General features: G+C 38.2%; 3 protein-coding genes and 1 long non-coding RNA gene across 7 annotated transcripts; 3 read left to right on the top strand and 1 right to left on the bottom strand.

Moving 5' to 3' along the window:
• Window positions 1–582: 582 nt before the first annotated feature.
• Window positions 583–8,300, top strand: zdhhc23b (zDHHC palmitoyltransferase 23b). 2 transcript variants are annotated; one of them, XM_032551800.1, is made up of 5 exons: window positions 583–929; window positions 3,537–3,703; window positions 4,121–4,810; window positions 5,945–6,112; window positions 6,882–8,300. In XM_032551800.1, the coding sequence occupies exons 1-5, from the start codon at window positions 873–875 to the stop codon at window positions 7,147–7,149; spliced, it is 1,350 nt and encodes a 449-aa protein (XP_032407691.1). In that variant the 5' UTR covers window positions 583–872; the 3' UTR covers window positions 7,150–8,300. The 2 variants fall into 2 exon arrangements, with proteins under 2 accessions (XP_032407691.1, XP_032407692.1); XM_032551801.1 differs by having other exon boundaries at window positions 584–862.
• On the bottom strand, window positions 8,251–22,492 carry ccdc191 (coiled-coil domain containing 191). The gene is made up of 17 exons (XM_032551799.1): window positions 22,127–22,492; window positions 20,934–20,972; window positions 20,675–20,810; window positions 19,593–19,745; window positions 19,255–19,433; window positions 18,131–18,354; window positions 17,400–17,541; window positions 17,107–17,297; window positions 16,497–16,746; window positions 15,425–15,840; window positions 14,503–14,600; window positions 12,076–12,158; window positions 11,898–11,999; window positions 11,665–11,808; window positions 10,438–10,590; window positions 9,879–10,033; window positions 8,251–8,543 (listed from the first exon to the last, which is right to left on the bottom strand). The coding sequence occupies exons 1-17, from the start codon at window positions 22,187–22,189 to the stop codon at window positions 8,378–8,380; spliced, it is 2,694 nt and encodes an 897-aa protein (XP_032407690.1). The 5' UTR covers window positions 22,190–22,492; the 3' UTR covers window positions 8,251–8,377.
• Window positions 22,493–23,190: 698 nt separating this feature from the next.
• On the top strand, window positions 23,191–38,673 carry qtrt2 (queuine tRNA-ribosyltransferase accessory subunit 2). Of its 3 annotated transcripts, none has more exons than XM_032552084.1 (9): window positions 23,191–23,278; window positions 23,535–23,764; window positions 23,838–23,893; window positions 25,739–25,815; window positions 25,905–26,114; window positions 26,854–27,053; window positions 31,097–31,248; window positions 36,312–36,420; window positions 36,550–38,673. In XM_032552084.1, the coding sequence occupies exons 2-9, from the start codon at window positions 23,547–23,549 to the stop codon at window positions 36,782–36,784; spliced, it is 1,257 nt and encodes a 418-aa protein (XP_032407975.1). In that variant the 5' UTR covers window positions 23,191–23,278; window positions 23,535–23,546; the 3' UTR covers window positions 36,785–38,673. The 3 variants fall into 3 exon arrangements, with proteins under 3 accessions (XP_032407975.1, XP_032407973.1, XP_032407974.1); XM_032552082.1 differs by having other exon boundaries at window positions 31,097–31,266; XM_032552083.1 differs by having other exon boundaries at window positions 23,232–23,289; window positions 31,097–31,266.
• Window positions 38,674–54,060: 15,387 nt separating this feature from the next.
• Window positions 54,061–57,408, top strand: LOC116711614 (uncharacterized). Its single transcript, XR_004337293.1, has 2 exons — window positions 54,061–54,282; window positions 54,402–57,408. It is a non-coding gene; the product is annotated as an uncharacterized LOC116711614 (long non-coding RNA).
• The last annotated feature ends 3,540 nt before the right edge of the window (window positions 57,409–60,948 follow it).

Here is a 60,948-nt window from a genome sequence, read left to right as displayed (position 1 = left end):
TTATCAAACAAATTCAGATAAAGTACCTTTTGAACATAAACTTTAAGCAGATGTTAAAAATACTTTTTATTAAACATGTCTCTAAACTGAAAATCATCATAATAAACAGAAGTAAAGGCTTGAAAATATCAGTCCCTGCATATGTAATTCACTTGGAAAATTTAGTTATTTAAATAAATTAGCCTTTTCAATAGTCTAATTAACTGAATATGACTAGTCTCCAGACAATGCTGTTTGTTGTTAAATGCATGATTCAAAGATAGATTCCTTAAAACACTTGAATTAATTGTCTGTCTATACAATTTTTAAGTAAATTACAAATGAAAAGATTATTTCCACAAACAGAAATAATCTTGAGTGGCTGGATAGAAAGGCGCCCATGGCCCTATTCACATAAGAACCGCCTCTGGTGGTAGCGGTATATACTCGAACTAAATTAAAAACAAAACATGCAAGACCTAATTTCCTAAAGTGTGCAAAGAAAAGCGTGAGATGTAGCTACATGCTGTTCGTCCGTGAACAGCCTTTCGCCTGTATAATATGTAATTATGCGGCTGTAGAAGTTCTGGGCGGGGAAAGTGCTTCATTCAACACCAGGAAGGAAAAGAAAACATCTCCTCTCTGCTGCACACACCGGGGACTTCGCTCAAAAACTAAGCCAGAACCAGGAAACGGAGCCCCAAGGAACTTCTCTGTGGACTCTGACATTTTAATATTTGCAGAACACCTATGATACCGGTGTTCTGGTGTCCTGCGCCGCACATGGAGCGGAAATAAACACCGGATACGAACCTAGGCTTCCGCTGAGGAGGACCGAGCCGATGTTCCCATGGAGGTGAAAGGAAAAAACAGCATGTAGCAGGTCGGTGTTCATGTCTGTTACCCCTGTTTCTGTTTCTCTTCGGGCATACAGGTGGACAGACCTGCTGGTGCGTACAAAATGCATTATGATGAGAATAGCAAAATAAGGCTCTCGGCATTATTTAGCTCTGCAAACTGCATTTAAAATGTCTCATTTTTGCTTTTAAGATAAGAAAAGCAGTTAACTTAGTGACTTAATAAAACTTTATGGCGTCCTTAATGTGCATACATTACATATTCACTAACACAACATTCAAGCCTTTTAATCTTTAAGGTTCATATAATGTTTATGAAGTAAAGTCAGCTTGCATGGGTGACGTGTTTGAAGAGCAATAATTGTATTTAACTTAAAAGAAAAACAGCATTAAAGTTTAGAAAGATAAGCTTATCTTACTTTCTCAATTTTGTTTTCTTCTTTTATAAAAAACAACAGTCAACCTATATCAAATTGGACATATTTATTGACAAACAAAATCTTTCCTGGGAAACAAAATAGAAATTAATTATTTATTTTTCTCCTTTTTCTTCCATGAAATAGTCTATATGAGTAGTTTCATTCTAATTGTTAAAGCTATTGGTGGCTCTTGATGTGGTTATTTGCCTAGGGTAGCAATAGAAGGAGGGAGGGATTGTATTGGTTTTATGCATGAGTTCATGAGTGGAGTGCTAGCATCCCCTGCTTGCTGTTGAATATAAAGCTCTCAATGTGCTGTGGTGTTTGAACCCACTGCATTTCATTTTCCAACTTTATTCGGTTGGGATGGTCAGCTGAAGCAAGGAAGGGCCCATTGACAACCCCCTCTGGTTAAAACAGCATATTGCCATGGAAAAAAAAAAAAGTTGAATTCCTAGTAGATAAATTTTGTTACCGTCCTTCGTTAAGTCAGACCAAAATTATTTTTACTTGGCATCGCCAGCAAAACTGAAAAATTGATCACACTTAATTTTTATTTTCTTAGTTACTTCTTTCTTCAAACTTAGAAGTTTACATACACTAAGATTATTATGTATTTCTGTAGGAAATGAGATGTGCATCTCTTAGAAGATAAAACAATATAAAAGACAAACACATTTTGGAAAATTAATCATTTTGCACTTAGCTTTTGCATCCTATCTGTGTTTCAGACCATTACTTTAAAATTGGTGGGTGAGATTGGAATTACGTAATAATTAAGCAGCAGGTGAGCTAACAATATTGCCACTTTTAAAATGTGGGAGTTAATTTATTTGTTTAATACTTGCTTGTTTATGGCTTGACACAAATACAGATGTTTACTTGTCAAGATACAGGTTACTCTTTTGATCACTGCTTGGTGTCGCAGTGGTTAGCACTGTTGCTTTGGGACAAGAAGGCTTGCATGTTGTCACTTTTCCAGAGTGGGTTGTCACTGGGAACTCCAGTCTCCTCCTAAAGTATAAAATCATGCATGTAAACCTCTTTGACTTTCCCTTTGGTATGAGTGTGTGCATAGTTATGTGTCTCTGTCTTGCTCTGTGATGGACTGTCCAGAGTGTGCCCTGCCTCTCGCCCAACGGCCACTGGAGACAGTAATCCTTAAAGACTCATGCTTTACATTCAAAGATAAAAAGTTTTTGACTTACTAAAAACATACCACAAGGATCCCAGCTGCAGAGTTGGGAGTCTAATGGTTACACAGAAGGCAGATTCATGGATGTTATCAACTGCAGAGATTCCTAATCTTAATCCCACCTGCAGAGGCACTCAAAGAACCACAGCTGTCAGAGCACAGCAGGACAGGCTGAAAACTGCTGTGTGCCTCAGTAATGCTATCAATTGTTGCGTTAGTCATCCTTTCATTTTTGGCAGACGAGAGCAGATGTAGTGTTTGATGCTGCCTCGGGTCCACTAATCAGTGGGTGTAAGCCAGCTTGTCCACTTTTAGTACCCTTCCTGTGAGCTTGCAGGGAGTTGCTTGTAGGCTCAGTCGCTGACTTCAGCATCCTCATTAAACATGTTGCCCGGATTATTAATTATTTTAGCTCACTGTCGTGCATTCAGAGGCTCATTCAGACCTCCTCAACAGAGCCGGATCTCCCACTTTAGGGAAAGGTTAGACTCATCCAGATGATTAATCCCATCTAACTGCACACTTGTGGGATTGTCATAAATATTCACGACACCTCAGCTTAAATCCGTCTGGACTATAAACGAGGTTGAAGAGGGTGGGAGGAGGGCTCATCATTAAAACATGACAGATGTGTGGCAGATGTGCAGAAAGCAGACGGATCGGGTCAGGTCAAGTGAGCAGAGGCTTTGCTTTGCAGCGATGTGTGGGGGACAAAAAAATGAGATCAGAAGCGCTTCATCGTCTAAAACATGTGCAAGTGCTTGATAATCTGGTGCATTAAGAGATTATTTCAGCAAAGTGGGCTTGGAGTCATTTTTACTTATTGTGTTTTCCTAACTGTTGCTCATCTTCCACTTTCCACGTAATATAACTGCTGATTTCGTCTACAGTGGCTGGAAGAAGCATTTATACCCTCTGAGCTGAAGATTTCTCTGTCTCAATTTTTCCCAACAAAACATATTAAAGTTTGATTTTGCAACGTGACATGTGGATAAAGTTCAAGGGGCATGAAAACTTTTGCAACATATAACCTCAATGCTGACAAAAGCAAATTATTATTTTTTTCCTCTTTGAAACTTCCTACAGGTTGCAGTGCCGTTGGCCATGAAGAAGCGAGCAAAGAGGGAGCTGAAAGAGGAGGAGGAGAAGGAGGAAGTGTTGTGCTGCTGCGAGTATGTGAACAGACACGGGGAGCGCAGCCACGTCGCAGCCTGCTGCTGCGACTGTGAGGACCTGGACGACGCCTGTGACAGGTGGGAGGAGATAAATATAAAGAAAAGCTACTCGGACTGAAGATAGAGTATTTGTGTTGTGATTTTTTTACTGTGAGAACTTGAGAGATTTTGTGAAATCTGAGAACACAAATTATTTCCTACAAATACTAAGATATATTTTAAGGTCTGACAACAATCAGAGGAAGCCCCTTTTGCAGAAACATTTGTAGGAAATCAGACAAACAAAATGGCTACACATTATTCTTTATCTCTTGTCCAAAAGTCCATGAAAACGTGTTAGGAAATGGAGAAAAAGGAATGTATTGATGTGTGCTAAATAAAAAAGCTGGAGCTGTTAACTTTGTTGGAGATACATTGAACCATATGTGATAAACTCAAACCTAATGGAGACTGTAAAAAAAAAAGTTACCTTACCATTTTTTTTTGTTTCTTTAGGTTTCTAAAGAGAGAGCCTCAGAAACCGGAATCGTTGTCGCATGTATCTGCAGTCGTCTCCGACCGGATCCGTGTACCCTGGTTTTGGGGCGGAGCCCGTAAACTGGATCTGTCCATCGTTCCTCCTCTCGTCCTCCTTCCTGCCCTTTTTCACCTCGCTGCTTTCCACTTTCTGCTCGGTGTGCTGGTTTTGACGGCTCTGCCTGGCCTTGTGTTGTGGTACTACTTCTTCACCCACCGCAAGAAGGGACGAACACTCTTCTTCCTCAGCCTGGCCCTCTTCTCCTTGGGGTACATGTATTACCTGTTCGTCTCAGAGGTGTTTCCACGTGGGGATGTTGGTCAGGGTGAGCTGGTGGCTGTGAGTGTAGGGGTCAGCCTCACCCTGCTGACCCTTATCTACACCAAGAGAGATCCTGGGATTGTTCGGCTGGATCAACAGGCCGTCCACAGCACGGTGACATATTACAGCACCCTGCCAGACAAAGACTCTTCTTTCAATGGGGGGATGCAGGAAGTATCAATGACAGCAGTCCAGCGGATCGGATCCTCGGAGCAAGAAGGGTTGGAGTTGAAGGAAAGTGGCCGCAGGAACTGGTGTTCAGTGTGCAGGGTTGTGCGGCCGCCGAGGGCGGGACATTGTCGGATCTGTGGCGTCTGCGTGCTTCGTCTGGACCACCATTGTGTCTGGTGGGTTTCAGTCAGTTTATCCTAAATCTCAAATGTACAAAGTTTACGTCCAGTCAGCATACATCTAGAATCTTTACGTAGTACATACTAAAGTACATAAATAAAAAGATTGTAGGAGTCATGCTTAACCTAATGAATATAATGAAAAGCCAAAGAGAAATAATGAGTGTTTATAACAGATGTAAAACTCTCAAGGGTCAAAGACGTTCTAATGTACATCATCACACTGTTCCAGAGTCCAGGAGCAGCTGCCCTAAAGGCTCTGTCACCTCCAGTCTTCAGCCAAAATTCGAAGACTTTCAGCAGTAATTTACTCATCTGAGCTTTCTGTCTGGATTATAAGAAAATAGCAATTCCAGGAGGTACTGGCATACCAGTCTCTCTAGACATTTAGGAACCAAATAGAAAAAAAATATTACACTGGAAGGCAGTGAAGTGAAACTAATATGATATGTGGTCATGCCTTTGCTTACCAGTGTAAAGACAGGCTGCCGCAATTGAATAATTATAATACAGTGATGGGATAAAGGCTTGGATCTCTCTCTCCAGATCTTTGACAGGAAGATAGCCAGAAGGCATTTGGCTTCTTCCTGGAGGCAGCAGAAAACTTATTTTTTACTCAAAAGTTTTGGAGCAGGGCCTTGTTCTTAAACAGCCTAACTTAATTTCTTTCCTCTAGTAGGAACAGTTTGCTTCAGATGCGAGAAATGTTACACAATTGGTTGTTCCTACTTTAATACAGTTTGGCTTCTGATCTCAAATCTGTTGAACATTTGTAAACTTTGCTTAAAAAAAAAAAGCTTGATACCAAGAAATCACCCATATTCTATGGGCTCTATTTATTCTGCCAAGAAGAGAGGCCATTTTTATGCAATAGTGTTATGCAAGTTTTACCTCCAGAAATCTCTAAAGCTGTATATTTTAGAATTACTGCACACATAATTTGAATGTATAATTAGTTTTCTTGCCATTTGTTGAGTCCCATTATTAGTAAGTTAGAAATAGTCCAAGGAAAGTATTTCCTTACAGACACCAGTCCACTCCAGGTAGTGTTTCTGCTCATATCTGCAGTCTGCATTCATTGCTCATTTGTCTGTGTGTCTTTACTGTATTTGTGTTTGCCTCCGGGGCCAGGATAAACAACTGTGTGGGCCAGGCCAATCACGTAAGCTTCCTGCTCACTCTCATCTTCTTCCTGCTGACGTCCCTGTACGGCATTGGCCTGGTGCTGCGGAGTGTGTGTCCCCAGCAGAACGTCCTCACTGCCTTACTCTACTGCCCTGGAGTTTACACCCACTACAGGTTCCACTTGGCTCTATTTTTTTAAATTTCATCTATGTGATATGATACCATTTTAAGGTACAAGTTTTGCCAGAACTTAAGTACACCATGCAAAACCCTATATGCAATAGCAGGCAAAAGTCTTCATACCTTTTGAGCTTTTGAACGTAGTGTCACTTTACAATTAGAAACATTAGTGTATTGTATCTGGATTTTAAGTGATTTATACCAGTACACTAAAATTTGACTCGTATTATAGGCATTCAATGTGTAGGATTCCTAATGTTAACAACAGATTGCAACAGTTCTGGGTTAACTTTGATTTTGGTTGATACCAGTCAAAAAGACATTCTTCTGGAGTTCCAGTCATACCAACGGATGTAAAAAGCTGCAGCATTCCCAATTATTGCAGTAGATGATTGAAGATTGTAGAACAAATATTAAGTTGTCCTATTTAGTTCCCAAAATGTAAAACTCCACAGCTACTGATGAGCCTGTTAAATCCTCTGTATTGTTTATTATTTCTCAGAATCAAGTTATTCCTGTTTTTATCGGTTAAAATAAAGACTTATCAGTTTTCTGGGAGACTTTCAATCACCTATTCTGAATGTTAGATCTAGGATATTTTTCACTTTACTTTGCTATAGAATGCCTTGTGTTAAATCCCTTCCAACTAATTACTGAAAAATTGCACCAATGTTAGCACAGAGAATACTCTATGCCCCTCAGTCTTGTTTTCTGTACTGGGTCTATCTTAAAATGTCTGCCTTGTCCTTTCTATTTTCTCTAGCTCTGCTCTCTGCTTCACCTGCGCATGGTACTGCAGCATTGTGACCGGTGGTCTCCTGCATCTCCTTCTAGTGCAAATTATAAATATCAGCTACAATGTGACAGAGCGGGAAGCCCGAGTCGCACTGAGGGAGAAAACCGCCCGCAGCGCCTGCTGGGGACTCGTCGTGGACACCGGCGTTTACTCTCGGGGTCTTTGGAGCAACTGGTCTGAGTTCATGTCCATGGGAGACAAACTGAGGCTTTCATCTCCAACAGACCTGGTGTGAGACACAATATAGGGGTGGTAAAAACAGCTTCTGACCATTGGGTGGCAGCATTGCCATTTCATCCACAGTAGGTTTGCTTTCAGTCTCAAGCAGAGTCAGCATTGCTTAGAGGTGTTTCTGCAGCTCTGGAGTTGCTCTTTGACATTTAGCGATAACCACTTAACATCTCAATGTTGTGAATTCACCGCCATTACAGTGACTGACACCTGGGACCTCATCTATGCAGCCAAATCCACCCATGGCATCTTAGTCACACACACAACCATCACTGCGAATGTCTTCCTTCGGACTTGTGCCTCGGTACACAATTGGAAGAAAGTTAAACTCTCACAAAGAAATAGGACAGTTTCAGAAATATTCCTCTGGATTTTCTGTTACAGATCAAGATGCAAAATGTGGAAAAATGGGCAATTCTGATGAGACCATAATTAAATCCTTTTCTCTACATCCAAAATGCTATTTGTGTTAAAGTGCAGGGACAGCTCAGGGAAGAAAATTTGTTGGGGGCCGAGGGCAATGTTCATCTTCCAGCCTTAACCACAGTGAAATGGTTTCAGTCAAAGCATAATTATGAGCCAGAATGGCCCAGTCAAAGTTCAGAACTGCATTCAGTTTGTATAACTTATCATGTTTCATTTTTCTTCCATTTCACAATTGTATAGCAGGTGTTTGTTTATTACATAAAATCCTAATCCTTTACTTTGAAGTTTGAGAATTTTCTAACATAACCACTTGAAAAACTTTAATCATCTTTGTGAGACTCTGCACCTCATTTATCTTTCTCAAACACTGATACCACTTGTTTCCACTTTGCCTTGCAAATTGCATCTTAGGTTTTCATATCAGACACAAGACACAATCTTGGCACAAGACTAATTTAGGTACTGTGGTAGATGATTACATTTGTATAATTTAAGCTACTTTGTATTACGTTGTTGTCTCAATTCCGCATGAAAGCACTATAATATATTCGCTCAAATGCACAACTGTCAGCTTGAGTCTGGGGAAGTTGTTTTTGTAACTTTCCACTTTTATTACGCTTTAGTTTCTAATAAAATATAAACTCTTTTGTATTTAAATAATTTCTCTGTTGTACATCTGTGGATTTTGAATGGATTTTATTTATTTTATTAAATGAAAGTGAGAAATGACCGAGCCTTTTCTTTATCACTTGTCACTGCTGGAGTAACGCTTTGATGCTTTTGTCTGGATATGCAGCTTGTCATTATCAGACGGTTTCTCTCTCAGACGTTCCTAATGGACGGGAGCAGAAATCCGGCAGAAGCTCTGCCACTTTCCTGCTCAGCTTCTCCCGTCGCACCTCTCTCTCCCTTTCCCTCCGCAGCGTAGAAGGAAGCTGCCTCCAGGCCTGGAAACACCTCTGCAGGACGCGCCTAAAACACAAACAGATGGAAGGACAGACGAACACGGAGCAAGTGAGCATTAACGAAGTGGATCTGAGGGACCGCTGGCTAGACAACATGTAATTAGTTTTCACATGGTGTTTGGCAGCTAGGCAGCTGTTGGGGCTTCACCTGTAGCCTGTGGTCATTTAGCAGTACCAGACCAGGCAGCTGGCGCTTAAAAATATTTCTTGAGGTGGACAATAAAGATATTACGTAGAAATGTTTAATAAATTATTACGTAAAAAATGAGGATCAAAAAATTATTTTGCTTTCAGTTAATATTTTAACACACTATTGCTTCATATTGACTCTATTCAATAATTACCATCAATGTTTGTGTCGGTTTGCCAGAATATCTCAGTAAAATGCATTGATGTTTGTGACAAAACATAAGTTCAATGTGAATACTTTTTGCAAAGTACATATAAAAGGCTACATCTTTCTCCTCTCAGAGAGCAGCAGCTGCGTAAATAATGGATGTTTGAACTTTGTTGGATGGTTGTAAGTTAAGAAGGTCATCAAATAGTTTTCGGAGGTCAAAAAGTTGGAAAAATATTTGAAATTGAGAAGAGCTTTTCTAGACACCAGATCAAATGATTCTAGTTTGTTCAGTACAGAAAAATCCATTAACTCATCTGAAACCATAAAAATACACTTAGGCTTTTAGAGCTGGAAGTGACCGTATGTCTTTACAGTTTGACTCAGTTTTATACGAACTTGTGTGTCTTCCGTGACATTGTATATACCTTTAATACAAATGCTGAAAAATAAAAAAACCGTCCTGAAGAAGTCTCATCCACTCCTGTTGACAGGCTGCGGAGGAAAAACATTGGTTTCTACCAGGAAAAGTGCCTCCTCTACAATCACACCCGCTCTCTTGTGTTTCACGCTCTGTCAGGCAAGTCCACATTTCATTTCAGATGTCTACGGCTTTCTTTGTGAAAAGAGATTCAATGAAAACACATTTTATGTTTTCTTGTTTACTAGTCTACCTATAAACACTGGGGGACACCAGGACAAAGAAACGCATTGTCTTCGTGTTCTTGAAGGTTTTGTAAGCCTGCACATAACCAAAAAAACAAAAAAAGTAGTCCTGCTGAGGCAACTAGAAAGCTCTAAAGTAGCAAACATTTCATAGAATATGTTTTTAAGTCTCTACATTTAGATTGTTTGTTAGAGGTCTTAAAATAGTGGATATACTGCAGTTTATAGGAAAAGATTTTAGATATTGCTGATTAATTTTGTCTCACGAAAGAAACACAGCAAAGAGTTAGTTTTATCAGGGCTACTTCAGAACAAAATGCAGCATCAGGTGGAGCAGACCTGTCCCGGTGTTCCTGAGCCAGTTTTTGACGGTCCCATTCCGTCAGCCTCTGCAGGGTCACATGGTCCTGCAGAGCAAGCAGGAACCTTCTCAGAGTCCGCTTCCGATAAAAACACTCAGCTCGCTCTTCCTGAATCATCCGCAGGTCGCCCAGCTGAAACCAAGATAAGGATGTTGTGACTGATGAGGTAATAAAAAACCGTTTACGGTTATTCTATCCATTACATATGAAGCAATAGGGTTTACATACTGATTTGTGTAAGCTAGAGAGTATAGAAGACAGATTGTGGCAAAATTTAAACTGGATTTCTCATCACTTTTCTTTTGATGTCTGGTGTGCTCCTTCATAATGCTGTTTGTTCACAAATGTTCTCCCCCGAAACCTTCACAAAACAGCTGAATTTATGCTTTAATTTGAATTTTTAATAGCTTTTTATCTCGAAACTGTTGCTCTGCCAGGTAAGATCTAAATAAAATACATTTTGGTTGCAAGTTTACAGACTACACACAGAAACCTTTGCAAGGTAATGTATAATGTGTATAAAAGGATATACTCACTCTTTTCCAGCAGTTTAAACTCCAACGAAGCAAAAAATGCTTCTGTAGTTGGTCAGCACTGGCCACTCTCTCACACTGGGTCTCTCTTGCATACTGTAGCCATCCCAGGGTGCACTGCTTCAGGAGGAAGAGGTTGTGATGACTCTCGGCCAGCTGGGAACAAATGGGAGGAGATAAATTAGTACTACTCTATAATTTCTCTATAATTTCCCTATAATTTCCGAAACAAAGCAATATAGGACAGATTGTTGCATTTATTTACATAAATAAAACGATGTGTCACAGTGGTTGTGTTTCTCATACAGATTGATGTATTCACAGACACGTCTGAGCTTTGCACACAATATCTAAGCACCATAGGAGAGGTTAAGATGTTAGCGCACTGTATGATCACTACAGTGAATTACAAAAGTATTCATATCCGTAAATTTTGACACTTTACAGCAAACCTTAGTGCATTTTATTAGGATTTTATGTGATACACTAATACTAAGCAGTACATAACCATGAAGTGTTTGCTTTTGCTAAATACTTTTTGTGCAACCAGAGATCTGAAAAGAAGGCTGTGCTTTTGTATTAAGCCTTGTAAATCAATACCTTTTGAAATTACATTTGGCTTCTATTACTGCTGCACGTCTTTTAAGGTGTGCCTCTAACCGTCGTTGCACATCTACAAACAAAAACCTGTATGTGTTCTTTTACGTCCAAAATAACTAAAACTGCTTTTGAAAATAACGACTGCCACAGACTAACAATTGAACTATAAGGGGAATGAACACAAATACATTCTGCGCTTTCATTTATTATATTGCATAAAACTAAACAACAAAGTAATTTCACTTCTGTGTGGCAATTATGCACTACTTAGTGATGGTTAATTACATCAAATCCCAAAACACTAAAGATAGCAACATGACAAAATGTCAATTCTCAGAGTATGGATAGTTTTGAAAGTCACTAGTTTTGTTTCTACTTATATATTATGAACATACAAGATGATGCGAGAATATTATGCATTTTAACATGTCCACAACAAGATAGGCCTTATAAATGGTTTATGTTATGAGCCACCATTATGCTTTGTTGTCAATCTGCTGTCATAAAAACCACCTGATAAGTATAATCTTCCTCTGAGCCAGAATGAAGTGTTTTCTGTGTTTATGTGATTGTGAATTTGAGACAGGCTGGCTTTGAATGTCACTGCATTACACAAGACGGGGTGTTTACCTCCATGTTTTCACGTCTTAACTGCATGAGGTGTTTCCATGGCGCCAGGCCTCGATGCGACAACAAGGTTTTGTTATGGTGTTGACAGGCCAGTCTCATGAACTCCTGGCGCCTTTTTAATTGTCTTTGTCTTTCTGCTTCTCTCTGGATGGACGCAGAGAAGCAATATTTACATCTTGTGTGTAACTTGTACAAACTTGTGTCAGGTGAATAAAACATAAAATACTCCTCACCTCTCGTTCCAGCCTCTTCTCCTCCCTCTTCTTTTCAGCAGCCTTGCGTTTCTCCTCCTGTTCCTCCCTCTCCCTTTGTTCCTCAGCAGCTTTCATCTCAACCTGAAGGTTCAGTCATTAAAATTTGTACAATCAATGCTTGAAAATATGGTTACTCTGGAAGGATTGTCAGTCTCACCAACTTTTCCTCTTCTTTCCTTCTCTTGATTTCCTCGATCTCCTGCCTCCGTTCGGCACGCTGTCGAGCTCGGACTTCCATGGCTCGGGAGAGGGAAAGAGAGTTTCAAGTTTTTTAAGGCAAAGGAAATGCTTTTTTTTGGAAAAAGAAAATCTGAATTCTGTAGGTCAGCAAAGACCTTGAAAGTAATAGAGGTTCTTAGGAAGGCATGGCATCACTTTAAGCAATAAAATGAAAAAAAGAAGCAATTGCATCAAGGGCATTTCGCAAAGTGGAGATAAACAGTAGGGTGTGTGTGGGTTTGCAAAAAGGTCAGAAAATCAGGCAAGGTTAAATATGCATATAATTGTATGTTTGTGTCTGAGTCTTAGTCACAACACCTGGGTAAAGATGTGAAATAATGAAAGAGAAAACAAATCTATACAAACTGGAGAGAGAGAGAGAGCAGGTGTCATGGAAAAACATCAGTTTCTTGTTTTTATCCTTTTAGCTATATGAAGATTTTTTGTTTACTTGATGCAATCCATTGATTTACTGGTAACTCTTCTTTATTTTTCCAACCTCTGAAAGCAAATAGTGTGAGTATTTTATGAGTTTTTGTGTTTAATCTGACATCAGAAGCAGTAGGATAGACAGCGCAGTAAAAGGAAATCATTGGACAAGAAATAATTACCAATCTGACAAGGTTGCACAGCCTGATGTTTACTTTCTGTAAATCCACCAACTGATCAACTTGAACGTAGACTGTTTTTGGTGAAAGGGAGAATAGTTCATAGTTTTGGTCCCCAAAAGGGAATTTTCAGGAAACCCTCCTTCATTTTTAAAGTCTGTCTGTTGGTAATAAAATAGTATTGTCCTGCTGCGTGTTTATAAATGGGCACTGGTGACGAAAACAGGCTCTCTTTGTTCTCTTGATTCATTTCAACTGTGTGCGCAGACAGTAGCGGTGCTTGGGATAAGACGCATGAAGACATGAGAAGTTCGGAGGTCAGCTACTACACAATGGACACCCTGGGGAGGTTAATCCTCTTATGAGGGGACACGGACGGGTGCCAGACAGAAGTGGGAGAAGAAAAAGGCAGCTTCAGATGAAGGTCATTTATTTTCCATCAGGGTGTGAAGCTATAATCTATAAAAGCAATCTGCTGAATCTGGTCACAAGATGGACTTTTAAATGAGGCATGATTCATCTGGTTTAGTGTCAGAAGTGCTGAAGCTGGTGGAAGAAGAAGTTGGGGTAACAGATTGCAGCATTACGTTAAACATTTTTGGTTCTGCATTTGATGTGCTTAGTTATTTAGACTCATTTTTTTCTCTCTCTCTTCAATTAAAAACATATGCTGTTAAATTTAAAGGCGAGAACGATTCCAACAGAGTAACAGCATGAGATTAAAAATGGTGCCATTAAAGGACAGAGGGTGTTTTTTCATCAATCTGCATCTTTTTAAATGTTATCTATTAATAGAGCGAAACTGGGTTTAAGTATGCAGAACGCAAACAGTGACCGGCAAGGTGCAATTATCCTGTGGGATGTTCCTTTTGACTTTCACCGTGATCAAGGTGCAACTAATATTATTGAGGTTGAACCATTAAGTCTACCTATATATCAGTTTGTATATATATTTAGGTGTTTTTCTATTTCAGGAATCTTTTTAAAGAACAGGGGTATTTTTTTCTGGGCCTCTTTTGATTTGACTGCAGTAACCAGGAAAAAAAAGATTATCAGGGTAGAAATCTAACCCAGATGGCACTTCACCTTCAGGATGAAGATTTTTAGTGGGTGGGGGCTAAGTGTTTTTTATTGGATCCAAAACATAACATCCAAACTAAGTAGTTCATTTTGCGTAGCACATCTTTACATGCAAGTATATATTTTTTAAAAATCAGTTAAGTGAACTTCATGCGACTGACTCAAATTCTCTAAAAATGCGAATAAATTTTAGATTTTTCTTTACTATAGCCTCAATGAAACAATCTGGGATTGAATTGTCCTGAATTTAACCCCTTCTCAGCTTACTGAAGCTCCATGAATAAGTTTGAATGTTATATTTCCAAACAATAACAAACAGTGCTGTGGTACAGCTAGACTTTACATAATTTACTGGTAATTTAAGATTTTTGATTAAGTCAAAAAGCACACAACACGCAACCAGAGGAAAAAAGGTTTGTGGAAATGAAGTTTCCAGGAGCAAAGTGAAAATGCACATTTTCTTTGTTGTTACTGTTTGTTTTGCAACTTTACACATTTACTAAAACTGAAAAAAAAAAACACCATATATTTTGCGATACTAAATATATTATTTTATTACTGTAATTTCAGAAAAAGAGAAAGTAAAATAATGATTGGATCAAGATATTGTACTGCCTGTGTCTCTTTACACTGAATGCATCTGTGAGCATTCTCTGTTGTTAAGCTTTCAGACTGACCTGCGATGATGGGATGGGGGCATGTCTGCTTCCTGACAGGTTTCCTGGAAGGTGCACTCTGACTATCCGGCTCCCCTGTAGCCTTTGGAGCTCTGCAGCTGTGATGATAACAGCCAGAAGAAAGAAAGCCTGTCACAACTTTTGTTTGCGTGCTCACATCATCCTGATAGTTGCTTGACAAATTTCAGACGGCGGAGGGAATGTCCAGCGGCGAGAAGTAATGTCAGACTGGCCATAAATCTGAAACTGCGGACAGGTTTTATCTCACAAAATATACTTTGTTTCTTTTCACATTAAATTCTCAAAGAACAACAACTCCGTATGATCTGTAAAGGTTTAAAACATTGCATCTATGTTAAAAATTAAAGTTATTTACACATTTTGAGCCTAAATATTTATCTCGTGTTTAATGACTGAGATGCAAACACCCACATCAAAATTTTGTTAAATTTCCTTTAGCAAGTTGCATGGAAAGCACACACTTTTTGAAGTCACATACAAGTCTAGATATTTGACCTCTCTTATCATCATCATCATCATCATCAAGTGTATCTGTATTGCACATTTTATCAACGAGGCAATTCAAAGTGCTTTACATGATAAAAACATAACACAGTAAATAAACAACAAAAAAAAACCCATTACACTGCAGTGGTAAAATATAGAAAAGTGATGAAAAGTTGCAATCTTGACTAAAACTAAAATGTTATATATTAACGTATCACTAATATACAAGTACAGATATTTATCAATGCCTAAGAACACTGTTAATTTAAAAGATTAAATGTGGTGTATAAGTGGTTTAGAAATCATTTTTAAGGGTTTCTATACTGACTATAAGCCAGTAGAAATCTCTTTACTGGTGTTGCTTTGAAAGTGATCTCAGGTCGCTTAAATTTTTAATGATGTTCAGTGAGCCAACCTGTGTTCCCCGGGGGCAAAACTGCATCTCTTCGCTTCCTGTAGCGCTGACAGCTGAGTAATCTGCGCAGCCTTTTCCATTTCTAACTCCAACCCTGTAAAGATCTGCTGTTCCTTCAGCCGGGTGATTTGCTCCTGCTGCTCCTTCAGGAGTTTCCTCTGTTGTGTGATGATTTGCTTCTGGACGGCGTGTCTGTTTTCGAACCTGCCAGCTGGTGATGCCGTGCGTTTGTTACCGAGAACCCTGTTTTCTGTCACCCTCTGCCGTGCATTGTGTAGGTCTTCTGCAGTGGGTGCAATGTGGCGTCTGGTCACCTGCCAAGGCTGAAGAGGTTGGCCCCCATCACCCACAGAGTTTTTACTCTGATGTCCTGTAGAAGCTTCTAGGACCTCATTCTCTGCTGCATGGCAGCCCTTCTATTGAATATATGATGGACAAATGAAGGTAAGATTAGACATGCAGAAACCATCGGCTAAAAATGGTCCAAGTTTCAGTTCAAAGTAAAGCACTTTTATAGGTTTACTTCACAGAAATGAGACACTTAAGGCATTTATTTATGTTAAATTCAACAATAATGGCTTACTGCCATTACAAATCTACAATATTAGACAGATAAAACTAATGTTTGAGCAAAAGACACTCTAAGTTAAGTCTCTGGTCTTTGTGGATTAGAAATTATTGTTTTATTTATTAGACAGTAATGCTATACTTTATTCTGTTGCTGCCAATTTGATTTTCTATCCTCTCTTGAGAGCAGAAAATATTTCAGCTAGATAGATTTATTTCTTTTCACTGGCTAGAAATAAAAGCTTCATGTTCTAAATGTGCAGAGACATGTTCCAGAACAATATTGTTACTTTGCTTATTTCTCAGAAGTTTGTCTTAAAAACAACACATTTTCCTGCTTTTTAAAGACTTTCAGCATTGCCCATAAGGGATCGACTTATGTTTTGGTCATGTTTGTGATCCTAGAGTCATTTTTTAATAACAATAAATCATAGAGTACTTTTTAGTTGAAAGCATCAAAGAAATGTGTAGTTTTTGAGTCTGTAAAGGAGGCTGCATCCCTCACCTTGGCATCTGTATCCTCTTGACTTGCCGGCTCCTGGGCCAAACATATTGGTAAATTGGCAGGAGTTTCTATGGCTGTGAGTTTGCCTGTAGCTGCAGCATCGATCAAGGCGGCCATCTTAACTTTGGTTTCCTGCTGCCGGGCCAAAAGGTCCCGTTGTAACTTCGCCCTCTGGCTCCAGAGCTGCCACTCATTCAGACATCGCCGTAGCAACCGTCTATGGTTGTTTTCCACAGCCAGCTGGAATTGCCTGAAGGAACATGAAGATTTGCTCATATTTTATCTTTAAAACTATTAAAACAAGGTATCTGTAACTTTATAAAGTTATCTGCTGTGTTCCTGGTTGCTGTTTGTTTTGTGGATATTACAGCAAAGGGAAGCAAAATGCATATGCACTTTTGTCTTTGCAGACAGGTTTTTAAAAAAAAAAAATCATGCATCATTTTACTTTGTGTTTAATTTGATTTTCACAAAGTCAAATTAAACACATGAAAAAACTGATTCTAAAAAATCACAAAAAAGCTCCAGAGGCCAAAATACTTTTGCAAAGAGCTGTGTATTGTGCAACTTATCGGTTGCATTAAAAGTTAATACAGATCCTTTGACTTGCCTGTTTTCTATTCGCAGTTGCTCCGCTGTTCTCGCCACCTCTCGCCGACTGCGCTCCGCCCACACCACAGCTCGCCACGCTCGCCATGCTCTCAGCTGCCTCCTCCAACCACAGAGGGCCACCGCCTTACCCATATGTAACTTTCGCCTTAACACCACTGAGTGCCATCCAGACAGATGCTTGTGCAGACACTGCAACAATTGCACAACTGCATTAACATCTGCAGGTGAAATTACAACCTGAAATCCCAGACCAGTCAGTGAACTCATCTACTGCATAGTATGTGCACCAACCTGGAGGTTGCTCATGTTAATCTTTGCCTGAATCTTCTGTTGTTGTTGTAGTTGATTAAACTCCTTCAGCAGCTGCTTTGAGGGAAGTGCAGGGATTGACTCAAGGCTTCTGACTGCCCTCTGCACCTGTTTCTCTTTCTCTCTAGAAACCAAATAAAAGGCCAAAGATTAATTTTTACGATAAATTACATCAAGAGTTTGTTGCAGAAACACGAATTTGTCAGGATATTAAATAAAGCAGAGATACTCACCACTCTCAGTTACAGCAAAATCTGGAATTTTCTATTATATATTTTATTCTATTTCATTTAGAAATGTCTAAAGCTGTGCAATTTTAAAACAACATAGCTTTAGAGGCAGCAGCTCTGGAAAGTGATTAGGTTAAGATCAGGTTTTTCACCACAACATTTTAAAACCATAACACAGCATAAAAATGTCATGTAAAGATTTTTCTTTTTCAAGTTGGAAAGAGAAAGAAATTTAAGTAGAATTTAATTCGGGGACCCAATTTCAGTTCAAAAATATGAAACTCATTTATATTCATTACATACAGAGTGATATTTATTTCTGTTAAGTTTAATTATTAAGCCTTACAGGTAATGAAAACCCTTAATTCAGTTTCATAGATATTTGAATATTACATCAGAACAATAAGGAAGGATTTCTAATACGTGAATGTTATGTTATAGAATTAGAGTCAGAACAGATTATCCAATCAGGTAATGACCTACTTTTGATGAGCTGCATGTTCCAAGGCCTTCTTTTCCTCCATCAGTCGCCTCAGTCTCACCATCTCCTGCTGCACCATCTCCTCCTCTCTACGCTTCAGCTGCTTCTTCCTCTTCTCCCCCTCTTGCTCCTTCTTTTTTGCCTCCTCTCTGACATCCTGCTGAGCTTCCTTCTCTCTCCTCTTCCTCTGTTTCTCAGCCTCCCTTTGTGCCCTGTTCTCTCGCACCTTGAGCAGAAACCGGCAGCAGCTTTGTGGCCACATTCCAACTCAAAACATGCATAGCTGCAATTCAACCTGAGGAACTGAGCCTACAGTGCCATGGAAAAGTACTCATACCACTAGAACCTTTTCACACTTTATGTTACAACAAAAATCTTTTATTTGTACTTACACAAAGTAGTGCATATCTGTGAGTCCATATCTGTGTATATCTGTGATGCAACTTTAACATGGAGTTAAGTTGCATGTCTTTTTCAGCAATACACATCTCCAGAATATGTCTTTTCTGCCTAATATTTTTTGCAAAAAAGCTCAAGTACTATCAGTGCTATCAGATTTATAGAGAACAACTCTAAACATTAATTTTTAGGTCCTGTCTCAACGTAATTTAGCTTACTTTCAGTCGACACTTTGTTCTTGTCACTTTCATATAATTGCCATATTTGTGGAGTTCATGACTTAAGTTTGTTCTTTCAACAGGTATTCTGATTTTCCAGCTAGGCCTCTTAGCTGCTTCTCTGATTAATGCTCCCTTTTTTCAATTTTCAGATGTTATATTGTTTTATAAAAAAAATCCTGCTCTAAACCTCTCCACATTTTTCCCTTGACCTGTCTGCCTTCGTGACGCTGCTTGTTTATTAATGTTTTCTAACAAACCACTATGGCCTTCATAGAACAGCTTCAATTATACCAATTTCAAACTACACACATTCCCCTATTACCATAAATATTTTTCTCCTTCCACTTCATAACTATGAAGTGGAGTATTTATGCGCCACCCTGTGCCAGTATATTAAATAAAATCCAATTAAAATACATAGGTGTTTGTATCTGATGTGACAAAATGTGAAAATGTTCCCTGGATCATTAATACTTTTGCACAGCAGTGAATGCACAGCCACAAACCTGTTGGTGTCGCGCTTCCATGGTGATTGCTGGACTTCTAAACTTCTTCTGCTTTTCTCGATCATCGCGAGACAACTCCTCCAGCATTCCACAGTCCAGCAGCTCTTGCTTCATTAGATCTTGGAGGAAGCTCTCAACAGCCAATTGTTCTTCTTCTTCGACCAGACAGTCATAAAGATCTGAAATAAGATCGAGAGATGAACCTCACCTTTTCACAACTTATCCTTTTTAGCTAATTAAATGGATTTCCATCCATTTGGTGCCAGTGAATAGCTGCAGTATGGCGACAATATAACATTTGTATCTTTAGACCTGCTGAATAAGAATTTAAAAAATACCGTCAAACTTTTTGTAATCGATGTAAGTAGGCTGGGCACTAGCTGCGGCAGTAGGTTGTGTGTTTTCAACATGGTCCTTCAATTCAGCGTCATCCTCCATGTCCAGCTCTTTCCGTAACTTATCACTCAGCCAGTCATCTAGAAGAGCCTGAGCTGCAAGAAAGAGCAGATTGTGAGTCAAGTGAAATGGCAAACTTTCGGACACTTGGATTTTTAAAAATTGATGGAATTAGTAATGTTGTCGGTGTATTGGTGAACAGATCACATGAACGCTGTAATCAAGATTACAGGTTTTCCTAAATGGAAACTTACTTTAGGATTCAACTGCCACAATGTAAAATGATAAAGCTGGGATAATATGATGTCTTTTGTTAATACAACTTTCCTAAGTGGGTAGAAATTATCTCCAATTTTCTCTAGTTCATAAACAACAAACTACATTTGGTGGAATCCAAAATCTTTTTTAAGCTTCTGTTTAAGCTTATTCATTGGTTTTCATCAATGACTTTAATGTTATTTAAGATATTTAACACCCTTGGCAAATTTTAATAATTAAATGTAAGTGAATTATTTATTATTTATATTTTAGTTTTAGAACTGTTCAAAGTGCTTCAATTTTAAGTAGTATCACATGGCTTCTGCGGCCATGAACTGAACTGAATTGAATCCAATCCAACTGAATGACTTCCTGTTTTCCTGGTCAATCTTCATTTGGAAAATACAAGAAAACTTGCAAATCAAGTAAGAAATGTATGTTGAAAAATTTTTATTGCTATCCATAAGATACCTATTTGCCTAAACATAACCATAACCAAAATTTATGGAGGAAAAATGGAAGGAGAAATTTGTGAGAATTACTCTCAAGTTACAGTCTGGCTTTATTTAAACACCTTAATCTAAAGATTTGCAAAGCTTTTGTGTTTATTCTACATTAGAAATAAATATAATAATATAGAATGGTGCAGTAAAAGAGATCATCTGTCAGCATCCACATTACTTAATGATTATACCTGCTTGAAAACAAAGAAACATTTTACGTTAGTAACCTAATAGAAGGTAGCTTTTTCTGTGAGCTGACCTACCTTCACTATAAGCGTCATCATGATCCCTCAACTGTTCAGAGCTTTCCAAAGGTACAGCCACTCTATTTATTGCTGATTGAGGTTTCCTATGGGAGAAGACTTCAGACACGGCTAACTCAGAGGCCATCTCCACTCGCTGAGGACAGAGACAAGGACAATAACACACATTAATGTAGCTAAAAATAAAGAAAGTCTAAAATATCATTAAGAGCAAATTGCTTTTATTACCAGCTCAATGTAAGAGATGGTAAAGTCTCACCTTTCTCCACTCATCAATGTCATCATTCTTCACAGGTCTCTGTCATTAAAGGACATAAATATATACCTTTGGGTAAAAGCAGAACTGAAAGATGCACGTCACATTGTCACTTTTGCCTTTCTGAAAATCCCCTCAGAGGGACCTTGAGCTGTTGATGCAGTGTGAAAATTGTGGGCTGAGGCGAGGGCCTGATGTCTGCGGATTATTTCACAGGAAAGCTCAGCTATTGCCTTAAATCCGCAGATTACCCCGAGAATCATTTCCCAGACTTCAAAAGGTGAGCGGTTTACCGGTAGCAATTCAGCTATCTCAGTCTCCGCCTGCAAGGGTGTACAGCTGCAAGCGTGCGAATATCTGACAACAGACCTGGATGATATTTACCATTGACTTAGAAGAAGCCACATCTATGCATATACTCTGGCTATATGTGTGTACCCTTCATATATCATTTATCTTCATATAAAATGGGTTGCATACTCCTATAACCTTTTCATATTTGGTCAGATTACAACTACAAAACCATTCCATTGTAGTTTCTGCAGTTAGTTTAGTGTCGTTGTCCTGCTGGAAATTGAAAGTCTTCCACAGTCTCAAGTCTTTAAAGGCATCTTACTGGTTTCCAATCAGGACTGCCTCATATTTTGCTCCATCCATCTTCCAGTTAACACCTACCAGCTTTCTCTCTACTAAACAAAAGCATCCCCATACTATGAATATTAAACTGCCATGTTTTTCCAATAGAGATGGAGTTTTCAGGGTGATGTTTTGAATTGCATTCATCTGGACCTTATTTCCTAATTAAGCGACATCTGAAAGTATTAGCCATGGTTTTTATTTAGGGGTAACCTTGTGAAGTAAGGGCTGAAGACAAACCCACACATTCCAGATTTCAAACAAGGTAAAACATTTGTTCCACCTTGTGTCACTATGTGTTGATGCCACACAAAAATCGAAGTAAATGCAAAGGAGTATTTTCGAAAAATGTTAGAAAGTATAAAAGGTAATATTATTGTAATGCACTGTAACTTTATGCCTGATGTAAAGGCTCTGAAATTAAAAACACATTTATTTTACTTGGTCAGTTGGTATTAAAAAAATATTAAGTCACTACTTTTGATTTACTTTTGTTAAGAATAATTTCTAGATTTATCTTGGAGATATGTACTCTCTCTTTAAGTGTAAGTCAAGCTTACCTTTTTGGGAGACCCGAGTGTTTTCCACCTGAACAGGTGATAATTGAACCCTGATGATGCCATCTCCACTGTTTATGCATCTGCATAAAATTACGATATAATCTTAAATCCCACTATAGACTTGTCTATTATTTCCACCGTGTACGATACCAAATTTGGGTAAGCCAAAAATGTGTAGAAAAGTTACCACAGAGTAAAACGGGGACGCCGTAAACGTGTCAACATAACTAACGCTACCTTGAACGGCAAAGGATTCTGGGTAATGGAGTGAGTCTACTTATCATTTTTACTGAATCTAGGGATCACAAATACGTTCGAAACTACGTGTCCCAGTAAGCTTTCGAGGCGTGGAGAAGTTCCCATGACAACGATGTTCGACTCTGAAAACGGAAAGAAAATGAAGGATTTTTAAATCTGTTAGAATCGGTTAGAAGAATTAATTAGTACGAATAAATAGGTTTAACAGAGGGTTTGTTTAGATGTTTTTATGATCTAAGACACAAGTACATTCTGAACAGATCACCAGTCTCTCACAAGATGGAAGCTATACTATTTGCTTTCTGCAGGAGCACAAATGATCAAATAGACTTTGAGCAGTCATTACATAAAATCAATAAAGAAAACCAAAACTACTGCAAACTTGCAAGGATGCTATCTCTGCTATCTGCTAAACTCTTTAACGAGAGTTTGGTAAAATATATATTTAACATCTAAAACATTGACTTTAAAGAACCTCTCGTGCACCCCTTACATTATTTGCAAAACAGATTAGATTAACTAAATAATGTTTAGTTTTTATAAGTAAAACAATTTTTATTTAATTTTTTGGAATATTTTAATAAAGGAAAAAGGAAAGTTTCTGCACATTGCAGAAACTTTTTCTGTAATGTGCAGAAAAAGTGCAGAAAATGTATACTTTTTCTGCACATTGTGTTAAACCTTTGCCTTTTATTGGTAATAAAGTGAATACACATAATTGGGTACAAAACGGATTTTTTCTTTTACAACTACCTCAAAGCAAAAATGCTTCTTTTACTCAGAAAAGCCTATTTCCAATCAGGACATGCCACTCACAATATGGCGGACGTACTGACGTATAATTTCTTCTGACGTTATATTTCCGCGACTTGTAGTTCCCACGAGTTTTTAGCGGTAAGCCGAAAGTATGTCTATAAATTAAGCCAATAATAGTACATTGAGCATAACTATTTGCGCATGTTGTCTATTATAACGCGTTAGTCCGCTGAATTAAACATATTAAGTATCTAAAAGGGTTTCTCGTGTCGTAACTTTTGTGTGATAAAGCTAACTAGCTACGTGGCTATACCCTATGCTTTGGCTGTGGTAGCAAAGTGGTTTCACGTTGACTAGTGTTGCTCCTTGAAATATTTTTACATGCTTTTTTCAGGAGTTGCTAGTGATGGCTGGCAGCAGGATGAAGTTGGAGTTGTCCAAAGTGGTTCAGGGAAGATGTCGTTTGGGTCAACTGAAGGAGATAGGAAGGATGGGGCAGCACTGTCTGGACATTCCAGGATGTCTTCTGTACACGCACCTTGGCACCGTTCCCCACCTCACCCAGGACACCCTGCACACCCTTAGCAGCCTCCCCACTGTCACCCAGGTCACTCTATCCAACATGTAAGCTGGAACCCACACACACTCTCCATTTCACATCCTGATTGCCTCTTTAAAGCTGATCATCTCTCTCCAGTGCAGAGCACCAAGAAGTTCTGGAGGAGTTTAAAGGCGGATTTAAGAAGTTTGCAGGTACAAATCACATTTAATTTTGTTTTAATTACTGCCTTTACTAATGGTTATACCATTGGAGGTAATCAGGAAATTTAACTGGGTTTTATTTTAAAAAAAACTCGATACCTATCTTAGAAGAGGGCCAAGAGACTGAATTTATGAGACTGAATTTATTTTATTTAGCTTTACATGTATATTTTTCCACCTTTGAGTTTTTTTTATTTCTGCTTTTAATCATTTTATTTTTGTTTTAATTCTAATGTTTTATTATTTGATTTGATAATCCTTTATGTTCAGTAGTTGGTTCACTGCATGCTGCTTTTTAAAGTGTTTTATAAATACTTTGCTAAGTATTTATAAAATACTTTTGTGAATTCAATTCAATTCAATTGGAATGCCAGAAATCTCAGTTTTTCAGTTGTGCAAAGCATCTTTTAGAAAAGTGTGTGTGCTTGCTCCATCCTTTCCCATGTTTCCATAGCTTGGGCAAAACAACAGTTTGACATATGTTGACAAAAAACAGTAACAACAGGACATTTTGGTAGATATTCAGGGAGTAACCTCGAGACTTTCCACACGTCGGAAGGTATATGCTTTACCCAAAGCACACGTGTGGTTGGGGAGAACACTTTCTTCATCTGGCTTCATGTGATTAATTATCCTCATCTGATGCTTGAGATAGGCACCAGCCCCTCACAACCCTTCAGGGCATAAGCAGCGACATTACAATTTATATGTTCTTCTTTACTGCATTTGTCTTGTGGGAAAAACAACTTTGTTCTGATGTAGAAGGATGGAAGGAAATGTTCAACTTTATTGAGGCTGTCATATAACCTTCTACATAAGTCCTTTTCTACCTTGTTAGACCTAATGTAATCAACAATTTCCTCTGTCCTTATGTACCCTTTCCCATTGTGTCCATTTGCCCGACCTGTCTCTCTTTCTTAAACCTTCCTTGAGTGTTTGTCCTTCCTGACTTCCTTTTTCATTCCTCCTTGTTCCCCCTGTTCCACCCTTACTCTCATTCACCTCCTTCTTTCCTTCCACATGCCCTCATTTATGTTGCATGTGTCTTTCCTCCCATTTATTCTCTCTACCTACCTTCCATGCCTTCTCCATGTTTTTTTCTTTCTGTCCATCCATTTTTCTTTGCTTGTCATTATTCCATTCCTTTATTTTGTTGTTCCTTCCTTCCTTTCCTTTGCTTGTCATTCCTTCATTACTTCCTTGTGTCCTACGTCAATTCTTTCTGTTCAGCCTTCCAACTTCTTACCCTTCCTTCCTTGTACTATAAAAAACCCAAAAAGTGTTAACTTTGTACATATAAAATATGACGAAACCTCATTAATAGAAATCTCATATCTGATGCCTCTAACAAATTATCTGAGTGGAATATTTACAATCTAATTAACTCTTTTAAGCTTGACTAAAAGTAGTTAATTTCTCATTAATACTTTGCCTTAAATCTGCTAGAAGTGTGACCCTATTTGACGTTGCGGCACCTCCGTCACCATGGCGCTGAGCACTATCCACACACCCTGGGATCCACATTTAAAATTAGAAATGTAATTGCTGCTTCGTTTAATATAAACTGTCAGGGATTACTTCAGTGTTGTCTCTAAAGCTGCAGAAAGGAAGACTAGTGATTTAATTACTAGAAATAATAATTAGAGCCCTTTTGTTTTCTCACCTTCTGATCTTCTGCTGCAGCTGGCTCTGCTGATAACTGTACAAGTCGCCACATTAGCATGCACTAATGGAGCACTTCGCTTCGCCAGCTTGCTCTGGGCTCAGCTGCCGCAGGCTGTGGGATTTGAAGTTTGTTCTCATTGTGTGACTTCTGGGGTTCTGCTGTTTTTTCAGGTCTCCATGATACTGTGTTGTACTGCTCACTCCACGACTCTGCAGCCCAAAGCCCGACAGGCCACACCACCAACAAGGTGAGCTGCGTCTCCTGGAAGAGGTTGTATCTCACTGAGGTGCCAAATAGAAGCACATTCGGGCTTTGAATGTAATTATCCACCATTAGACGGTGTCAGTTTGGGGCAGCGGTGGGCGGATAGAGCTGACAGTGGCTAAGTTCATGGCCCTTCAGAGGACGGTGCAGCCAGACTGGTACCAGACCATGGCAGATGGGGAGACCTGGCAGACCGGCATCTCACGGAAAAGGGTTCGAAAGTCGGTGGACCGATCTCTGGCTCATTTGGACGAATGTCTGCTGGTGCATCAGAAATCACAGGTACATACACATTCAACTGACACACACTATCTTTTGGAGTCAGTCTAGCGCGAAGTTAAAAACATCAGACATGGATTGATTGTTCGGTGGCTGTCGCTGGCACTGCCTTGCAGCTGAGCTTCTGCTGGAAAAACAGGCAAGATTAGGGTGAACACATTGTCAGCAGATGTGCGAGCCTGCAGCACTAAGAGCGACTGATCAGATTCTACTTTTTCCTCCTAATAAATGATCCCCATTCTCTCAGTTCTCCATGATTACCAAAGCTTTTCCATTTGTCTGTTTTAATGTCATTTTTGCAAGTTTTTCCATCGTCTTTATCTTGTTTTTTTTACCTGACTGCCAAGCAAATGTTCCTTGACACAATAAAGTGAGAAATCATGTCGAGCAAAGAGAACTGAGTTACTGCAGGTTATTTTTTATCTTGCATATACCCAGTGAGCTGTGAGATTGCTGCCAAATTCCCCAAACCCCCCAGTGTGTCTGTCCTCCTCGTGATGTGCAACTGCTTGTTGAGTAATCAAAATCCAAATGGAGTCTGGCAGAGGAAATCGTCTTTATTTATTTATTTTTCCCCCTTAAGAAGAAGAAAAAAAATTACCTTCAAGATTTTCATGCATCATGCTTATTGGTTAAAAAACAATTAGTGTTTTTCCTCTTATTTTTTCTTTCTCTGCCTCTATCTCTCTGAATCTTGTAGCAGTTTCACGGTGCGATCACAAGTGTGTCTTTCTGCTGTCAGGAATTGGATGGAGTCAGTGTGTTTGGGGTGGTGGAGGGAGGAGACATCTTGGAAGAGAGGCTGCGCTCGGCCAGGGAGACGGCCAAAAGGCCCGTAGCGGGATTCTGCCTGGACTGCTTCCAGAACGGTGCCATGGATCAGGCCCTGAGGAGCCAGCTCATCACTGCTGTCACTAAGGAGCTGCCTGAGGACAAACCCAGGTGAAACTCTGATACCAGGTTCTTATTTCCCCAGGAAATCTAACAGGTTTTTAGGGTTTAAGTAAAAATAATTTATTGAAAACTGTAAAACTCACGTAAGTAAAAAGAAAGCAACATGAAAACATTGCCCTGAAAAGTGCTGGGGATCATTTTGTGATGCCAGTAACAACAAAGTAACAAAATTCCTGCAGTGCCTTTGAAGTATTTATGCCCCATGAACTTGAACCAGAAACCTCAATGTGGTTTTATTGATATTTTATTTGGCAGGCTGTCACAAAGTTAAAGCAAAATAAGTGATTTTCAAAATGTTCACAAATGAAAAGATGCAGAGCAAAGATCTGCTGCTGTGTTTCGGCCTGTCACAGAAAATCCAAATAAAAATCATTTAGATTTGGGGATTTGATCTGGCAAAATATGAAAAGTTTCTTACTTTACCAGATTACAAATCATTTAATACTTATGTCATTCAAACTCTCATTTAAAGTTTTGATAATGACTTTTACATCAAATATAATTTTTTCATGGAGTTTATTATTTCTGATTATTTTGTTTAAACTAATAAAGTTTGTCACAATGCGCCTCCCAGTTGGCTGATCTCGCCCTGTCAGTAAATCTTCTGCTTTTATTGATCCTAAATGAAACCCAGTGGCTCAGCTTCAGTGTCATCCTGTCAGCAGTCACAGCTCAGTCTTAAAGGAAACATATCACATACAGCGCTTGTTCAAAGGTTAATAACATCTTGTGAGATTTTAAAGAAACAGGTGGCTTGGTTCAAACCGAACAGCAGGATTACAGCATGAAGGCCCTCTTATCTATAATTATTTTGGGGGTGTAGTTGGTGTGTGAATTTGGAGGCGTTTGTATGCACAAGATGTTTTCTAATCCAACTCCACTAAAAACGTTTTTACAAGCTTCAGTAAATTAGATTCAATACCTTCTTTGAGTCAGTTGTGATGTAAATTTAAGACATACTTTAATAATGAATAATAATGTACCAAGTAATTTAAATTGAACTTAGTTAATCAGTTAACCATACCACTGAACTCTTAAATTATGCTTTTACACCTCACCTCCTTTTATAACAGAGTTTCAGGCACTGATGATGGATTTCAGCGAGCTATTGAAATCCCAGTTTTCAAGCCAAACTTTGACTGGAACTGACAGTGGAAAAGGGTAACAAGAACATATTGTTCCCCCCTTAAACACACAATTAATCAGTTTTAGGAGCAGAATCCAAAGACAGGGAAGATTAAATGTTCCTGAAATTTCTCCCAAAAGGAAGCTTTTTGATGGGAAAAGCAATGAAGGAATAAATGCAGCAATGTGAGATGTAGCTAAATGTACGTAAGATATGTTATGGAAAATCTGGTTGACTTATAAAACTCCCATCATTACATCACAAAGCAAACCAGAATCACAGAACTGCATCTACATTTCAGCCTTTCAGTAGAAATCCAACTCTAAGCCTCAGTCTTGCTGAAATAAATTTTTATATTACACCACAGCTCCTTTCACTTATTTTCTCTTAAGATTTTAAGCCTAGCATTCAGATATTTTTGCAATTTGACTCTCTTTTTTTTTATAAGGAATGACCTTATGATCTTACACCACACTGCATTTCTCCATTGAAATCCACTTTGCCTCCACCTTGTAAGACTGTAGCAGATCCGTGCTTTGACATCCGATAAAGTGGAATATTTCTGTGTGGCGGCATCAACTGAAGGATATATATTCAGTTAGATCCTTATGCAGAGAGTTTATCACCAGCATTCGCATCAAAGTACATCTTGCTAGCTGCAGACGTACATATTATAACTGTGGTGCTTCAATGTCATGAAATGTCCAATGTCCTTTTCATGACATTCCTCCACAAAACGATTATTGTTTTGCTGTTAACTTTGAAAGAATACAAACTAATGTTGATAAAAAGGCTTTATGTGCTTTTTTAATTTTTTTTATTCTCACATTCATCTAAATGTGTTCTGGAACACATTCAGGTTGTTTCATCTCTGAAACAACCTGAAATAAACAAAAAGCTTTTTACATTTTTATAGACAAACAACTAAATTTCAACATCATCTAACTATTGAAACGACTAAACAAGACTGAACAATCATCTGAGAATGTGGGGGTCATAGGTTCACTTCTCATCTGGGATCTCCTGCAGATTCAACCTATTTAATAGCCTCCTTTTCTCATAACAACGGGCCCAGTCTGTTTCAAAAGCTTGTCACAATAAGCACAGCTGTGCTTTTCACGATTTAACTCCACATTCTCCATTATCTCTTACTTTCTTTGTCTCTCTTTCCATTTCCATCACTTCAAATGCAATTTAGCATACTCTCTACGTAGTGTCCAAATGCTCTCCAGTGGAATCTTAATTTCCATCCTCATTATGGAAGACAAAATCTGCGACGGCGCCCTTCACAACTAGTGGCAACCCTGTTGGAGCGGCACAATAGCTTGCATTTTCATTGTTTTGCAGTTTCAAATTTTGCACTGAAAAAAATGTCACTTTTCTAATAAAAAGTGTTTACTTTACTGAATACTGTTTCTAACGTTATGCATAGTGGCAAAAATAAATAAAGATTCTTGTTATAATTGTATTCATATATCCAGTTATATTTTTCTTCCCCGTTTTGAAGAGAGCATAAAGTTGTTATAAAGGTACTACACTTGAAAAAGTTATATTACAAAGTTTTACACCAATTAAAGGTTGTATTTTCCTAGATTTTCTCAGAGTGAGATTATGCTGCTGGAATGAAAGGTAAATTTATTCTGAGGCTTTTTACACATCCTTACCTAGGCAGGGGTGCCAGTCTGGCATGGTTGGAAGTGAAACCTGGGAGGAGATAACGACGGCACAAGTCTTCTTTTTCTCTAAGGTGGAGCAGCAATTTTCCATCTCAAATTTGAACTTCTTCACTGTGTGGGATATTTTCAAACCTAGAGGCTTTAAAAAGTGGCAGCATTTGGCTTTAATTTTGAATTGCTAAGGGATTCTCACTCTCAAATGTATATTCTCAAGCACAGAAAAGTTTTTTTTCTACATATGCCGCTCTTAAAACCTCTTGTTTCTCCAACAATTTGCATCGCCTTAAGCATTCTTCCTGGGTGTAGATGCTAGAAGTTGCCTGAGTTTGACCCGGCTGCTGCAGAAGGCCCAGAATATTGGCTGATGCAGCCAGAGGGTACATGCTGTTAGTTTGTTGATGGACTGTCATCGCTCCTCTCTCTCTGTGTAGCCTTTGCTTTGGTCAAACCTCCTTTAATCCTTCACTCCGCAAGGTCACAGAGCTGCGCTGACAGATGCAAATGTGCAACCATAAATCAGCCATGACTCAGCAAACCACAGCTACCAGATGGATGTTGTGATAAAAAAGAAACTTTGACATGATGATCATTTTACTAGCTGGCTTTTGATCAAAAACCAGATTCTTTTGAAGATATTCAAATAGATCTCTGTGCCTTTCAACAACACCAGGACAAAACTTTATTTGGAAATAGTTGTGTTCTGGACTAAATTAGCGTTTTGGAAACTTCTCTGCCTCTGAAGAAGTCGGTTTCACATGAGCTCTGGAAGTGGTGGAGGAGTTGTGCTTGCTGCTAGAGGCCCTGAGCGTTGCAGTGGAGCTGCGAGCGACAATAATCTGTTACCAGGGGCTCCCTGAGAGCTTTGCTTCATTGGCTCATCTGGAACACCATGGGGCATCCCCCCTGCTGGTATTTCATGCTGGAGGCAGGTGCAGCTTCCAGCCAGAAAGTGGATTGGAGTCATTATCAGATGCTAAATTGGGCTTGACCTTGATGCCTGTAGGCAGAGAGTGAGAAGCAGCCAGTTTTACGGAAAGCTCAAAACACACAAGAGGAGCGCAAGCTGATGTGGTGAAACATCAGCTTGCGCACAACATCCTGCCAAATATCCTGCAGATGTTTGTGCACATCACCTGTCTTGTTTCTCAGACATGTTGCATTAATGTTTAATACTTGCTGCTGTTTTTGTGTCCCCGTGTTTGTCGTCTCTCTGTTTGCATGTAACTCAGATTGCTGCAGGGCGTGGGGCGACCTGATGAGGTGCTGGCGTGCGTCGAAGCAGGCGTAGACCTTTTCGAGGGTTTCTTCCCTTTCCAGGTGACGGAACGGGGCTGCGCTCTCTGCTTCCTCTTCGACATCACACCGGACTCGGAGAGCGCAGGTAGAGCCCGCCTCACAGGTGTGGTGAAAATCGGTCAAACTTTAACTCTGTGATGGCTCAAAGTCTTACCTCTTCATTTTGCTGCCTTATTCTATTTTATTACACTTGATTAATTCCTCTTAATAAAAAAACAACTTTTTTACATGTTAATTCACTTCAGTAATGCACCGTGAGCATCTTTGTCAGTGGAGATCAAGAAACATATTGTGTTTAGAAAAGATCTTTTCCACATTTTGTCACGTTGACAAACTTAAGTGTATTTTATAGAATTTTATGTTGTAAACCAACACTAAGTAGCATATTATCCTAAAGTAGAAGGATGGTTTTGCAACTTTTTACAAATAAAAATAAGAGTGCTTTATGTGTATTAGGTCAGGCCATGTAGTCTGTACTTTTTTTTAGCTGTAAAGTCCTACTAGCTGAAAATCTAGAGATATTCGTCCTTTCACTGGTGAAAATTGGTTTCAAGCCACATAAGTATCAATGAGGAGCTTCTGTGAATGATAATTTAAAAGTTCTAATTTTAACTTGGACTTTAAGTAGACCATTTTAACACATTAATATGTGTCAAACTAAACCCTTATTGTAGCTCTGGTTGTATGTTTGGGATTGTTGTCCTGCTGGAAGGTAAACCTTCACTCCAGCCTTCAACAGTTTCATTTTTACAAAGTCATTTTTTCAAAATTAGGTGGAGGACAAAGGACACTTGTCTGCTGTGTTCCTTCGTTTTGCAATGTGTCTCTTAGCCCTCGCTGAATTTAGTGAACACAGCTGAACTCTACTTACTGCTTAGGTGACCTCTGCAATTAGTTGCGTTGGATTTTTATTAGGAACTGAAAACAAACGGACTATATAATTTTTTAATTTTTATGAGTAAAAGTTGTCAATCTATATAATTTTTTCCTTCTTTGTAATAATAATTCAAAACATTTCATTGGTCTATCACAAAAAATGCCAATAAGATACATCAAAGCTTTTTGTGTGACAAAATGCAAAAGAATGCACACTTTTGAGTGGCAGTGTATCATTTTCATTTAATTTCCATCAACCTCTGTTGTAAATGTCTTGTCTCATCCCCTGCAGGACCCAGATTTCCCATACAGCTGTTGTCTTGTACTCATTAAGCAGCGCACTGTAAATGCCACTCACTTTAAGACGTTTTCAAACTCTGCTGCATTTATAGTTTTTATTTTTTTATTTTCTTCGTTCTTCTTTTCTATATGCTAATGATATTTTCAGGTAAGAACACCTTGCCCAAAGCAAAAAGGTGACACTTTTTAATGAAACTAGGATTGGGAAAGTGAGACTCCTGAAAAGATGCAAAATGCTGGCATTGTTAATGTTAATGTTAGCAGCTTGTAATAATATGTGCCTGGAGCAAACTGAGATCATTGAAAAGTTTGAAGTTTTCCCATTTTTCTGACTACAATGACTCTTTAATGGAAGTTGGATGTCATGAGAAATTCAATTCCTCCTGCATAAAATGGTTTATTTAGCTTTAATTTAATTCATAAAAGACATGCAAATGGAGAGTCGAGATGAGATTGCAGTAAGAAAATATGCAAATATATAAGGAAATATTGGTGATGTTAGCACATTTAAAAGCACGGTAATCAGCTTTGATGTTTTTAATTGCACAAAGTTGCACTGTGCTGATAAAACTAAACTCATGATTGATTCATGAACCTAGCAGGATTTCTTTAATTTCCATAGGAGGAGCATCTGGAGTTTAAAAAAAAAAAAAGCATAGGGTGAACACTCTTGGTTCTAACGGAAACGCAAAGAAACATTCTTCTCATGCCTCTGAGCAGGGAATTACAACACGTTCAATTAGACCTAAGTGGTTCAGTTTAAAGGCCCTGCAGAGAGTTGTTGGTACACAAACAGCCCCTCATTTAGTCTCAGTCTGGTGAACAGCACAGCCTCGTCCGACAGCCGTTTTTCTCCTGATGAATAGGAAATAAGTGGATTTAGTGATCAGATTCACATAATGGCTCTAAAATTATGCATGCATGGCAGTGTGTGGAAATCAGTGTTAGATTAGTTGACTCGGTGGATAACGTGGGGAAAAAAAATCAATAATATGTCTCCTGAACAGCTTCAAGCGAGGTAACAATTAGGCTCGACCCTGTCACAGTGATTGTTGTCCTTGTTGAGGAAGTGAAGAAATAGAACAGAAGGAGCTGTGTTTGAAGAGCTGCACTGAACTGGTCTGACTCTCGACTTTGTGGTTAATTAAAAAGTTGCGTTAAACTCCCCTGACAGAGTTTGGCATGTAGTGTCAAAAAGAGAGTAATCGATTCTGCGCAGGGTGCATAATAGAGTTCAGTTGAGGTGAGAGCAGTAATAGTGTCAAACCAAGGAGAAACTGTGACTCCCCTCTCTCAGCCAATTATGATACCCCCTGGGAAGGGGTGAAAATACCCTCACCCTCCTGCTAGGATCCTCCTGACACATCCAATCTTTTACTCGTTTACCCCTTGCTTCCTTTTCGACCCTTTTCTAGTTTTCATGGGGTATTCTCAATTTTCTGAACTTCCTCTTTTATTGTTTGGTCTTTTTTTCTTTTTTGCACTCAAATTTAACATTTTTGTAAAAGGTTCCTAGACGACAACATTGACCATTTTCAAATGGTTCTATTGAATCTTCCGTTCACTTGCCTGCCTGTCAGTCAGTGGCTACAGCTGCTTATCTTTTATTGATAAAAACAAAATCAAACCAAATATCCAGTCAAATAGTCAAAAAGTGTTCACTTTTTATTAGTTAGTCTTTGTTGAATGGACTAGCTGAAGTTTTTGTTTATCGTTGCAACTTGTTCTAAGCATTGGTTGCAAAAGCAGAAAGGGGCTGAACCTCACGGATCATTTTCAAGCTTTACGACTTTACAATTAATGTTTTGTGTCTTCATCCGAGATCTTGTGATGCTTATGTTTTGTGATTCCGAAACAAAATAAAGCTGGAAAATGATTAGTGAGCTCCTTCAGCTGCACTGCACCTGCTTGCTTGTTGGAAGATGCACAGAGTTCCTTGATTTTATTGGTCTAAATGTTTTCATTGATCAAAAGTCAAGAGAAAAAGTTAAAAACTAACATATTTGTATAGGACTAAGTAGAAAAGCAGCAGTCAGGTGAAGCCAATTCAGGTGAACCCCATGAAAGCCACTTAGGGAAACATTTGTTGCTGTGTATCAATCTCTGAAGGATTATAAGGCCAGGTCCAGACATCCTGTCCTTGTTCTGAGCAAGAATGAATATTCAAAAGAGGAAGACATTTAAGACTTTTTCCAAACATCCCAGCAGTGGCTGTCCCTGCAGATTCATCCAAAGGTCAGAACATGCAGTGCTCAGAGAAATTGGTAAAAAAAAAAAAAAAAAAGAGATAGAGCTGTATTAGAGCAACAGTGGCTCTCAAAAGTTTGCACAGCCCTGTTAAAATGCCAGATTTGTTTTAATTCAAAAATGTATCATTTATCGTGAACATAAAAAAACAAGTATTTGAGAAGGAAGAAGATGGAAAATCTGCTACAACCTGATTACATAAGTGTGCAAACCCTCACACTTCAAGTGTTCAAGCACGCACTTATTCAGTTTCTGTATCCAGTTCCAAAATTAGTTTTATTTGAAAATGCTTTAGTGTATTTTACAGGCGACATAATGAACAACATAAAATGTAGGAACATTAATTCATTAATCTCAAACTTTTACAATCAATCTTTTGGGAAAAATAAAATTAATTGTATACCTATGATCTATTTAAGAAAAATCCCCAAAACATTAGAGATTTTTGGCCCAAATGCAAACATTTAAATTAAATGTATTTAGTTGCAATTACAGTTCCTTTATTTATTTCACTGACTGGCTCTGCTTTAAATGCTTATTTGATATGATTAGGTAAAATTTGCTTATGACAGTGACAGGTGCTTCATTTAGTGCAGAATCTGTGTATAACTTTCTGCCAAGCACGCGGTATCTGCTGGGGACTCTCCAGATGGTTCTGTGTTACAAAGCAGCTGGCTTGTTGGGTCAGCTGTCTGCTGGACATCTGCAAGCTTTGACACTCACCGTCTAAACCAACAACCAGAAGACTTAGCGTGACAGCACTGCAGCTTAAAACAGCAACTTTGTTTTATTTTCTGCAGAGAGCGTCACATTTCACCCTTGATGGGATGATACAAATATAAATTTAATTGAACAAGAAGTTGGTTGTTATTAAAGGTATGCTAAATACAAAGTATTCAAATTTGTGAGAGAAAGTGTAGTTCCCATCTCTTTGTTTCCAAGTGTAGAAATCTTTACTTCATATTATGTTTCATTGCCAGTTTAATTGTAGATGGAAAGATGATGCTGTAGCTCACTTCTCAGTTTTCTGCCAAAAAACAAAAAAGAAGTCGTCTTTACTTGTTTCCAAGCCTTCAGACTCGTCATGTTCCCCCGTTGGTTTCTGTATCTGCTGCTGTTCTCCATATTTGTAATGCACGACTTATCCTCAGCACAGGTGGCATCTCCCTGCTTTGCATTTTGCTGTCGTTGCTTGAGTTTTGTTCTGTCCCACTTTATTCTCATGGTTATTACCTCCCCAGCTTTATTTTGCAGACAGACCCAATTATATGATTTCTTTCCTCCCCCTCAGTTCTGGGCTAATATTTTTTGCTTATTTCATGTTCAACTTGACTCCATTTTGTATTGACTGTAGATTTCAGTTTGTAATCCTGTGCTTAACTTTGGACCGTTTCCTCATCCTTCCTTTGTCTCACCATCCCTCGTGCTCCTCCTCGGTTCGTCTCACTCTTCTTCTTTCTTGTTCACTTAGTTGGAGTAAACCCAAAGGGAGAAGCTATCTGCATAAAGCAAAGTTTAGTATTCACAACATAACCAGTTAGCATTTCTAATATGGAGAGGGGAGAAAATAAAAAGCTCAGCATGGCCTCACTGTAGGTCAGAGCATAATTGGCATTTATTTAGACTGGTGGTTGTGTGCATAGGGAATTATTTTCTGCCACAGGGTAAGATTATAGCTTGAATGGCTTCTGTTGAAATTAATAAGGTGCATGTGTGTTTTGGCAGCGGCTGATGAAGAGCAGCACACAGCGGGGGAGACGCAGCCGAACGGATATCTTAATTGTGATGATCAAACACACATGACACGCTTCGAGATGGATCTCAAAGACAAAAGGTTTGTAGAGGGATTTGTGAGAACCCCACAGGGTTTCACAGACTCTCCGCTTTGATGTGTTTGATCTACATTTACGCTCATTGCTTGTAAATTCGAGTCAGCTCGAGCTTTCGATGAACTTCTGTCCAGGTACCAGGACGACTTCAGGCCCCTGGTGGAAGGGTGTGGCTGCTATTGCTGCAGGAACCACCAGAGGGCGTACGTGCACCACCTGCTGGTGACCAATGAGCTGCTGGCTGGAGTTCTCCTCATGATTCACAACACAAGCCACTACAACAGCTTCTTCAGGGCAGTCAGAGAAGCTTTGGCCAATGACAAAATGGACCTCCTGAGGAGGCGTGTGCTTGGGACAGTAAAGGAGTAAAGCGGATAACTGAGAGGGACGGGAAGGGGACAAGGCAGAAAATGTTTCTCTAAACTGGCACAACGCAGGTTACTGTAATGCTGCACAGACCTTCAGATGACTTATGTTTGCTAAACCCAGATCTCTGAAAAATAAAGAAGAAAAGGAGCAGATAAATATTGAGAATTCTGTTTGTGTGTTCAGTTCATCTCAAGTTCACAGTGCAGGTTTATATCTCAAACTGCTGGCAATGACTAAAATAACAAAACAATTTATCACCAAATATTTTGGGTATTTAGCAATTAAGATAATTTAGAGGCGTTCTGAGTTTGGTGATTTCCACTACCTACTGGAGCTGTGCGATGACGAAGGTCGCTTTCAGCGCAACTTTCATCTTCCGAAGGCCCAGTTTGACAACCTGCTGACCATATCGGTGCCTGCATCTCCTGACAGTACTCCAACTACAGGCCACATAGTAAAGTCTCTCTGACTGGTTGAAACTCCAGCAGACATGCGTCAAACGCTTGAAATCCAAAAACGCGCAGTGCCGGATGTGCAAAACGCGTTTGGTCTGTTTGCAGCATTAAAAATCGAGCCACTGTTGATGAAAGAAGGAAGTTACTGTGGCCCATGATATTTCAACGAGGGCCAGTACCCCTTAGGTCCATCCCCACTGGCAATCATGCGACAGGATGATGGTTCCTATAACACACGCCGACAATCTAGAGATTTTGCCTGTTAGAGTTAGAGCTGAATAATTGGGTCAAGAGGATGTTGCTGGGAATCCTTGCATTGGCCTAAGTACTGGGAGATAAGACGTCGAATGGACTCATTTACATAGCAGCACATATTAGAAGAACAAATCAGGGTAATATATTACGCAGTATAAACAGTCCATCTTTATATGTTAAGTCAAACAGTGTGTTGCTAAAGTGTTTCACGACCGTCCACTCCTCTCACCCTGCTAACAGGAGCTGCGAGTTGACAGCTCCACCCTTCATGCTGCTGACAAAGGATAAAGATCAGATACAGATACGGGTTTGTGCTGCCTCCCGTGCAGTGATGGAGCATGGCTCATTGTGAAGGTGAGGGGGTATAATTGACTGCCAGAGCATGCCAATGCCTGTGGGAGGGGAACAGGGGACCGATGTAGTAAGAGAAGAGTGTGACAGATTTATGAAACGGCAACGGGAAGTTTTTTCCCCCCCGCTGCACTGTGAGTTACCCAAACTGCATCAAGCATTGTAAAGAAGGAGGTTGGGGGATTTGCTGTCATTAAGTAGGTGGGAGCTGAGTGTAAGTGCCTGAGTAATAAAAGCACAGGATTGGCCAGGAATGATAAGGAAAAAAAGTATTAAAATCTCTGGGAAGCAGGGTAAAATCTAAAACAAGCAGTGACCTTTAAACTGTTTATTTTAACGTCTTGTGGGATACAAGCAGACTAAAGGTATTGCAGGGGAGGTTATGAAGGGCAATCCGCCATATTAGTCTGTAAAAATAGAAGTGATTGGATCTCACCCTTCCTCACCAGAAAAGCTGCTGCAGATTCTTCACCCTGAAACATTTCCAGATGAGGTTTTCAACAGTAAAAAGAACGCCAGTGCGTGTGACAAACTGGAACGAAGGTCTGCAAAATTATCCACACTTTGTGGTTTCGTCTGGTTATAGCATTAATGCGGTCTTTTAGAAGACATTACTGCTGACCGATGATTGAATTTGCTTCTCGGGGTCTGAACTCCTCCCAGTTTATTTACATAGATTTATTGAGCTTGTGGTTGTCCGTTGTACAGTACAGGAAAACACATATGCACGGTGTAAAATGCCTTTAAATACATTCAACTTTTATTGAAAGTTGAATGTATTGAACTTGCAATGTATCACCCGCTAGCTGATAAAGGAAGTTAAAACTGTGTCAGTTTAATACTTGTATTAGAAAAAAGGTCGAATATGGTTTGAGATTTGGTGGCTATGTTAGACATGTAGCTGTTAAAGAGAGGGTATTCTTTGGTAATGGCAATTAATGGCCAAATATTATAAACTCCTTTGGAAATGCTATAACCATTTTAATAAAACTTCCACGGTCCAACAATGAGCAGCTTTGGGCTCGTTTAAGCATCTATGGAAATGCAAATAATTAATGCAATAAAAGCTGCTAAATAATGTAAAAAGATTTTAAAGTGGTTTAGAAAAGCTGGTTGAGTTCCGGGAGACAAGAGACATTTCTGAACTCCTGACAGAATTGCTAAAAAACCCCAAATCAAAACCGTTTGACTACAAAAAGACTTCCAGCCTTAAAACACAAATTTCCTCCTCTGAACTATGAAAGTCTTAAGGATATGTGAAGATAAAAGTCGATTATAATCACTTCTCAGTGTCCCATCACTATGAGACCAGCGCTGGTTGAATAACGGGTCCTGTGACGGCTCAATGCTTACCCCATTGGTTTGCTCAAATGTACCATTTTTTGTCACATTACAAAATCCTTAACGTTTCACATTTTAAAACCACTGTGTACTTTTTTTGCAGTAAGAGAAATGCATGTTGCCAGAAAGCAGAATATCTTTCAGACACTCTGAACTCAATCTGAGCAGTTGACCTTGTATTGCTGTAAATCTGTAGACACCAGCATCACCGGGCCTTTTACAGTGTCACATTCCTCAGTATTGATTAGCTGCGTCCCAATAAAATCCCACACTGGAGTTGTAGAAGCTGCCAGTGTGAAGAAAATAAAAAAAATTATGACAGGGAAAAATATAGATGTTTTCTCCCAGAAGAAGGTTGTGGGTGATTGAGGATTGAGTTCAACATTAGGAGTTTGAAACTAAAAGATGCTAACATTAAGTGCAATTTAAATTTTTTGTGACTATAATATGTAAAAAACATGACAGAAATGCTCATAGATAAGCTATTTATTCTGAGCATTTTTCTATAGAATCCATTTCTAGTGGCTTTTTACGTCTAGAAACTGATTTTCTTGCCCATTCTCTCTTGCAAAATAGCTGAAGATCTGGCAGGTTGGATGGGGATTTTCAGTAAACATGTTCAATCTTTACCACAGCTTTTCAATTGGATTAATCTCCAGACTATTGTAAGATATTTTCTGTTAGGCCCGCCCTGTATTTAGCCTCTTTCCAACAACTTTGACCAGCTTTTTGATACCTGCTAAAGAAAAGCATGATGCTGCCACCGCCCATGTTTACAGAGAGGATTGTGTGCTCATAATGCTTTCTGTTCACTGATGTTTTCTAACACAACATCTGCACAGAACAGCTGGATTTATATTGAGAATGATCACAAACAGCTAAATAGGTGATTTCTGACAGCAATTGGCTGAAATTAATGTTTTTTGGAAGTTTTTTTATAAAGAGGGCTGCATAGTAATCACACCAGCTTTTGCAGAGTTTTATTAATGGGCAAAATCTATAAGCTTCTTCCCAATTCAGTGCTGCTTTGTGATGTGGTCACCACTCAAAAACCAAAGATAATACACCAGCTGGTTGTAATATGACAAAATAGGTTTCCTAAGTATTTTACATATTACAATTAGATACTTTCCAGGCTATTTTTCTACACTTTTTGACATACAAATTCTATAATGTTTAAAAACAAGATTCTGTGGTTTAAATTTTTGAACAATAAACTGTTCAAGTTGGCTGCTTATCCAGTGAATTGGTAGATGGCTTTTTAACTGTTTTCTCTCCATTTTGGCATCTGGATGAACTCAGGTTAATTGAGCTTTAATATCTTCAACAACTCATGAAGTTTGCCTTAATCTATCCTGCAAGTAAACATGATTTATTTAAAGCACAGTTTCTCTTAATACCTTTATTGTGTTGGTGACAATTCAGATTGATGTCATAAATTAAACAAAACATCCTTTTACATGTTCTATAAAATAAATATGCAATAAAGTCTGAAAGCATTAAAAGTTTTCCAAACTCAAAATTTTCCCTTATTTTCCTTAGGCTGGGGAAATGATCATGTCACATTTTTATGCTTTTTTTTAAATAAATGTTTGAGAAAAGAACTAAAGGAACCAGATGATAAAGTAGACAGAAAAATGTAAATATCTTGCAGAATCAGAAAATGGTTGCAGCTGTAAAAGGTCATAGAAGGTACTGAGATGGCTGAGGTGCAAGACGGAGCAAAGCAGACTACAAAAAACAGAAAGAACTAAAATATTGTGTTGGAATGTTATTTGCCCCAGGTTTCATACTTATTTCCCATGTAGCTGCAGAGTTTCTCCTTTGCTCCTCAAAATATGAAGTCATGTTTCTAATTTAAGGCCAAACAGATGATTTCATTCATATAAATTAGAAGTACTTTTTTCCAACTTTTGCCAGCTGCAGTTTCAGCTTTAGCAGCAGCTTTGGGGCATAGCAATAACAGAGGGTATAGCATGGGGAATTTATGTAACATACTGCAATGGATTTCATGTCTTAGCCTCATAGCAGGCCATGATAACAGAAAGAAGGGAACTGAGAAATGGGGGGTCTGTGTGTGTGGCTGTGCTGCAGTGTGCATCATAACTAGCCCCTAGTTCTGAGCGAAGTCTGTAAAATCTTTTGCACAGTTCTGTTACTATTGAAACCAATAGCACACATCTTTAGTACTTCCTTAATTTGATTATTAGAATGTGTTTTTGTATGGTTTGTTATTTAGAAATAACAAACCATACAAAAACCACTTACACCTACTTACCCTTGAGGTTTTATGTCACATTACAAACCCCATATTTCAATGCATTTTATTGGGTTTTTATGAGAAAAACCAACAGAAACCACCTAATAATTGTAAATTCAAAGAAAAAGTAGACATGTTTTTATTTATTTTTTTAGAAAATAAGAAGAGCAGCCTGCATTTGTATCCAATTCCCTTTTCTCTAAATAAGACCCAATATATTTGTTACCTTCAGAAGTAACCAAATCGTTCAATAGTCCATCTACTTCTATATGCAGTCTCACTATAAATTCAGATGTTGAAGGTTTGTTAAAGAACAGCAGCAAACATGCCGTATCACAAAGACCAAGAAATACAGCAGACAGATCAGGAAGAAAGTTGTGGAGAAGTTTAGAGCAGGTTTATAAAACATCACTGTTCAGTCAACCATCTTCAATTGAAAAAAATGTCCCAACTGAAACATTGGGCCATTGAAAAGTTGAATTGAAAAGCTGGAGAAAGGAGCGTATTAATCAGAAAAGCAGGTTTGAAGCCCATAGTGACTCACGAGAAGTTGCATCGATCTACACAGCAACTACTCATGCACTTCTTAAATCTGGCCTCACTATGGAGTTTCAATGTGAGCAACTGAGGAAAAGTTCAAGGGGAACAAAAGTTTTTGATTGCATAGCATAATTTATTACTTTTCTTTTTTTGTAAAATTATTTCGTGGCACAACTTTAAAGTGACAGGGAAATATTGTTGGAACTATCTGCTGTTTTGACGTCACTGTGTCACTATTAGTTCTTTTTCCAACACCAGTCCTCTCAAATAATGAGCTTTCTTTGTTGGATAGACATCAAGCAGAAGTGAGAGCATCCATCAGTGAAGCTCATGCTCATTTTCTGAGCCTCTTTCTCTGTGGCACTGAGTGACACAGTGCACATTTTTCATGTAAAAGAGCTCTAAATGACACAGTCAGCAGGTGGCCCTCACTCCTCATTTCAACCAATTATACAGATGGAGAGCGCCTTTCAGGCTTGATCGCTGCAAGTTTTTTATTTTTTTCTGTTCTCTCTTTTCCTTTTGATGGTCCAGTCTGTGGCGTGAGCTGAGTCTCACATTTGTCTCCCTCTTCAGATGGCAGCTGGATGGCTATCTGATGTTGTGACAGCACAACATTTAAAAAGGAATGGGGTCAGCTACTCATTCAAAACAGACTGACTACATGACAACATCTTAAAAGCCAGTGGTATTAGGTGCAGTGGGTGTCACTGGGGAGGAAATGATGGCCTGTGAAAGGGTTTAACTGTGAGGGATTCTGTTGTAAGAGCAGACTGTCCAGAGACGGGAGACAGCGCAAGTATTTGTCACTTTGTGGGGAAGCATAGACAGTGTGCTGGAAGCTTAAATCATTGATTTGACAAGGTGTTGCAGCAGCAGACGTAGCAGATAGTTTCACTGGGGACCTGCCCAGGGCAAGCCTCCGGGAGTCTTTCCCTTACAATTTCGTCCAAAAGGTATGAAAAGAGCCAAAACGAAAATGGAACGAAAGGACAGCAAAGACACAGCACAAAATCACCTCAGAGAAGTGAAGTAGCTGCAAAAAAAGACAGGAAAAGAGCATTAAATCAAAAACAGAATTCATGTATCCAAAACAAGCAGAAATATATATAAGTTAATTGAAAGGGAAACACAAAAGAACTTCAGAGATTGAAAATGCAATCTGAAGTTTAAGAACTGCATAACATGGCCATGCAGATGTCAGATATCTACAAAAAAAGACAGAAAAACAACACTAGATATGAATGGAATGCAAAATGACCACAGACATGCAAACAGCATAAATAACAACTGAAAAATACATTAGAGCAGTAAATTTCATAAAATTGGTAAGGACAGAAAACAAGAAAGGTTTATTTAAAAAAAAAAAAAAAGCATAACAGAATAATATTACTTTGCTTCAAGGCTCAAACAGAAAAACAGCACAAAGCAGAATACCAAATGACCGCAGCGCTCCAAAACATTGATAACAGTGGAGAGGAAACTTTTAAAATGCAAAAAATAAAATGATGAAAAGATGAGAAATGTCTGTGAACAGGAGAAAGAAAAACACACCAGCACAGAGCATAGAGAATGAAAACAAACATAATGCCTTGATTAAAATGAAATAAAGACATTTTACAAAACACCAGATAAAATACTGATAACAGAGAAAGTGCTTTAAAATTTCACAAAATGTTGAAGATCTGCAAGAGGAGGCAGAAAAATCAAACTGAAAAATAACATTAAAATGAAAAGGAATTAAGAATGATCGCATAATCTAAAACAAACACTAAAACATGTGATGCAGAGATGCTTGTCGATTTTATGGCTTACTTTTCTGTGATAAGGATTTTGCTACAGAACCTCAGTTTTTTGTTTGAATTTGTCCGTCATCCAAAGATAAATGTGTAAAAAAATTTTTTTTGCATCATTTCAATTTAATCTAATCTGCTTTGTTTTAGAACTAATCTAAATCTGAATATTTCACCCTTATTCGTAAAACTTTTTCTATGAGTCAGATTTTTTCCATCAGGATAAGCAAACCCAGCCTGGTTCAGCTTAATTTTCCCTCACCACAGAGTTTAGCCAAAAGGCATCACTGAATTGTCGTAATGTTTCTCAGTCGGAAGAGATCAGATTTTATTGGCTTCCCTGTACAAAGTGATAAGACTAGGTGATTTCCGTAAAGACTTAACTAACCCACGCTCTTCTTGGCATGGATTTTAATGAAAAGTTCAAAGAACTTTGTAAGATCTTGGCTCTATTCTTAACTTTTTTCATGAATATTTAACACTGCGCCAAATTAAATGAAGTTTTTCAATTTCATCTCAGCGCTGTGGCTTGTTTTTTTTATTTGACTCAGTTAAAATGTTCAGAGGAACCTCAGTAATTAACCTATTTGCATCTAAATAACTCTTCTTCTAATCAAATCTCAAAAAGTGACAGTTTTCTATCTAGTAAGTTTTTCATATCTAGTAACTAGTTATTCCTAACTCATTTTGATTTTGAAGCATAGAGTGCCTTACAAAAATATAAAAAAATGTTCTTGAACTTTTCAACGTTTTGTTTGGCTTTCATGTAATGCACATTAAAAGGATTAAATTAGTATAAACTTGAGTTGCTGTTCAGTATTATGAGTCACAGTTTTAGTTATTTAAATATTTTGATCCTATGAGTGTAGATGGGCAAATGTAGGAGTTTCTATTTTCTAGTAGACATTATAAAGATCAATACATCTGTCTTGTCTGAATGGCAACATACTAATGTTTTCCCATTTTGCTGAGAAACTAGAGGTTATTTATGCTCCAGAGTAACAGGAAGTCTGCATAACTAAATGTTTTAGACATTTTAATCAATACATAGTGCGGCTGGAAAGTAATTGCGACCTTTCAGGATTCCTTTTTGTTTTTGCTTTTCTGCCACATTTAAATATTTCAGAGCATCAACATACAATTAAATCTCTCGTATAGATAAGCTGAATGCAAAAATATTGATTTAATTTTTAAGGGAAACACTTTGCAAACCAACATGGCCCTTTGTTGAAAAGTGATTGCCCCCAAAACCACATAACTGTCATGAAACATTTGTTACAAGAAAATCACCTTTTATTAATTTCCAGAATTTTTTTAAAAATGTTTTTCATTTGTTTTTATGTTTGTTTAAATTGTGACTTGATGTGTTTTTTTCAGCCCATTTCAAGTTGCCAGATCATTTTTATTTTAAGAGTTTCTTGGCAGTAATCAGGCAAGGGAGATGCTGGAGAAATTGAACCAAAAACAAAATCAAGTGTATCATGGTTAAGTCACGATTTAACAAGAGGAGCAGATATGATTCCCCAAACGGCCAGATTGATTTGGATAGATTTTTTACATCCAAATACATGAAATCTTCATATAAAACAGTTCCATGTATTTACTCAGGTTATTTGCATCTGATAATGACATCAAATTAATGATCTAATAATAATGTAATAATTATTATTAGATCATTAATGGCTGATATAATAATGGCTTAACCGTGACCCAGTAATAATGAACAAATTGTGACAACATTGGAAATTAACTTGAGGAAGCTTTTATAAGGCAAATACTTTTTAATGGCACTATTAATAAGTACAAACTGCAAATGTGCTTTTCCTATCTTTATTTTATAGATAGGACTTGTTTAGGTTCTCAGTGGAAACAATTATTTTTTAAGCAGAGATTGTTCCCCCACTAAAGGAGAACTGAGAATCCTTCAAATAAATGTTGAATTAATCAAAAATATTGAGCATGAGATGATGCTGCCACAGTATAAGAATCGTGTTATTTTAGGAGTTTTTATGCAAAAAATCTTGAAGTGTCCAGTATTTGATCAGATGCATTCTGATACTTCATTCCGGTGAAGTTTGAGGTCACTGTGATACCCAGTGGTTTATGTTGTTTATCGGATATATATTCACACATCTGCTGGTCTGTCTCTGTTACATACATCTTAGATGACTAAAATAGCTTTGATACAAAATAAAAAGGTTGTCATTTTTGGCACGACATCTTGGAGATGCAGTGTGCCTGGCAGAAACTCTCAAAAGATGCTGAATTCGTTATAGTTACGGACCTGCAGAGACAGAGCTGTCTGTAAATAAGTTGAATTTTTGATGAAAGAGAAATATGTCACTCAGTGCATCTTATGAGGCTCTCTGATGTGTTTCAAACTGGTACCGGATCCCAGCGCGGCCTCTGACAGATATATATACACAAAAAAAAGCTAAGCTAGGGTTCTGACACAAATATAGCAGTTAGTTGAAGTTATATTTGGATTTTATTTTGTTTGCTGACAATATGAAAAACACAGAAAGTCTTGAAAGTGCTTACATCACCAAACCAGTTCATTTAAAAGATTCACCTCAATTTCACCCAATCCAAAACAATCAGGACAACTTGAACCGAGACGGATGTGACTCCATCTGTACCTCCCGACCCTCTATTTTGTCCCCATGGAAACGCACTCTGACCGCCAGAGAGGAGCAGCAGCCAGGGATCTCGGCTCTCTGCCGGCCATAAATGATTGCTCGCTAAACAGGAGGCCAAATGCCTTATTAGCTCCCTGATGTATCTCAGGATTCATTTATACAAGATAAATTATCAGCTGGCAGTCTGCTGCATTAAAAACGACACTACCGGCGCTGGTGGACGCACTGAGTGAATTTTTGATTTCAGGCATGCAGCTCAGAGCATCATAATATAAAAGCACAGGTAAAAGTATTCTGCAGAAACACAGGGGTCATTACACAGCATTTTACTCAGATGTATTGCTTAACATCATGACCTTCCCTCCTGTTTTGTGTAATTGTAATCAGAGGTGACATGGGGGAATTAAAAGACTGAATAACTTTCTCTTTTTGTGGAAGTCAATTACTCTGTATTCTTGCTATGTCTCCGCACCATCTATAAATGGTTTTATGTCCAGCTTGTAGCACTCTTCATCACAGTGAACTTGTGATATTACAGTGCTAGGGGCAGGCCTGATTGGTTGTCATGCTTGATTATTGTAATTTATGTTGTGAAAAATCCAATTTGTTTGCATGTGCCTTCCCTGGAATTGGGTTGATGGGATTTTCCTTTTTGCAATCAATGTTCTCATGGCAACACAAAGTGTGTACATAAGCTCCAAAAAGTTGGATTCCAGTAAAAAAAAAAAATATATATATATATAAAGATATGATTAAAATGATTATAATTTTAGCTTAGCTTTTTATTTATAAACGTTGCACAAAAAACTGGAAACGGGTGTTTGGTCGATAATTTTTTGTGCTGTTAGAAGATTTCTTGGGAGTAAAACCTGTTCCTCATTGCATGTGGAGTACCCCACAGCTACATCTTGGGCCCCTTCTGATTAATATCTGCAGTCTTCAGCTGTCTCAGATGATTAAAAAAATAATTCAAGACACCATAATTATAGAAATGATACACTATTCTACGTGACCTCAAAGCCTTCATCTTTTGATGAAAGACTTAAATTTCCTATTTGCAGAAGCTACCATGTTCATTATGTGATGTGAAATTGATGTCCTCTGTGTGATGGTGGCTCTACACCCCTAAATAGGCTCCAGCTACTTCCAGCCTTGCCTGAACCATTCTGTCCTGTACTTTGACTGGAAATGTCGATGCTGTGAGATAAGTAATACGTTTTGTGCAGATTTTTAAACTGCATCCTACAAGTTTTTTTTTTATTGGCAGCAAAGCTGTTTTCATGTTGTTATACAGTATTGATGCGCTAATGTACATCACATTATCTGTGATTTTTACCATAAGATTGAAATACAGGAGTTGGTGGATAATCATTCCAGTAATTTACTGTTATAACAAAATGTACTTTATGGTTCATACATTGCTCTAAACTCCTGAAACAGTTTCAGAATCAGACTTTCTTAGGTTGCAGCCCTCTGGGTAGAATATGTTTCTTCACTGAATTAGTTATATGCAGTTTTAGATGGCCCCAGTTGCATCAACAAATTGCTGAAGGTCAAATGCTCTCTATCTAAGGTGAGAAAAAAAGAATAACAGTAAATTATCTAGGGGTAAATAGAATTTTAAGCTGGACAATAAAATAATCCTGCTATTTTTCTGGCAAAATATTGCTGCAAGACATCAGTAATTTGAGAGGCAACTTTTTTTTAAATAAACAAAGGAAGTCAATAATTTGCAGGATTTTGACAAAACAAAATCTGTTGATAATGCTGTCTTCGTGTGCGTTTTATGGCCCACCAACTGTAATTTAACCACTAGTGGAAAATGGAAAAATGCACTCACTGCAATCCGCACAGCAGGGCTGGCTGTGGCTGGCACCACAGGATACAACATATAATAGAGACCTTTCTGCAGCCTGTTTTGCTTGTTTATTTCCGAAGATCATTAGTAATTAACTATATTTGAATTAAAATAGTTTAAAAAACAGATGATAGAGAGAGTATTTATTAGATCTTTAAATGTTCCTATAACATTTAAAGATTCTGTACAGGGGTCTGTCTCTAAAATTTAAGTAACAGATGAACATCAACAACACAGATCCAGTTACAGTTACTGGGACTGATGGACACTGGATAAACAGTGTTGGCTTCATTGTTTACAAGCCTGAAGGTGGAAGCTGTGGGCTTCATCGACCTTGACTTTACACTCCTGTAGCTGTTTATTGATGGCAGTCACCTGATGGGACAGTGGGGTGTATTCTGTCCTGTTGTAGACCCTCTAGATGTCCCTGCAGGGATGAAAACCGGATTTACGTGCCACACTACCATGGTGTTGATGATAACATGTTGGTTTCTGGTGAAGTTGTTGAGGATTTTCACAGACATGCCAATTCCCTCGGCCTTATAAGAACATAAATATCTCATCTGAGGTTAATTGAGAAGCTTGTGAGTACGAGATAGTCCTTAATTTGGTTTCTGTAGAATTCAAAGAATGTTTAACTTTCATCTTGGTCTGACTAATTTACACTGATCAAACATAATGTTATGACCATCTGCCTGATAGTTGAAAAAAAATCTTGAAAAATCCTTCTGAAGAGTGAATTCTTATATTCAAGATCTATCCCATTCCCTATTTTAAATAGGGATTAAGATGTAAGTTTAAGCAAAAATATAATTTATTTGAAGAATCATACCATAAAGTATCAAGTCAATATAAAAAATGACGAGAAATGCCCATGATAAATCAGATGTTTTAGATTACTAATTCCGTGGATTAAAAGTCTAACCCTATGAAGTACATTAATATTTTGAAAGTTTAACATCTTGAAGACAAGTTACTGCAAATGGCAAAGGCAGAAAATGTTTAGCACTAGTACTTATTGTCATGAAGTGGTGCTGTGTAGGGGATGGTGAGGCAGATGCAGCAGACCCAGGTAAGGTAAATGGTGAATTTAATGACGGAAGCACAGTCCAAGCAGCGGGCACATGGACACACTGACGACGAATAGACTAGACATTGACGAGGACCCGACGAGGAACAAGGAACACAGGTGGAGTTAAATACATGGGAGGGTAATGACAGAACGAGACACACCTGGGAACAATCAAGGGGAGGACAGGACAACAAAGAGACTCAAGGACACAAAAAACTCTAAATGAACACAGAAAACACAGATCCTGACACTTATTGTACTTGTTTACATACTGGTGTTGTTCCCCCTCACCTCCTGCTGCTCCTTTGAGGATAAATAATGGGAAATGTGATTTTCTTTGCCCCAAGCTTGTGGTCTTTGCCTCTCAGAGAAAGAGAGGATGGGAACTTACTCTATAAGTCCATAATACAATAATGTTGAATGACAAACTAAAGGCATTAAACAGCTTAAGCCAATGAATACCCTTGGCCTCTATTATAGGAGCCCTGAATAAATGAAAGCGTCATTATTGGACGGTGATCCTTTAAAGGTGAGGTATAACTTCCCTTTAATAATACTTTATCACAAATGTGGCATTTAAACGGACAGTAGTCATTTAAACAGAACACACTGTTTTCCTTAGGAAGGGAGGATAATGATGGTGGACTGAAAGCAGGTGTTCAAGGAGACCGCAGATGTGTCTGTCAACATATCGAGCTGCTTCTATTAGCAAACCATTATTTAAAGATGTTATCCAGGTCAGTTGTTTTCCATGGCTTTGTTCTGCAAGCGTGTCATACAAAATGTGATTTGCCTGGTTTGCAAACAGCCAGAGACTTTTCCCGTGGGGTGATTAAACTGCAGCTCAATATAAACTCTGACATCGATAGCTGGCACACTGTGATGTGTTTAAAACTTCAATAACATATTCTTGAAATCTGAACTGTTGTTGTTACAGACCCTTGTTGTGATTTTTTTTTTCACTTTTTATGCAGATTGTATGCTGTCCACCCACAGCTATCATTGTTCTCCCAGGATTTAAAAGTATTATTAGAGGAGCTCTACAGGTCGATTGGGAGAGCAATGCTGAGATGTTGGGAAAAGTGATGAAGGGCAACAGGTTTCTACATCACTTAATCAATAAGTTTAATTTTCTCTCTAGAGCTGTATCAGTAAAAATGATAAACTGTATTGCGCCAAATTGCATTCAATTGAGTGTGTACATTAACCCTTTCAGAGAACTTTGAACCATTTCCATGATGAATTTGATCCAAGCATTACTGTCACAGCCATCTTAAGATGTTACTCTATTGCTAAACTGAGACTTTAAGAACAAACTTTAGTCTTTTAAGTGGCTCAGTAAACATGTCAGCTCAACAGTTTCAACATCTGTGAACTTTTTCCACATTTTGTCTTTTTGGTCCCACTTTAAATCTAAAAATATAAACTGAAGTCTCCGGCTCTAATCATAAAATCTTACAGATTATGTTCAGCTGGATCCAGTTTCTGTTAATTTCTGTACAGGAGTCTGCTGTAGTACAGGAGTGAGACCAGACTGCAGCACAGTTTGCAAATATGAGAGCAGTGGAATAAAGGCGCAACTTAATGCATTCTATTTCTTCTAACTTCTCTCTCACCATTAATGATGCCAGGCCTGTTTTACTGGAGAATTGTGCCTCAGTGTGACAGATGGGAAAGAAAATATGTAATGCAAGACAACATTTTTGTGCAGATTAGCTTGCAATGTGAAGCCAGTTACATTTTAAAATGTGGTCTGATTTAAAAATTTTAAATCATTCAAGAAATATGTATGCCAACTTGGAAACTGTACATGGATCAAAATGTCAATTGTAATGTTAAATGAGTTTAAGGTGATACAAAAAGATGCTGTTGTAGTGAAAAAGAAGTATTAAATTTATAAGAATTGCTGGCAGCAAAGTGTTGTTTTTTCTATTTTCTGTACCATCTGTTTTATATGGGTTTGGAGATCTGAAGCCTCAGCACAGCTTTATGTTACGTCTGAATGACACATTGGACTATTTAACCAAAAATGACAACAAGGATGTTGTCTTGCATTCACTTTAGTGAGGATTTTACTGAGTGATTATTTCCATACCCAAAATTTAACTTTGTCAAAAAGGAACATGAACCCTAGTATATCGGAAGTAGCTCATAAGAGTGGAGGTCGAACCAAAATATAGACAGGAATTAGGACGTTTCATAGTGAACAGATTAATGAATAATACGTAAATAACTTACAGGCTAAGGTTGGGAACAACATGGAAGTAATGGAAGGAGCGAGTGGGAAACAAATCAAACCGGAGAGCTTAAATACAGAGGGAGAAATGGAAGTGAAAAAGGAAACCAGAACTAGCTAATCAGATGAAAGGGGGAGCAGCTGAGAGAAAGCACAGGCAGAGAAGAAATTAAATAACAGAAACAACTGTGAAGGAAAGAAGGCAAACATGAACAGAAGTGGGACCACAGAACTAAAACCTGAAACTTAGCAGAAATTAATGCCAATCTGAGGAATCTAACTTTACATGCACAAAAAAATGACCAATCAGGAAACACACAGAATAATTAACAAAGATCAAATCTCAGTAAATAAGCAATACAGAAATGATCAAAACTGGAAACACAGATGAAACTTAAAATTCAAATATCTGCAGATCATGACATAAAAAATCACAAAATTGTAAAATCAGGTGCAGCAACAAAACAAATGTTGACTACATCGATCAAATATTATTGTTCAATTTACCTCTGTGTCAACATGAAGTAGTCCTCTATGTGAAATTGTAAGGCAGTATTTTAAAATTCAGTTTGACCCTACGTATATTTGGGACTCATGGGTAAAATCCGTCCGTTTTATTTTTCTGTCTCTCTAAAATAGCGGAAATGATTATCTGTCGGCACAGTTACTCATTTCCTGAAAGCATGGTCATTATTATGTAACAGCTGCTCTTTTCAGGAATAATTTCCCTTAACAGAATCTCCTAAAATTAAGAAAAACGTTCACTCTTAAAGCAATGGGGTGGAGACACGGCATTAAGGTTATTAAAATAAATCCGATGAAATGTAGCAGAGGGTTTCTAGCACTGTGTTCCTCTTTTTTTCTTTTCATATTTATCGCTCTGCTGCCTCAGAGGTCAGCTGCAGTTGAGTAAAAGGTCAAATCTGCTCAGTTTTGTAAGAGAGTGGATAAATGAAAAGGTCACAAACGGGATTCAACCTTTACTGCTGAATGCAGGGAAACAGAGAAGAAAATCCTCACTCAGCATAAAATTAAGTCTCCGTTTCTTCTTCTTTCTAGGAGGGAGTGATGCTTGAAGGAAATGAGAATTATGGAAGGTGATGCTGAAAGTCACTGTGGCCCATTGGTGTAGGAAAAACTCCTCTGTTTTTCACTTTTATGGTGTGTGACTTGAAGTGATTTGATGTACTTTAAGAGCCAAATTCTCCTCCATTGCTTTACTTATAGAGTTTTTCAATAAAAACAGTGGTCAGACAATGCTTATATACAAAACTGCTACATTAAGCTGCTACTTACAAATTTTGAAAAGGTTGGAGCTGCATCCACCCCTTCAAGATTTTACAAGTCTAATTATTCTAAGGCATAGAAAAGGGATTACATTTAGAGATTAATGTATTAATCTGAAATGGCATGTACAGATTATTTTAAAGCTTTCCTAATTTCTAACTAATTTCTAAATGGGCCATTTACTCAGGAAGGAATTTGTCGCATATACACAGATGTTCAGACAACATTTGTAAGCCTAATACTTCAGGGTCAAAATTAAATTTTAAAGGCTTAGAACACTATTAGCATGGGAAACGAAGTTGGTACAATTAATTGTAAGGCCTAATTCACCCCATTCTCAGATTTTGTGGTTTGTGCCTGCCCGCTAGGGGTCTCTGGACGTCGTTATGTAGCCCACATACTTGTGCATGTATTGCCTGTAAATACCAGCAGGAGATTATAAAAGTCCCAACCAGAGAAGGTGCCAAACAAAAAGCGGACATTAAAACTAACACTTCAGGTCATGAGCAAAAAACACAAGAGCCAACAGATTTCTGCTGTTTCCCAAAGCGGCTCATTTATCTATCAGATAAAACAAGGATGCAAAAGCCGAATGGAGTTCTTATGATTAATCCCTTTTTAAAAATGATTTTCTTCTTGTCCTTGTCTGAGCAAACAGTGTGTACACCAGCTGCCTATGGCTGCCTAAGATGCTTTAATGAAAACTGTACACCTTTGAGCAAAATGAGATTGTTCCAGGTTCAGCAAGGACAGTCCTGGGCTATTCAGAGTAAACAGCTAAATGTGTGAAAGGTCAAATCTGACATTTTTGTTGGGAACGCACTTTTTTGAAAATAACTAGTTGAATCAAGTTTACCTTTTGTTTCATATTTCCGTGTAAATATAGTGATATTTTTGCTTCTTTGAAGCTATGGTGACAACTTCCTACAACCTTGAATTTGGGGCAGAAATCAATCATAATTTCACTTAGGACCTTTGGTCATTATGTGCATAATAAGAAACTTATTTTGCAACATTTGGTAGTCCTGAAGTTTAAACACATAAAAGCAGGAGTTGCTCTTTCAAAAAAGAGGCCAAACAGTGCCATGACACTTCGCCTAAAATTGATTAATTTGACTGCTAGAGACCTTAAGATCAAGATTCAACATCTTGATTAAATGCTGATCAAATCCACAGAGGGGTACTTTGTTTTAAAAATGTTGACAAAAAAGAAAATTAAAGATCTCCGAGATGATGTAGTTGCATCTAGCTGCTAGTATTTCCTCTGCATTATTTTATGTGCTCTGATTGTCAGCCGGAGAGTCATCATTTACTTTCTGTTCAGCAGGTCTAGCTGTGGCATGAAAAGAAATGAAGACATGTGGGAGCAGAAAGACGGCAGAGAAATGAAAGCTGACAGCAGCCTTTTGAGGTGAACAGACGGACAGTGCAGAGAGAGAAATCTTAAGTGGGAGAATGAAAAGCGTGGAGAGAAATCCAATCGCTGCTGCTCTTAAACACGAACTTTTCTTTCTTCTCGCCTTTTTGCAGTTGAGATTGCCGTTAGCAGGGAATTAAAAGTTCATCCGAAGTCGATGGGACTTCAAAAGCCGATGCGCTTGTCGAGCTTCAAGTCACCTCACATATCTACTGCAGCTGAGCATGGAAAACACTCAGGGAGCTGTTTTCAAGCACAAGTATTCCCACTTCACACTCAATTTGAAAAGCACTGGGACATCTTTCACAAAAATGTCTGTTTTGTCTGAAATACATTTTCCAAAACTTGTATTTTTTAAACAGAAGAACTAAAACCAATAATTTCTATTAATTTCTACATATGCAGCAGCCTTAGGGTTAAGGCTACGCTATAATTTGTCTCCTCCTGCAACTTGGACCTCAGTAACCCTTATGCTTCTTCTGGAAATAGTTCAACGTTATGTTTATGAATGAGCTCGGATGATTTGTTTCCCTTTTAATACTGTAGTTCTCATATGCAGTGCCATTTGAAGCCACTGATGCACATATTCACTGAAAGTTTCATTTATTTGACTGGAAGTGGCCATAGAAAGTGGCACACAGTTTGTGTGTGTAAGTCTGTTGAACCTCCTCTCATTGCAAGGCGTGACCAGAATGTGTGTCCTCACAGCTGAAGCTCATTAAGGCCAATCAAGAGACACACGCCAGATTTTTTTTGCTCACATTAGTAGTAATCAGGCTTCCCTCTTCTCGGTATAAATGTTCTTTGAATTCTGACACTCACCTTTGCTGACTCTCCTCACCTCCATGCTCACTCACCTGCCAGTGTTCAGCACTCCATTACTCCAACCAATAAATCCATTCACCAGTCCCCTGCCAACCTCAGTTGCTATGGTTATACTTACCTCCTCCTCAGCAGTATAAACCATTTTAAGACAACTGCAACATAAATCTGAAACATCTCCTCTTTGTGCTGTCCTGGATAAAATACAAATAAATACTAAATACAAGCCACACTTTTTAGATTTTCCAGTATGTGTTAGTATGAAATCCGATGAGATACTCTAAGATTCTAGACTTTAATAAAATAAATTGTGGTACAGTGTTAACGGTACTTTACCACAATTTATGGACCATGTCTCAAATGGTTGCCACCATTCTCTGAGATTCTGAAATTCATTAAGCAAAAAAAAAAAAAAAAAATACTAACCAAAGAAAATATAAGGAATTGAATAGTGCTGAAGAGATTCCCATCTAACTTTGTCTTAAACATACCATTTGACTCAGCTGTGCTAATGTTGGTAAAGAATGAGCACCGAAAAACAAAGTCCTCGCCTGTCAACAAAGATTTCTCTAGAGAGTTTATGTTATGAAATAAATACTGACACCCACTCTGACATATTTGTGCTTCAGGATACAACATAATAGTTTATTGTCAGCCCAAAAAATCTAATTTGTTACAGTGCAGTGGGGGTAAGAAGTAGAGATAAGTTTATGAATTTGGTGTGCAGTTTAAGCTTGAACCTTCATGTTTCATTTCAGATTAACCACATAGGGTGACACCCTTAAAGTAATATTATCTTGAACCTCCACCAATCAGTCTTTTTTTGCCACCAGTGAGAGACTGGAGTTCAGCTGTTTTTTTTTTCTCATCTGTTTTTACAAAAGCAATGGGTGATTTTTTATTTTTTTATATTTTGGAAGAAATTTCTGGTTAGCACTGCTTGTGTTCTACATGTTACTACAGTCTCCTGAGTCCTCCATATGCTTAAGCTCAAAATTAGAGTGAGTCTGGCACAAGAGCATCACTGGGCATCACCAAAATAAGACCATTCAAACAGAGACAGCATCATGATTGAAAAGAGGTTTGGTCACGATGGATGAAATGAGGAGCAGTTCTAAATGCAGGTTAATTGTGACCCAAAGTTTTTAGACATCTGCTAGAACGGTGAAGAAGACCATGGACAATTCTTCTTATTTGAAATATTTGGAGGATTTCTGTGTGTTGGCAAATATTGCCAAGTCTAGATGTTGGATTCGTAACACTGAAAGCTGAAACTGAATCAAAAAATGATTTAACAGATATTATTTCATTAGAGGTGTGAACACTTAAGCAGCCAGATTGTTCCAGCTTTTAAGTTTTTATGAAATATATTTTTCCCTCTAAGAGATGTCTTTTCTTTCATTGCTTAATTGTACGGGATATGTGATAAAAAAAAAGACAGAGAAAGTTTTTAAAGACTGTATGTTTTTCCCATCACAAAACTCTGGGATGTGAACAGAGGTGTGTAGAATTTTTACATCCACTGTACAAAAAGGAGCACTCAAAAAATCCACTTCTTGAAGAAAAGCGACTCTCGATTTGTTTTGGGAAACATGCTTTGTCACTAAAACTGTCTTTGTGACGGATATATTCAATTGCATTTACTTTGAAGGCAATTTCCTCGTGTCTTGATTTAATCAGGAGATAGATGTCCCCAGGACTTAGACATGCGTGCAACGTGTTGGGCTGATAGGACCTGTGTCTCCTCTTTGTTTGCTCTGAGCTTCTCTTTAGCGTATGCGGTCTGAGAGAGGAATGCTGCTACCGCTCCAGACTGAAGGGAGCACGCTTAGTGGATGAAATATGGATCCAAACACTCACTGGAAACTCGTAGATACTCTGGCACCAGTCCAAAGACTCGTCAGTGTTGACAAATAGGCTGTCAGACAGCCACGAGTCCACACAAATTTCACCTGTTGTCTACGTCTGCACACCACAAATCTAAAGCACCAGGGAGGTTCAGCAGAGAAATGACTCCTGCTCTCAGATGAGTTGGACAGATGAGAAAACTCAGAGTTTCATCAATTTTTTTCCCACACAGAGCCCAAGTTATTTGAAATGCATACTATGGGGCCGCGGTATACCCATGTGCAATCAGTACCATTTCACTGAGTCAATGTGATGTTTCTGACGTTAAATGATCAGCTTTATGCACACATGCATGGTGGGACTTCATGAAACATTCATTAGTGCTCGTTACATTGTTTACTCTCTGGACTTGAGAGGTTGTTGAATAAAAAGAGGTTTATTGAAAGGTTATGACCCACATTGTTGTTTTTGAATGGTTCTTACAGAAACAACACAAACAAAGGGATACCATGGTTCTACTGACTTGTTAGTACATTTGAAGTTTAGTTTAAAAAATACTTCTTTTTTTTAAAATAAAGAAATCGAAGTTGAGAAAAGATAACATAATGAAACACATTTTTACAACAACAGCTTATAGTACAGAGACTGAACCAAGAGTGGAACATTATTATCTCAAGCTGCTGGTCCCGAAGGCCTTGTATCTCTTAGATACCGTCCTTAACAAGCGGTTCTGTCACCATTACACAAGGGACGATTTCTAAATCCACCGAGTCTTGGCAATAGACTTCTTTACTTTTCACTGACAAGCCAACAAACGTAGGACGTGGTTAGAGATAGACTGGAGATGTAGTGACAAAAATCAGAGATAGTATGTGAAAGATGAGTGGAGGGCAAATAAGGTCATGGATTGAAATAAGATTGTGTTGATAGATGATAGGTTTGGACTTTTGGGGACTCTGGTTCCAAAAGTGGGCTTTGTTCTGTGTTGAGTCTAAAAGTTATGGGTTCATCAGTTAGACTGAATAAATGTTACGAATGAACTGTGGGTCATTTTGAAAATATTCTTCGGTGCATAAAATTATTTTGTGTTTGAAATCTGACTTCTGAACCCAAAGAGAACACGCATTTGTGGACTCTACTGTTAGTCGGCCTGAAACTTGGAATTGGACAGTTTTTCCTGGATTACGTATTGCATACTGAAAAAGTTTATTTGACCTATTTATTAAATGTACCAAAACTAGGAGATACGACTATGATCAGTCGATAAAGGCATCAACCAACAGCATATACCCTGATGCACTTGTTTCAGTTTAAGAAAAATCAGACGTATACTTTAATATATAAAATACACGAGGATTCAAAACCTCTATTAAAGAACGTGCAGCACATTTTCTCTGTGTATGTACATGCAATATTAGTAAATTGAGATGCAGGTCCTGATGAGGCTCATTTGTCATTAAAATGACTATGTAAAAATAGCAACCGTTTAGCAGATATTGAACATACTTTTCATTAAGTTCATATTCTTAATTAAGATTCTATTCTCATATTAAATGTTATGTTATCATTAGCTGTTAGTAGAAAAATCATCATAATTAAAGTAAACATCAGTCTGTATGTAATTATTCTCTGCAATATTTTTAATTTAGTTTATTAAATGGAACATTCAATAATATCCTATTTTTTTAATTTACTGTAGACAGTCCGTAGGTCAGATTGGTCAAAACTGGAATTTGCAGCCAAATCTCAATGAAAACTGGAAATTTGTGTAAACACTTGATCTCTATAAATAATACATAGTTTCTCATCAAATACTGTTTCAGTTTCAATCCGGTGCCCACTCATGTAATTAGAGGCTGCACAATATTAAGAAAAACATGTGAAATGGAACAATGCTGGTGAATACCAAAATATCAATAAGATTCTCAAAAAATAAACAACTAATTGACCAAACAGCGTTATTTTTGTTCTTAGTTCTTTTTTTTAAATAACTGTTTTAGAACATCTTAAGCATTTTCTGATATATTAAAAAAGCTTTAACAGTAACATAAAGAGCCTGAATTACACATTTACATGCTACACAGAAAGTTGTTAAAAGTATTCATAGCAGCTGTAAAGTCGATCGTCAACGCGGTTTTACATTCCAAGAATATTTAAAATTTTATTCCAATACTATTTTAGTGGTACCATTTTAAATCCTCTTGATCAGCTTTAACTTAGGAAAGATCATCCTCAGTGAGCTCACCAGTGTGGTCAGAGATATCTCCATGACTATTTGATGTATGGCCATAACATTCAACTGAGACATTCAGAGACCACCCAGAGGAATCCCAGAGACTTTGGCAGTTCTTTGATATATGTATATATATATATATATATATATATATATATATATATATATATATATATATATATATATGTATATATATATGTATATAATTTTTTTTTCTATCCTCCCTTGAGGGTGACATTTGTAGTTCTTTGTAAAATATCTCGATAGCTGGACAAACTCCCATTTATTTTCTTAAATTTATTGTTCATGACAAAAGCCAGTGAGATTCCAATTAGGAGGTGTTTGCAAGTTTTACATCATAACTGCTTGCCGTGATGTGAGTATCTTGTTTACTGGAGAACATGCCTAAAGAGCTCTGTTTTGAGTTTTACAGCCTCAACGCGGTCCTACACTCAGACAGATCCAATGATGTAACCTGTGTAAAACACTCTTGTCTGCATCTCCTGGTGCATTTAAACTAACCTTAGTCCCATATTTTCCAAAGAGCTTGTTGTGCCTGTGTGATGACTCATGCCGAGGGTTTTTTTTTTTTCTTTGTGAATTTGCATTTTCTATGATGTTTTGGCTGCCGATGATGTTTGAGGCAGCTGGGTCAGGCTGTTGTTGCAGGGAGATGTGGAGGTCAAACTCAGAGTTAGCTGCAGGGGCAAACGAACAGCTGGGTGAAACAGGATACCGCCTGCAGCTGAAGAAAGGCCAGACCCCCTTCTGTCTCCCTACTGTGCGCACATGTGTTCCCGCCAATCTTAATGCATGAATATTTTATCCTCCTTTTGTGCATTGGTAGCCACTTCATTTGCATGCAGCCTTGAATCCTGCTTTTTGTGAATTGGAGGCAACATCAGTCTGGCTTTGGTAATAAGAGGAAGGAGACCAGTTAAAGGGAGCACTGCCTCGGTACTCATTCAACAGATACTAAGAGAGATGATAGAATACCAAGGGTTGAGCAAAAAAAAAAAGACAATTTTGAGCACAGATATCAAAAGAAAAATATAAAGAAGTAGAAAAACTATTAATTTTCTGGATGTGAAACTTCTTGTAGAAAGAGATTGTTATTGGATGCAGTGATCGAGTGGGATGGCTCCCACTCTGTTTGGACGGCCTCTTTGTTATTGTCCAACAGCCAGCACTCACACTGCTCACAATTGGGCCAAGGAGCAGCCAAGTGTCAGGAGAGGAATCATGTGAAATGAAAGTCATCTATTTGTGCTCATCGATTAAACATTGTTCCCCGGGGGTCTTTCAATCAGCCGATTTAATTAACAAGTTTCACAGGACTAACAGGCAGCAGGAGCCTGCAGCTGGGAGAGAAAAGGGGAAGGAAAAGCAGAGTTTAAAAAAACAGGGGGTGCAGATGTATAATCCATACAATACATGGATGACAGAAAAGAAAAACAGTTTGTTGCTGGAGTAGAGGAAGAAAAGAAACAAATGCCTGTCTGCTGGAGTCTTTAAATCAAGCAATCAGAGGTGAATTTTTATTGGTTTTTTTTATAACTATATAGTCCTAAAAAAAATGGCAGGTTTATAAATTAAAAATATCCAATACAGGATTTCACAAAAATATGATGTTTTAAACGCTAAAGAAAAAAGTGTTTCCCACATACTGAACATTCAAGGTGCTGATGTCCTAGGAGAAAGCAAGAACTGATGCTGGACAGTGAGAATAATACCAAATGACTGGAATCGACTGAACG

The sequence above is a fragment of the Xiphophorus hellerii genome, chromosome 21, assembly GCF_003331165.1.
Source record: "Xiphophorus hellerii strain 12219 chromosome 21, Xiphophorus_hellerii-4.1, whole genome shotgun sequence".
Taxonomy (NCBI): domain Eukaryota; kingdom Metazoa; phylum Chordata; class Actinopteri; order Cyprinodontiformes; family Poeciliidae; genus Xiphophorus; species Xiphophorus hellerii.
The sequence above is the reverse complement of the archived record's forward strand: the minus strand, read 5'-3'. Positions and strand labels throughout refer to the sequence as shown.

Bases quoted from the DNA above. Each gene is read 5' to 3' on its own strand.
- zdhhc23b (XM_032551800.1), top strand. From the start codon at position 873: ATGTCTGTTACCCCTGTTTCTGTTTCTCTTCGGGCATACAGGTGGACA. The intron at 930-3,536 runs GTGCGTACAAAA...AACTTCCTACAG, and splicing joins ACAGGTGGACAGACCTGCTG to GTTGCAGTGCCGTTGGCCAT. The intron at 6,113-6,881 runs GTTCCACTTGGC...TATTTTCTCTAG, and splicing joins GGAGTTTACACCCACTACAG to CTCTGCTCTCTGCTTCACCT.
- ccdc191 (XM_032551799.1), bottom strand. From the start codon at position 22,189: ATGGCATCATCAGGGTTCAATTATCACCTGTTCAGGTGGAAAACACTC. The intron at 19,746-20,674 runs GTAGGTCAGCTC...TCTTTCTTGCAG, and splicing joins TGATGACGCTTATAGTGAAG to CTCAGGCTCTTCTAGATGAC. The intron at 12,159-14,502 runs GTCAGTCTGAAA...CCCTCTCCCGAG, and splicing joins CCCCCATCCCATCATCGCAG to CCATGGAAGTCCGAGCTCGA.
- qtrt2 (XM_032552082.1), top strand. From the start codon at position 23,547: ATGGCTGGCAGCAGGATGAAGTTGGAGTTGTCCAAAGTGGTTCAGGGA. The intron at 23,765-23,837 runs GTAAGCTGGAAC...ATCTCTCTCCAG, and splicing joins CAGGTCACTCTATCCAACAT to TGCAGAGCACCAAGAAGTTC. The intron at 25,816-25,904 runs GTGAGCTGCGTC...ATCCACCATTAG, and splicing joins CAGGCCACACCACCAACAAG to ACGGTGTCAGTTTGGGGCAG.